The sequence below is a fragment of the Grampus griseus genome (assembly GCF_964374135.1).
Source record: "Grampus griseus genome assembly, chromosome: 8".
NCBI classification, from domain to species: Eukaryota; Metazoa; Chordata; class Mammalia; order Artiodactyla; family Delphinidae; genus Grampus; species Grampus griseus.
This window is the reverse complement of record NC_139002.1, coordinates 18902135-18963082: the sequence shown is the minus strand read 5'-3', so window position 1 is coordinate 18963082 and position 60948 is coordinate 18902135. Positions and strand designations below refer to the sequence as shown.

At 49.8% G+C, this 60948-nt stretch overlaps 2 protein-coding genes across 3 annotated transcripts; one reads left to right on the top strand and one right to left on the bottom strand.

Annotated features, from left to right (window-relative positions):
• Nucleotides 1-3874: 3874 nt before the first annotated feature.
• On the top strand, nt 3875-16792 carry HTR3A (5-hydroxytryptamine receptor 3A; the record flags this gene model as incomplete). Of its 2 annotated transcripts, none has more annotated exons than XM_082659199.1 (9): nt 3875-3941; nt 6258-6424; nt 7421-7465; nt 9618-9727; nt 11114-11283; nt 13598-13758; nt 14079-14289; nt 14400-14621; nt 16494-16792. In XM_082659199.1, 9 exons carry the CDS (start codon nt 3875-3877, stop codon nt 16790-16792), a joined length of 1452 nt encoding a protein of 483 aa, XP_082515325.1. The 2 variants fall into 2 exon arrangements, with proteins under 2 accessions (XP_082515325.1, XP_082515326.1); XM_082659200.1 differs by having other exon boundaries at nt 3875-3949; nt 6281-6424.
• Nucleotides 16793-41077: 24285 nt separating this feature from the next.
• LOC309826888 (thyroid hormone receptor-associated protein 3-like) lies at nt 41078-45418 on the bottom strand. Its single transcript, XM_082661297.1, has 2 exons — nt 45383-45418; nt 41078-45333 (listed from the first exon to the last, which is right to left on the bottom strand). Exon 2 carries the CDS (start codon nt 45300-45302, stop codon nt 42426-42428), a length of 2877 nt encoding a protein of 958 aa, XP_082517423.1. The 5' UTR covers nt 45303-45333; nt 45383-45418; the 3' UTR covers nt 41078-42425.
• Nucleotides 45419-60948: the final 15530 nt, after the last annotated feature.

Here is a 60948-nt window from a genome sequence, read left to right as displayed (position 1 = left end):
GCCTAATCAGTAGTAAATTCCCCTTCCTTCTCCTCCCCTTAGCGTGGAGGAAGAAGGTGGGGCATTCAGTATTGAGTACATATTAAGGGAAGAGATGAGGGAAGTAAGCAAAGGGATACATGAAGACTGAGACAGTCCACCTGTAGGGCACAGGGCACTCATTCTTCCTCGACCTAGTGTCCCAAAATAGCTTCATAGAGTCCCAAAAAGAACAGCATAACTTCACAGGCCCCTTGCCTGGGTGTCTTCATTCCTACTTCTTGCCTGCATGTGGAAGGTGGCAATATAAGCAGCCACCTCCTAGGAACAACCCTTGGTCATCTTGACCTTTGGGGGTCAATATTGAGAGAAAAAGCCCCAATGTATCACTTACTTCAGAATCTCCATCCTGTCTGGTTAGAGGGCTAGAAAAACAGCCTTTTCCTCAGGTGGCAAGACAAGAAATAACCCCATCCTTCTAATGAAGCCCCACCTCATGCCCCCAGACTCTACAGCGTAATATCAGACTCCAAAACTCTAGCATCACGTCCATACCATGAGGAGGGGCTACAGAGGTCACCAGTTCCACATTTACTGTGCAGCCCATACCTGACATTCACAGAGCTTTGCTGGGACCAGGATGGTGGAGTGCGGTGTTTCTGAATCCATTTTGTAGTGGGGAAAATAGTACACTTAACAGTCCATTAAGTTATCATATATTCTACTTGTGACACACCTCAATAAAAATATCTTTAATTAGCAGGCTTGTGAGCCTACCCTTTCAACAAAACCAATCAAGGCAAGAATGTGGACCCCCATGCATTCCCGGGATTGGAGCCAGGGTCCAATCAGCCTGGGTCTAAATCCAGAGATGCTCTGGGATTCAGTGCAATCAGGTGGTTAAAAGCCCAGGCTTCCGAGTCTATAAGACTTAATACCATGTTCTCCACTTATTGGCTATGTAAGGTTGCTTAACTTCTCTGTGCCTCAATTTCCTCACCGGCAATACGGGAATAGTATCTTCTTCATAGGAAGTAAGGATTAAATGTCATAAAGAGCTTAGCACAGTGCCTGGCACACAGTATGCTTGGTAAATAGCAGGCCATTCCAAGGACCGGTGCCTTATTAGAGAACAGGTCGTGATGAGACCTGATGGGACATCGAGGAAAGAAAAACCCAGAGAGAAGGGACCCTTCAATGTCTGAAGACACTGTTCCTCTTCTCTCCTTCCTATAAAGGCCACTGCTGCCTCTTTGGGCAGGGGAACTAGGAAAACTGATCCTCCTGGTTTCCACCCTCTCCATGAATAGACAACACCTAAGTTGTTCAGCCTCCAGGCCAGGATGTGTCAGGTCCCTGGAACTAGGTGGCAGAAAGGCTGCCCCCAAGCCACCCCCAGAGCAAAGAGAGGTGGGTCTCACAGGGGCTCCGTGAGCGAGAACCAAGCCTGGGTGTCCAACCAATGGGCTTCATGAATCCCTCTCCTCAAGGGGTTGGGGGAGGATAAAGCTCTATCTCCCATTTAGCACCATAATGAGAAACCATATGCTTTCCCCAGCCCTTCTCTAGCCAGTGGGCCTCTAGTGGGGCCACATGTTACTACAGGCTGCAGAATTTTTATAGGTTTATAGGTTTTAAAAGATCAGGTTCTTTGGTGGTAAACGTTTTACAGACCAGTAAAAATCTACTGGAGGAGATGGGAAGCACACAGCTGTAATGGGAAGGGCTGGAACCACGCGTCTGGAGGATCTCAGCTCCATCCATAAGTAGCTTTGGGAACTGAGGCAAGTCCTGGAGGCTCTCTGGGCTCTGTGTTTTAACCTGGAAAATGGGAGCAAGAAAAGTGGTTAAAGGACTGTGTCATGGGACAGCATCATGAATGTGTGGAAAGCTCCAGGCACACATGTGAACACAGTCCTCCTTCCCATGGTTCTGGGAGCATCTGGACACAGAGGAAGGCCTGCAGACCCTACAGCCTCCGAGCTTTTCATTACCCACACTGGATGGCTGCCATCTGTGCGTCTGCCTCCCTGGGAGGAGCCTGGCCGTCTGCAGGCAGAGCTCAGGAATCAAATTAGCCAGGCCTCTGCTTTTCCCTCATCCCCACTGGCCAAGGAGAGTTCATCAAGGCCTCACACTAATTCTTGTCTTATTTTAAAGGGGCAGAAGTGACTCCAGAGTTTCATCGGAGGCAATTTACACCCCGCCACTGGCCACGGCTCCAGCTCCCCTTGTCTGTTGTGCCATCACGTCCATTAATTTCTTCAAGAGAAACCTGATTGCTGCTCCATCAGAGAGACGCACGGGCAATACATCTCCATTGGAGGCCGTGGCCTGCCCGACTTGCTCTAATTCTGTTACCTAAGAAGCTAATTCTCTAATGCACACGCTGGGCAGAAGACATCCTCTTCCCTCCCTAACACAATCGGGCAGTCCCAGAGGGTCCCAGGAGCTCACTGCAGAAATGAAAGCTTGGGGTCCGTGGCACAGGGTCTCTAGGCTTCCTTACTGTCCCCGAGATGGTCCACCGCAGTATGGAGAGCCCATTGCCCAGAGTCCCATTCAGGGAGGGTCAGCCACATTCAGGCCACCTGGGGCTCACGGCTCAGCCCCTTCCTGCTGCCTCTGCTTCACCTTTCCCCTCCTCTTTCTTCTCTTCTTTTCCTCCTTCTTTTCCTCTATTTGTCCCCCTCCTTCCTTGCCTTTTACTTCTATTTTCCTCTTCCTTCTCAGTTTCCTACCGAGTTTTCTTTCTCTTCTTCCTTTTCTGCTTCTTTTTACTTTTTTTTTTTTTGCGGTACGCGGGCCTCTCACTGCTGTGGCCTCTCCCGTTGCGGAGCACAGGCTCCGGACGCACAGGCTCAGCGGCCACGGCTCACGGGCCCAGCCGCTTCGTGGCATGTGGGATCTTCCCGGACTGGGGCACGAACCCGTGTCCCCTGCATCGGCAGGCGGACTCTCAACCACTGCGCCACCAGGGAAGCTTTCTTTTTACTTTTTTACTTCTCCCCCTTCTTCTCCAGACCCCCCCTTTCTATAGTTTACCTTCTGTTTCTTTTCAGCTTCCTCTTGTCCCTTTTTCTCCTCCAGCTTCGGTGCTGCCCCTTTTAGATCAAGTTCAGTGTCTGAGGCTCCTTCCTGGCTTGCTGTCTCTGGAGGGTTTGGCTCGGTGGAAGGAATGGGCCCCAGGCCACGTTGGCCTGGGCTTGGAGCAAAATACAGCGGGGCGGGGGGTGCCTCATGTTTACCCACAGGGAGCCCAAGGATACAGAATGGGACATTCTGTATCCTTGTGTGTGTGTGTGCGTGTGGCAGGGGAGCAGTTAAATGTGTATTTGCTCTTTAATGATAATGGCCAGTCACCCGCTTAGCTAGGGGCACTGTGTCACCTGTGGAGTTAAAGCATGGTCCTCCTGCTTCTCGGACCCCACCCCACCCTGCCCCAGCCCGATGCTACCGACGGGCATAAATGAAGGCAGCAGCCTAAAGCACCTCCCAGTGGACAGGCTGCACCCTTGCTCCAGGAGCTCCTGAAGCCCCCTGACGCCAAGTTGCTCCTTGGGGAACTTGGCCAGGCCACCTGGCTGAATGGGTGGACTGAGCTCTGTCTGCATGACATCAACCTGGTGGGCTCCCCTCTCACTGGCTCCCTCTTCTTCCTTCCCCGCCCTGAAACCTGATCCAGCTGAAGGATTGATTGCAGGAAAACTTGGCGGCTTCCCAGCCCTGGTGGCCGGGGCAGTGCGAGGCTGCAGCCTCCGAAGGTGCAGTGAGCAGCCAGCTGGGAGAGGCAGGCTGGCTGAGACATGAGGCTGGCAGAGCGCAGGCAGGCTGGTCCTCAGCAGGGCTCACCCTGAAGGCCACTCGAGGCGTCCGACACCGCCAGAAGCTCGCCATGCTGCTGTGGGTGCCGCAGGCGCTGCTTGCCTTGCTTCTGCCCACGCTCCTGGCCCAGGGAGAAGGTAAGGAGGCCGTGGGGAAGCACGCAGGACCTGCTGGCAGCTACAGAGGTGGGAGAGGGGATGCTTGGCCCCTCCAGAAGTTGAGGGAAAGAGGGTTTTGGAGTGGGTGGGGCTACAAGCAAGTTAGGGATCTTACTGCATATGAGCAGGAGAGGATTTTAACACACTGGGATCCAGCTAGAAATTGGGGATGTTGAACGTTGGGTGAGAGCAGGGCTTGCAGAGAGGGGCCCTGAGCTGTGTGGGAAATGCTTAGACAGGCATGGGACAGGGGCTCCTCTCTTTTTGCCCTGCCCCCAAACTCATCGAAGGGCAGCTGCAAGGGAACTTTGAGCTCATTTGGTCCACCCTTTCTTGTTATAAATGGGAATGCTGTGGACCAGAGATGGGGAGTAATTCACTCAGGGTCACACAGCTCCTTAGCAGTAGAGTGGAGACCAGAATGAATGTCATCATGTTTCCCCAGCTTCACTGCTTTTGTTGCATGGGTTCTCTAAAGTTCCTTCCAGGGCTAACCTCTAATAGCACCAAACTTTTCTCTGCATTCCCCCACCCATCCCTTTCCGCCTCCTGGGGACACAGGGCGCTTTGGTCACAAAAGGATCCATTTCCTTTTGCTGCAGACAATATTTGTTCCCCATTTGGGAAGGTTTTCTCTCCATCCAGAGCAGGGTTGAAGCTGGGGCTGGGGCACAGTTAGGATGTGCTTAATTGGACAGATCTGAAGGGCTTCTGGGCACAATGATTTTCCTCCCATGAGCTGTCGTTTGGGGAAACTCAGCCCAGGATGAGTAGGCCTGGGCTGCAAGTTAGGACTGTGGTCTGGAGTTTCCTTAGCTGAAGAGAAGCTCTGTCCCTCCCAGCATTGGTCCTTTGCTCTGAGGCCTGCAGGACCCAGACTTGTTCTGTCCAAAGTGATCAGAGTCCCAGACAGTAGGATCTGAGCTGCCGTGTAGTGAAGACACACAGGGACCTGGGTTTGAATTTCATTTCCTTCCCTTGCAGGGCACGGCACTCGTCTTTCTGAGCCTTGGGGGGCCTCACCAAGGCTTCTGAGCCTTACCTTCTTTATCTATAAATGGGGTGTCATGATACTCACTCCAGTGGGCTCTCCTAAGACTGCAATGAACAATATGTTCATTGATATTTTTTCAAAGGGGACACTCAATAAATGTCCTCTTGTCTTCCTCTCTCTCTGCTCTTCTCTGCCTTTCTGAGGGAAGCTGAAAGTTTATCAGGGGCAGGTGGGTGAGGGGCGGGAAGGGGTTCTGCAGGACCAACTTGCTGTGGAGGTCCACACATGATAGATGAGATGGGAGAAGAAGCAGCCTTGTCGAGAGAAAGCCGGGCCTGCTGGCCCCTGGTCTGTGAAAGACCCTGGTCTCCCTCTGCCAGCCCCTCACGGCCTTGCAGCCTGTGCCCTGGTCCTCCAAGTTGTTCCCCTCCCCGACCCCGTCTTTCACCTTCATATTTCTGGCACCTTTCGGGAGGTGCTTCTACTGTTTCCCGGACGGACAACTGAGGTGCTCATGAAGTCCCCAGAGAGCGGGGCTAGGGCCCAGGGGTTGGGGTTTCACTGCTTTATCTTTGCAGGCCTCCTGCTCTGGGGACCGTTTGGTTTCTCCTCACTTCCTCCACACCTCAGCCCAGCCCTCTAGCTAACCCCATCACACCTGCCCATAAAGCTACCCTAGAAGGAGGCCTGGCAAACCCTCCCCAGGAGTTTCTGTGAGTGTGGAGAGGGGGCAGGGATCTCCTCTGGGTAGATTTTGCAGGAGGGAGAAGGAATGTCCATAGTCACTGGATGCCCCCCCTTTTCTCCTCGCCAGTTGCGGGCTGGGGTCAAGGGGACAGTGTGCTTTGCAGACGCTGAGATGTGACCTTGGCTGGGACTGACCCTCGGCAGACCATTGGGCTTAGAAATTGTGCACTTGGGGACACGCTTTCCAGTATCACACCCGAGGGCCAGCTCCCCTCTATCTCCCAGAGCCCCTCATGCAGGGCCCCGTGGGCCCACCTCCTCTGGGCAGGCAGCTTCTCTCAACCCTTCTGAGCCCTTGGCCTACTTGAGACCGCACCTGTCTTGTGGCACCTGCGTTCACAGCCCAGCTCCCTTCTCATGTAAATGGGTGCCTAGGCTGCCCTTAGGAGACGGTATCTTTGGATTTGGGCATATGCTCTGGTGATGGGAATTTCAGCTGTGGGAGTATCTGGGAAGGGTGGGGACACTTTCCTTTTAATAGCTTTCAAACCAGGGCCAGAGAACTGGGGGAGACTCAGGCTCTGTTGTCTGATTTGAACTGTTCTCCTTCCCAGCCAAGCACAGGCGGGGCCCCCAGGCCCGGAACGCCTCCAGGCCAGCTCTGCTGCGGCTGTCAGATCACCTCCTGGCCAACTACAAGAAGGGTGTGCGGCCTGTGCGGGACTGGAGGACGCCGACCACGGTGTCCATTGATGTCATCGTCTACGCCATCCTCAGCGTGGTGAGCGCCTGTCCCCACTGCCTGGCTCAGAGGTGGGCCTTCTGGGTGGGAGGCCATGTGAGACCAAGTCACCCCCAGGCAACTCGGTGGGCATTCAAGCACCCACAGCACCTGTGCTCTGGCACCACGGCTCAGGACAGCTGCCCAAACCAGAAAACTGGGGTCACCTTCATGGCTGCCCCTCCTGTACCCTACAGCCAGAGGGTCACTCAGCACATGCGGTTTTCACAGTCGTACCTACCCGTGTGAGCTGTGTGAGGGTTCAGACCGTCCTATTTGTCTCTACACCCTTGCTGTCTTACACACGTCCTTGGTACACGGCGGGTGTTACTAACTCGTCGTTGAGGAATTAATCCTAAATAAATCAATTAATCAATTACTGAAGTAGGATGGGGTGCACTGCCCAGCCGAGGAGGTCGGACATTGGGCAGAGATAAATGAGAGGATATTGCAAGACTCAGGGCACTGCACTGGGGTAGGATGGGTGGAATGGACTTCTCTGGCTGTCTCTACTAGAGTCAGTTGGCCGTTTCAGGAAGGGAAATTGGGAATTGGATCGAAGGGAGGGATAGTGATGGATTTTTCATCCTGTGTGGTTTTGTACAGCTTGACTCCATGCTAGAGTAGGAGATAGATACACATATAAATGTACGGATATACATCTATATGATGCTGTTATATGTCTTCTATCATTATCTTCTATTGTGTTATAAATGTATATGTAAAATACACACAACAGAATAGAAGATAATAGAAGACACACACACACACACACACACACACGATGTTAAAAAAGAAATCACTGGACTTCTCTCTAGGTGTGTCCTAGTAAAAAACCAACTCTTCCTGGCTCACCCCTTTTCCTCCACCTCATTTCCTCACTCTCACTTCCCAAGGGAACAGAGACACAGAGCAGCAGCTCCTGCTGGGGTTGGTGTGCGCAAGGGGCCTGCAGCCCACAGGGCCGCTTACGCTGAGTTCCCGTTCTTTCCACAGGATGAGAAGAATCAGGTGCTGACCACGTACATCTGGTACCGGCAGGTGAGCTGACCAGTCCCTGCCCCTCCCCCACCCCCATTTCCTCGGACTGGGGCTCCTACATCTCAAAGGAGTCAGGATCTCAGAGGCCTTGGGGAGGGGAGGGGAGGGGAGGGGAGGGGAGGGAAGAGGTGGGAGGCCTACTCACGAGATCCAGGATCTCCTGGGTCTGGACCCCTCTAACCTCAGGACTGGGAGAAGGCGGCTTAAAGATTGGTGGGGCTTCCCTGGTGGCGCAGTGGTTGAGAGTCCGCCTGCCGATGCAGGGGACACGGGTTCGTGCCCCGGTCTGGGAAGATCCCACATGCCGCGGAGCGGCTGGGCCCGTGAGCCATGGCCCCTGAGCCTGCGCATCCGGAGCTTGTGCTCCGCAAGGGGAGAGGCCACAACAGTGAGAGGCCCGCGTACCGCAAAAAAAAAAAAAAAAAAAGATTGGTGGAGGACGAATCCTCCACACCCTGGTTTCTGAAGTTTTTCACAGCCTCGCAAACATGTGCTTTTCCCACCTCTGTTGCTCAAACACCTCAGTGACTGGTAGCTCAGAAGGCAGTCACTTTGCTTTGAAACAGCTCTAATTGCTAGAAAGTTCTTCCTTCTTTAAAGCCAAATTGGATGACAACCAAATTGGGCGATTGAAACAGGATGATTCCATCCAGTTAGTCTCCCCATCCCCGGCCATTTGCCCGCTCTTCCGGCTTCTGAAGGGCAGCACTCAGGCACTGGTGTGTGGAAGGCTGAGAGGCCTTGGCGGCATTTCCGGCTTGGAGCTGCCGGGGGAGGGCAGGAGACAGTGCGGGCTGCCGTCCACAGGCTGGTCCTGCTCTGGCAGCCCCTGAGGCTGTGGGGAAGACATCAGAGCAGGAGGGGACACCAAAGTGACTGAAGAGAGGACAGCAGGAGGCGGGGGACAGTTCCTAGAAGGCAAACCCGAGAGAGGCTCTGAGGACACACCTGGTGCATGTGGGTCTCTGTTAAATCCCTCCCGCTCCTCGTGGGACAGGGAGTGGGGTGGAGGAAGAAGCCAGAATACTGATTCCTGACGTCCTGCTCCCTTTCTGCCTTAGCGAGATCTCTTAATACACAGCACACCTGCCTCAAGAGAGGGACCCAAGCCAGAACAGGCATTCTGGGGCTCCTTCCCCGGGACATCTGGCTTAAGTCCCACCTCTGGACCTCCAGGGTCACTTGTCTGCTCCAGCAGTAGGAGATGCCGATCTGCTATGTACCAGAAGCTGTGCTAAGTTACCAAATTAGACTCAGGTCCTGCCCACAATGAGCTCATAGACGAGTGGAGGCCACAGACACGTGACCAGACAATGCAACACAGCAAGATAGCCGCTCCTGTGCAGCAAAGAAAAGATGCCAATTGTGGGAGCAAAGCAGAGGCACTAAACTCAGCCTGGGGAGTAGGGGTCGTGGGAGGCTCCTGGAGAAGGAAACAGACAGATTCCTTGGTTACATCTGGAAGGATGGGTAAGACTCACCTCGATAAAGAAGACAGGACTGCAGTGTGGGGGGAGCAGGATACGCAGCGATGCAGAGGTTTTGACAATGTTTAATTCCATGTGGCTGGAGTGTAGACTCCACAGAGAGCCATGGCAAGAAAAATGAGGCTGGAGAGATAGGTGGAGGCCAGATCAGGTGGGCCTTTGTTGTCCATGATCCTAATGGCAGTGGAGCTCCACTGAAGACTTTTAAGCAAAGGAGTGACATGATGAAATTTACATTTTAGATCAGTCATTCCGGCAGGATAGTGGAGGAGGCATTGATCAAAATTTAGTAATAACCATCTCTACCCCGTGAGGTGCATGCTATTATCCCTGTTTACACATGTGGCGATCAAGACCCAAGAAGCAATTTGTCTAAGATCCCTCAGTTGGTGGCTAGGGGGTTTATAACATTATTAATGATTGAATACCTTCCCGGGGAGAGGCTGCATCCGTCTGTGTTGTATTCGCATGTAGGGATGTGTGAGTACAGAGGTTGGGGGACATCTGGGTACTGCTGAGTGGTCTGGGTGCCACTGACACCCAGATTCTCCCAAGAAGATGCCCACCTGTTGCCTGGGCTCCAAGTGGTGAAGTTGGCCTGAGTTGCGGACGACTCGGCCTGAGACGGACGGGGTAGCCTGTGACCGTTCCTGTCCCTCCCCTAGTACTGGACTGATGAGTTTCTCCAGTGGAACCCTGAGGACTTTGACAACATCACCAAGTTGTCCATCCCCACGGACAGCATCTGGGTCCCAGACATCCTCATCAATGAGTTGTGAGTACTGTCATCAGATACTGGGCAGCCAGGGGGCGGGAGACAGGATCACTGCTGTTGCATTTGAGATGCCCCACTAGACCTGCCGAACCATAGGTAAAGTTGAATCGGGACCCAATTCCCCTTTGTCTTTTTTCTCCCTTTCTTTTCCTTTTAGAAAACTCCTCTTTTTCTATGTCTGATGTTGAAACTCTGCACTTCTTGGTCCAAGGGCCCCCTTCCCCGGGAAGGGAGGCCAGTGAATGAATCCACACTGAATCATAATAGTCTAACGAGGAACGGCTGTGTTTTTAAAAGGGACAGTTACATTGCTGAAAGGAATGAAGTGCTAACGGTGGTTACCGCTCCTGGTCACGAAGGAGATTTGGGGCCGGGAGACACTCAAACTTTCAAGTCACACATGTGCCTCACTGGCCACAAATTGCACCCCCGATATGAAGGGGGTCCCACCAGCCTTTATTCCTAGCCGCCAACATTCCTTCTCCCCATTCTTCAGGCTCCACTGCCTGGGTTTCTGAATCCAAGGTCTGGGAAGATGGCTGGGGAGATACACAGAAGGAGAAGGTGGTGGGGGCCAGTTGCCCTCCACCCAGTACCCCCCGCATCACCCAGTTCCAGGGGTGCCATTCACCTTGTTATTTGGGGAGGCAGCTGACTCAGAGCCCCGGCCTTGCATAGCTCAGGCTGGAGGGATCGGGGAGCCCCAGTTTCTGGCTGGATCTCCAGCTTGAACAGTGACGTAGCCTTGGTCTTGACTTCTCATCTCTCAGCCTGATGTCGCAGAAGGCTCTGCAGGCTCAGGGTCCGAGGCTCAGCCGCAGTGCTTGCTTAGAAGGGCCCGGCCCGGGGTTGGCTGACAGAACAGGATGAAGTTAGCAGGACTTTGCTGTTTTGTTCCGATTCCTCTCACTGATTTTGCCAGTTCCTTCCCCCCTGCCCCACCCCGGAAATGATGGTTTTCATTTCACAGGACTTCTAGGGATGGAACCCAAGGTCCTGCTCTCCCACCAAGCCTGCTCGTCACCATCAGGCTGGCGATCCTGGGGGCTGAGGTCTGCCCAGCCTGGGTGGGGGGGCGCATGGGGACGGCTGGGCATTCTCCTTACAGCCCATGGCTTGGGGGTCCATGGCCTCCTGGCCTGCCTTTTGTGGTGAGGTTGCCAGGGGAATAAATGAGAAATGCCCTTTACTGCTTGGAAAGTGGCCTTGGCAACGGCAGGTGACGAAACCTAAGATAGATAAGAAGCTTGGAAAAACGGAGGCCAGACAAAACTGCCAGGTTGTCTTGCTGCCTAGACCCTCCCTGCCGAGTAGCTCAGAGACCTTCAGACTCCCACGGCCTCACCTGCTTCTTGAATCCCAAACCGACCCATCTTCCCTGGCCAGTGTGGATGTGGGGAAGTCTCCAAATATCCCGTACGTGTATGTCCGGCATCATGGAGAGGTCCAGAACTACAAGCCCCTCCAGGTGGTGACCGCCTGTAGCCTCGACATCTACAACTTCCCCTTCGATGTACAGAACTGCTCGCTGACCTTCACCAGCTGGCTGCACACCAGTGAGTCTGTGGGCTTCGGGAGGCGGGAGCACACGTTGGGGGTGCCCGGGGTGCCCGCTTGAGGAGCACACCCTAGGATGCAGTCTCCCTCTTCCAACTTGATCACCCCTTGTTTTTTAATGTTGCTGAGCCTCTGTTTCCTTATCTTCCAAATGGCACTACCATTGTTGCCCTTGTCGCCTCCCTCAGTTGTCATAAGGATTGAATGAGACAGTGTAAACTGACGGCAAGATGCTCAGGGACAATTCTTTCCCAATATCACAAGTAGGATCTGGCACGAAATGTCTTTCAAATCCAGCCACTTCTCCACTGATGGACCCTCCCCCCAGTGCAAGCAACCCTCATCTCCTGCCCAGGTTGTTGCAGTAGCCTCCTAGCTGTCCCCACCCATTCATTCTTCCTCCTTCCCCCCCATTCATGCTCCTCACAGCAGCCAGGGAGATCTCATTAAAATGCAGATCTGATCATGTCACTGTCTGCTTCCCTGAGACACAATCCAAATCTCTTACCTGGCCGAGAGGCCCCTGCAAAGTGTGGCCACCCCTCCGGCCTCACCTGGCGTGCGCTCCCCAGCCCAGCTGCCTGCCTTCCTGGGCCCCAGAGCCCCTTGCTCTTTCCTTTACTCACATGCTGCTTCCTCTCCTAGGCCAACGTGTCCCTCCCCCTCCCTCCCCCTTTCCCCTTTCTGCCCCACTGCCCCCCCCCACAGCTGGGCCAACTCCTCTACAGTCCTCCTAATCACAGTGTCCCCGTCCGTGCCCCAGGGAAACCCCCTCTCATCCCCCAGACGAGGCATCCCCAGCACTCAACTTCTTAGTCTCCTCTTCTCCCCACTTCTAGTCACTTGTAAGGACTTGTTCAATGTCTACCCCTCCAGATAGAAACTTAGAGAGGGCAGCGACATGATTTCTATCCACCATTGGTCTATCCACCAAAGGAAGACGCTCGGTAAACTTTTATTGAGTGGACAAACGTTAGGTGCCCAGTATGGTCTGGTGAAGTGAGAATTGCCCTACTGCAAAAGGGCATCCTCCAGTTCTATCCTGATTTTATTGCATTAACTGTAAATGGCAAAGGTAATACCTAACTCCCTTGAACAAAAGCCATAATTACAGGGACTTCCCTAGCAGTCCAGTGGTTAAGATTCTGCCCTTCCACTGCAGGGGTTCGATTCCTGGTCGGGGAACGAAGATCCTGCATGCCACACAGCGCGGCAAAATAAATTTTTTTTAAAGCCGTAATTACAAATAATCTTTGATCTTTGACCTTTACTCTCAGTCCCAAAATCTTACCAACAACTCCCCACACCAAGATTTAACAATTTTTCAGTACAAACTTCACATAATATGTTCTTCCAGATCCTACTCTCTCCTTTGAATATCTACACATACATACACATCTATGGAAAGTGCCTGGAAATTGTCTTATAGGTTTTTATTTTACATGAATGTAAAATATTTCATGTTCTATTATATACTGGTATCTGAGCCTTTTTACTCAACAACAGGTCTTGGACATTTTTCCAAGTTACTGCAGATTTAGCTCTTCCTCATCAATTTTGACCGCTGTAGAATAGCTTATGATTTGGACTGCATGATACCTTATCAAGCATTTTCCTGATTGGTAGCCATTTAGATCTTCCCCAATATTTTGCTGCAGTGGATACTTCTGTCCTTTTGTGCATATGTATATCTGTTTCTCTAGTACTGATACAGAGCAGTATAACTGCTGTTCTATAAGTGAGTATAATAATAAGTGCTTATTTTCCTAGTTCACCTTTAAAGACAGGCAGCTCTATCAAGGCAAAGGTGAGGAAAGCTGTCTCTTGCTCATTGTCTAAATGAGAAACTCTAACAGGAAACCTAGAAAGGTGCTTGAAGGGCTGTGTGTGTGTGTGTGTGTGTGTGTGTGTGAGAGAGAGAGAGAGAGAGAGAGAGAGAGAGAGGGAGAGAGAGAGAGAGAGAGAGAGAGAAACAAACAGACAGACAGAGACAGAGATAGACAGAGAGAGAAAGACAGAGAGAGACAGAGACAAAGACAGAAACAGAAACAGAGAGAGAGAAGAGAACTTCCTAATAAATGGTTCGCTGGTTCTTGGCATTTTGCTGTGTTCCCACCCAAGACTTCGTCTCCCTTGTTACAGCCCCACTGCACAGACAGGTACAGTGTGCACTATTACCTCATCGTATAGCTGAGAAAGCTGAGGCTGAAGATTAAGAGCTGAGGCTTGAGCCCCACCACGTGGGTGCTGCCCCCCCACCACAGGCACACCCCTGGCTCAGACTCCAAAGCTGCTTGATTTCTCCTGTCTCAGTCCAGGACATCAACCTCTCCCTGTGGCGTCTGCCGGAAAAGGTGAAACTGGACAGGAGCATCTTCATGAACCAGGGCGAGTGGGAGCTGCTGGGGGTGCTGACCCAGTTTCAGGAGTTCAGTATAGAAAGCAGCGACTGTTACGCAGAGATGAAGTTCTACGTGAGTCGGACAGGATGCGGATGTGGGTAAAACAATGAGTAAAGTCACACCCAGGTAGACTTAAGGAGGCATAGCCCTTTCCCAGCTCACACTCTTCCCTCAGTGAAGTAGGTGGGGAAACGCAACTGAATTGTCCTTTACTTCTCCTGAACAGCCTCAAGCCTGGATCTGGAGGCGGAATATGGGGTCTGCCCGTCTCCTTTTCCGAGCCATCCAGGCTGCAAGCCCCACGAAGCAGGGGGGTCTGGGATGGGGTGGTGGTTCCTGGGTGCAGGACCCGTCTGCTCCCAGCTCCCCCAGAGCTCCTCTCTTGGTCCCAGGTGGTCATCCGCCGGCGGCCCCTGTTCTACGCCGTCAACCTGCTGCTGCCCAGTATTTTCCTCATGGTCATGGACATTGTAGGCTTCTACCTGCCCCCGGACAGTGGCGAGAGGGTCTCCTTCAAGATCACGCTCCTCCTGGGTTACTCGGTCTTCCTGATCATCGTGTCCGACACGCTGCCGGCCACGGCCATCGGCACGCCCCTCATCGGTAAGGCCCGCTCCCGGGGAAGAGCTCAGTGCAACCGAGGACCAGAGGAACCGGCCCTCTCCCACCTCCCATGTGTGTCCCCCACCCCCGCCCCACCCCGGGGTGCACAGGTGTCTACTTCGTCGTGTGCATGGCTCTTCTGGTGATCAGCTTGGCCGAGACCATCCTCATCGTGCGGCTGGTACATAAGCAGAACCTGCAGCAGCCAGTGCCTGCCTGGCTGCGGCACCTGGTCCTGGAGAGAGTCACCCTGCTCCTCTGCCTAGGGGAACAGTCGACTTCCCGGAGGCCCCCAGCCACCTCCCAAGCTCCCAAGACCGATGCCTACTCAGGTGAGAGAGGGAACTTCTGGCCTGGATGCAGGGACATGGGAGGGGTTCTCTGGAGGGCTAGCCAGGCCAGAGAGCCTGCGCAGGCCCTGGGAAGCGGGTACCGTCCTGCACAGAGAACCCACGGTGGACTTCAGCCAAAGGCATCAATCAAACCCTTTCCTCACCTTCGTATTTGCGCATCATCCCAGGTGGGGACGGAGAGGGGTTAGGAGTCCCAGAGGCTGAGCAGATCAGGAGCTGAGACCTCTGGGCTGAGGGTGGCCTCTCCTGGGATGGATCCCCAGGCGGGGGGGTCAAATGGATGCCCCTCGGGCACTTAGGGGACAGCTAGCCTCACGTGGTTCAGCACTGCATCCGGGTTCCTAACACTCTCTCATTAGAAACAGCCAAAGACCAGGTCCGTTAGAATTTCAAACACCTATAAGGCAGAGGGACAGGGCACAGAGGGACACTAAATTCCTCATGCCCCTGAGGAATTTGTCATCCTTGCTGTTGGCAGCGGCGGTGATTGGTTTGCTGGTTTCTTTCTTGAGCACTTTACCAGGTGTTTGCAAAGCAGTATCCTGCACTATCACAGGTAATTCTCATGGCAACTCAATAGGATCTTCACTCTAATTTTTCAATCAGCAAACAGAAGCACAGAGAAGCCAAATAGCCTGCCCTAAGTCACAGAGCCAGGACCCGGTGAACCCAAGCCCACCTGACTCTAAGCTGGTGTTTTAAACTCTCCACCCCACTCCCCTCCTTGCGTCTTCTTCCTGGCTGGGGCCAGGCCTTTTACAGAAGATGTTTGGTTAATCAAAGACCATCTCATCATGAGCTCGCGCGACAGCCTAATACCTAATTCAGCTGCTCACCTGGGGAAGGTAGTGATGCGAAGGTGTATTTTCTGGTCTAGAAGGATTCGAAGTCATGGAGAGGAGGGCAGTGAGGCAATATGATGTAGTGGACAGAGCAGTGGCTTTGGAGTCCAGATACCTGGGCCTTGGTGGCTTCCCCTTTGAATGATGCTCCAGCTGTGTCACCACGGGCTAGTCACAACCTCTCCGAGCTTTAGCATCTTCATGTGAAGAGTGTGGTTGGGAATTGCTCTTATTCTGCCTCTCTGTGGGGCTGCTGGGAGGCTCAAATGAAATAATGGATATCAAATTTCTGGGGAAGGCCCATGGGTTAAAAAAAATGCATGGGAAGGATAAATATCAAATTCATGATCTTGGTGATATGGGGAGGGAACGGAGGATGTGACTAAGGAGAGGTATACGCGGATCTTCCACTGTACTGGCTTTCTTTTTTTTTTTTTTAATGAACCATACTTTATTTATTTATTTATTTATTTATTTTGGGCTGCATTGGGTCTTCGTTGCTGTGCGCGGGCTTTTCTCTAGTTGCGGCGAGCGGGGGCTACTCTTCGTTGTGGTGCGTGGGCTTCTCATTGCGGTGGCTTCTCTTGCTGTGGAGCATGGACTCTAGGCACGCTGGCTTCAGTAGTTGTGGCACGTGGGCTCAGTAGTTGTGGTGCACGGGTTCAGTAGTTATGGCTTGTGGGCTCTAGAGCACAGGCTCAGTAGTTGTGGTGCACGGGCTTAGTTACTCCGTGGCATGTGGGATCTTCCGGACCAGGGCTCGAACCTGTGTCCCCTGCATTGGCAGGCGGGTTCTTAACCACTGCGCCGCCAGGGAAGTCCCTGTCCTGGCTTTCTTTATTTGTTTAAGTTGGATGGTGGGTACACAAATACGTAAGTTATTCTCTATACTTCTTTGGTCTAAGATTATAAATAATAAAAATGTCTGAGGCCTTAGAAACCTAAAGGTCAGTGTTCAAGCAAGGCTGCTGGGCCTGCCTCCTTTGCCAATGCTCTGCCCTTCTTCTAGACATGGCAAACCACTGCAGCCATTTGGGGGGATCCCGGGACTTGGAGAAGACCCCGAGGGGCAGTGGTAGCCCTCCCCCACCGCCGCGGGAGGCCTCCCTGGCGGTGCGTGGGCTGCTGCAGGAGCTGACCTCCATCCGGCACTTCCTGGAAAAACGGGAGGAGAGCCGAGAGGTGGCCCGGGAGTGGCTGCGCGTGGGCTCCGTGCTGGACAGGCTGCTCTTCCGCATCTACCTGCTGGCGGTGCTGGCCTACGGCGTCACCCTGGTCACGCTCTGGTCCGTCTGGCAGTATTCCTGAGTGGGTCCAGCCCAGTAGGGGGTGGGTAATGAGGCTGGTTAGGCCGGGGATGGGGGAATTTCAGGGCCCAGGGGATGCCAGGGACCTTCTCAAAACACATAAACAGTTCCATGCCTGTTTCCAATGCCAAGTCTCTCAGCAATCCCGAGACAGGGCCTTAACCCTTCCCCTAAAAACTTGGTGTTTAAGGCTTTTACATCCTCCACTCTCCTACAGGCCCATTATGGCTTTAAAACACACTATCTTAGATCAGGAGAAATCCACACATGCCCTGACTTCACTCTATCTAAGCATCAAGCCTCAGTTTCCCCATTGGCGCTCCCCTGAATCGGCACCTTGGAATCTGCTCACTCCCTCAGCCTTGTTTTGAGATGGAAGGTAAACCAGCTCTCTACCACACGGGCCTGATAACTCTGCATTAGGTTTAACCAACCCTAATGTCTCTCTGTCACTTCACCTCTGGCCACTTCCCTGCACATCCATCAGATGGGGGAGGTGGGGTAATAAAATGCTATGAAGCCCCTAAACTCTCTTCTTGACCATTTGTCAGCAGCTGGGTGGGTGGAAGACGAGGTCTGAAGTTACTGGTGGAAATGAGGTTGGGGAATTATCTGTGGTTCCAGATGTACGATGCCCTCTGCCCCAAGGAATTAAGAAGTGACCAAACAGTGGCTGTTCTGAAAAAGAAACAATAGGAGGTGGGATTCAAGGTGTGAGGGTCAGGACCATGAACACAATGCAGAGGTGGGGAGGAGCGTGCTCAGTTCTGTGACCTCCTGGAAAGATGCTGGAAGGGTCTACACGGTCCTGCCATCATTCTGGGCTCACGGTCTCTTGGTGAAGCTGGAAGCCAGCTCTCTCCCTGCAAGAACATCGGCACCACAGCCAGCACCCACTGGTTCGGTGTTTGAAAGCAGAAACTGCTAAGTCTTGAGTTTATGTTTCTCCTCTGGGAATTCTCAGCGGCCGGCCCCTGGCACATCCACCAGAAAGCAGGACCATGATGGAGGCAGAGGCCGGGGCACGGTCTTTGATCTTGCATCTCAGATCCTGGCCCCTCTCCCACACATCAGGATTTAAGACATGCTAAGGAGCATCCCAACTCTATCACTCCATCCACCTAACAAGCATTCAGAGGAAAGGAATGCCGGAACCACCAAGAATGATGGCTTCATGTTTGCCATGTTTGCTTGAGGCTTTCTCTGGTTCTCCCTTTCTCATTCCAGCTTTCTCTCTTTCCCTGTCTTGGGGTGCCTGTCTCTTAGGGACTGAATTCTACAAGGCTGAAAGAAAAGGACCCCCCCAAATACCTGGGATGAGTTGTTTCAAGGCTGGTCGACTACAAGGGATTCAGTATGGATCACCTGAACCTATACTTTCCCTGATCCCAAACTCTGCAGCTCTAGTTTCTAGACCATCCAGTGAAGCTGGACGGAGGGCAGAACCTTAGGCCCTTGAGAGCTTCATGTCTGAAAAAGCCTAGAGGCTGAGGAAGCAGGCTCGTCTGGTTTAGCTTCTCTGAGCTTCTTCTTCTCACCCCAGTTTCCCCAGCATGCCGAAAGAACTCATTAAATATTGTCTGTCCAGCTGCTGGTTCGTAAATTGACCTGGAATGAGGTTTCATCTGCTACTTCCACCTCAGACGTATGTGCTCTTGATATTAGTTAAGGATTTTTGTTTGTTTTGCTGATGGATAGGTATCAGGGTTTCCCAGCAAAAAGCAGGAGACTGTGGGGCTGGAGATTGGCTCCCATTCACAATTGTTGCCTCCTGCTAAGCGCAGCTTGGGCTAAAGATGAGGGTTGCTCGTCCCGACTCTCTCAAGATGGTCCTGGCAGCCCATACCTGGGAGCCTGGCCTTGGGATCAAAGCTGTCCCGCTCCACTCTCCACTTGGCCCTGCTGGGCCAGTCATGCTGCTGGGTGATTCTCACGTCTCAGGCCAGAGAGAGGGAGAAAGCTGGACAGTCTGGAATGGTCGATGCACCACCGATCAGTAAGTGGGTGGCTGTTGACAAGGTGTCCAACCAGAGAGCTAGTAAGACACTAATCAACCTATTGATTCCCCATCTCCCCCTCCCCACTCTTCACCCACAATCAATGGGGTAACAAGCCCAGCACTGAGGCAGCCAATCAAGCAACCCGAGCGTGAGCCACCACATGTAACGTCTTCCGCTCCACTAGCCACAGCCAATCAGCTCATCAATGCAGCATCCAGGCCGCGCTGCCCAGGGATGGGAAACTGAGACCCAGGGCCAGAGGATCCCCCGGTGTACTAACCCCTGTCCGTCAGTATTGAGCTTGGGCTCCTCCCAAGGAGACCTTTACCCAGTTTGGGATATGAGAACACCCAGAAGCTCCCTCTCACCTGTTATCTCTCCCAGAACTTGCTTGCTTCCTTCCTCCTGCCACTTCAGCTCCGTCCCTCTCCTTGTGTCCTAGGCAGAGAGAGAAAACCAGAAACCGCCCATGTCTTTACAAGTGCTTCTGGGAAGCACCCTGGTTCTCTCTGTCTCATCTCCACTCCTCTCCTGCAGCCTTCTCCATTCACCTACGAATAGTCCCGCTTCTCACCTTCTTTCCCATCCACGCAGCTTTCCAAACCTGTCATTTCTCCTCAAAAGACTCCCTTAAAGATCTTGAAAGTGCCCAGCCTGAACCGCCCTGTATGGTGCTCCAAGCTGTGGAGTCCACCGCCACCATCCCAGGGAGGCTGCCTCACCTCCTAGGCAATGGCCATCTCTGCTCAGCGACCCCAGGGCCCCTCACAAGAGTGGACATTCCGCGGCTCTTGGGAGGGTCTAGGGAGAGTAGCTGAGCTCAGAGTCAGGATGTGGGCTTAGGGGAGATTTCACTGAGAGAATAGGAGGGAAACTTGCCTGGTGGGGTAGGGGGGAGGACGAGTCAGTGGGGAGGTATGGTTCAACATTCCCCAGCCAGATTCCCCTCCTTCCCTCCCTCACTTCCCTCCAGCCTCTGAATCAATACGTTTTGAATCTAATCTAATAACAGAGATTTAACGAGGGGATAATGCTTGTGGAGCGGTCCGGCGCTTTGTCTCTTCTTTCAAGCGGCAGCTGGGGCCCATTATCCAAGGACAATGCCCCATGCTAATCACTCCCTCTCTCCTCCGAGTGTTGGGGGACGGGTGGCGGGCAAGAGAGGGCAGCTCCTCCCCTGATTGGAGGGGAGTGGAGGGGGGGAAGAGGGGGGGAATAAGTCGCGAACGGTCTGGCCGGGGCCCCTCTCAATCGCCTTGACCTGACACCAACTCAGTGGGCTTCTCCCCAGACCGCAATGTCCATCCTGGGCAGTCAGAGCTGGAGCCCCAACAGTGCACACAAACAACAGATAATTACCTATCAGCTGCAGTACCAGGGGTTGGGAGTTGGGCGGGTTTTTTTTTTCTTCTTCTTCTTCTTTCCTCTAACTTGGTCCTCTATAATTTAAGCTCTCCCATTAAGGCCTGTGATTGGCCAGCCCTGACTGTCACGGTTAGAGAATGAAACCCTGCTTTTAGAGACCAAGAACACTCTTCTCGGAAACAGAAGCCTGCTTCACATCCTCTCTCTCTCCTATCTGGGACCTTATATCTGGGCTTGACCTGCAGGAGGAGGGGTGGGAGGTTAGACTGCAAGAAGGACTTCCTGAGAGCCATATTCCTGACATGAATGAGATTGGGAGTCTGAAAGGGAAGGAATGGAACTCATTTCCTAGAAGCCTTTAAGGAGAAACTTTTAGGGCTTCCCTGGTGGCGCAGTGGTTGAGAGTCCGCCTGCTGATTCAGGGGACACGGGTTCGTGCCCTAGTCCGGGAGGATCCCACATGCCGCGGAGCAGCTGGGCCCGTGAGCCATGGCCACTGAGCCTGCGCGTCCGGAGCCTGTGCTCCGCAACGGGAGAGGCCAGAACAATGAGAGGCCCGCGTACCGCAAAAAAAGAAAAAGAGAGACTTTTATCTAAGTTGGGAAGGGGCAGAGCAGGGAGAAGATCTGCCTCAATTTCCACTGTCAAAACTCAAGTTGGGAGGGAACCAGAGCTAGGACACCAGAAGCATGGCCACTCCCATTCCTTCTGCAATACATTTATTGGGCACAATATCAGAGTGCCATGTGGAGTGGGCCACCCCAAATTTGAATTTTGGCCCCATCACATGCTAGCTGTGAAACCTTGGACAAGCACTTAATTCCTCTGTGCCTCAACCTTCTCATCTGAAAAATGGGCGCACATTAGTACCTGCTCATAGGTGCTGTGGGGCACCATACTCTCAGTATGGGGCCAAAGCCCAGGGAAGTCATGAGGCTGGAGTAGAGGGATGTCTAGTGGCTTAGGGGCCCTTCCTTGGTCTGCTCACATCACATTCTGAATGGGTAGGAACGTCTCCCTTTTCCTTGTTGGCTCCATTTTAGAGGTGGGCAGGGTGAAGTGAGCTGGTCATTCACTATAAGGCCAGCAGGGAATAAAGTTCTATCCACACCAGGCTGAATTCATATCTCTGTGTCCCATACCTTCCTGTCCCTTTTTCTCCTATTACTACCCACTCAGCCTCGCTCGCCCCTGTGCATTCCCAGGCTCCTTTGTACAGAGTTCCTCCCTAAAACTACAGCTTTGGGTTCCTCCTCTGGGAAAGCATGTGAATACTGGGCACAGCTTGGGGGGATCATCCTGCTCCTGGCTGGGTCTCTCCTATTCAATTCCACCTCCTGTGTCCCCGTCTGCAAAGAGACCTAAATTCCTGGCAGGGGGACACATCATGAACATGACATCCAGGACCATGGGAGCCTAGGACTCACTTCCGTGTGTCTGGGCGAACCCCCCACTCAAGACTCAGAAAGAAGTACCATCCTGTAAGGCCCGGAATAGGACGTCAAACTTGGGCCAAGGACAGTCACAACCCGGTCCTTCTAAATTCTGTCCACAAGGTGGCAGCAAAGTCCAGCTATTCTATCGAAGGGATAAGGCAAACTTTTTTTGCCCCCTTCTCTCCCCCCTTCCCCCTCAAATGCCCCAGCCCTCCTCAGGAGCCTCTGAGTCCCCTTTTCTCAAGGCCAGCCCCTTCCTTTTGGCCAGCACTAAGGATCAGCTTCAGACTGCTTGGTGCCCTGTTCTGCTGCTCTGGGCGGAGGCTGTGCCAGTACTCATCCCCGAACAACGGCCCCTCTTGCTTCTGTGCTCAGGCCTGGACCCCACACTAAGCTGCACACTTAGTTTACTTTCCCCTTTCTGCTTATGTGATGAAGATATTGATGCCTGATGGTGAAGAAGTTGTTTTACGCAAAACCCATACATGTAAGTTCCACGGATGACTCTCTGCCTTTCTCTTCTGCCCATGTCTCTAGGACCCCAACTCCATCCCCCTTCACACTGGCTCTGAGATGCTCCTCAATTGTCCTAGGAAAAGAAGAGTGAGAGTAAGGGGCTGCCCAGAGCAGGAGCTGGGGAGGTGTGTGTAGGGGTGGGCGTGGGGGTCTGTAGTTAGATGAGGAAGGCGGGACCCTGGGAGACACCCGTCCAGTGACTCTGGGATAAGGACTGAAGAGATGATGTCGGTCCCAAATAGGGTTAATGACATGATTTCTTTACCCATCCTAGGGCAACACCCACAACTTTGCTGTTGCCCCATGCTAGCTGTGCGTATTAGTTTTCTGCTGCTGCTGTAACAAATTACCAATTTAAAAACACAAGTTTACTATCCTGCAGTTCTCGAGGTCAGAAGTCCAAAATGCACCGGCAGGGCTCCGTTCTTTCTGGAAGCTCTAGGAGAGAATCTGTTTCCTTGCCTTTCCTGGATTCTAGAGACTCAGAGGTTGGCTCCTGGCCCCTTCCCCCAGCTTTGAAGCCAGGAGTGTAATATCTTTCAGATCTCTCTGCTTCATCACATCTCCTTCTCTGTCCCTTTTGCCTCCCTCTTTCCCTTATAAAGACCTTTGTGAATACAATGGACCCACCCAGATGAGCCAGAATAAACCCCCACCTCAAGATCTTTAAATTAATCACAACTGCAAAGACCCTTTTACCTTGTAATGCAACATAATCACAGGTTCTGGGTATTAGGAAGTAGTTATCTCTGAGGGGGGGCCATCATTCTGCCCACTACCCTGTGAGATCTCGGGCAAAGTTGCTTAGCTTCTCTGTGCCTCAGTTTCCTCAACTGTAAAATAGACACACTTAACGATACCTACCTTACGGGATTTTGGGGAGGAGTAAAAGAAGCAATGCAAGTAAAGGGTCCAGTGCAAAGTAAGTGCTTGATAAATTTTAACTACAGTATTCTTATTGCTTTTATGCGTAAATCTAGAAGCTTCCTGCCCAGGCCCTTGCACAGGAAAAATGAGGTGTGGTCCACTTCAGACCTATTTAATTAACACTATATAAGAAATAATACTGTCCATTAGGCAGTGTTCATTTGTGCAATAACTTTATGGTGATGAGTTTGAGCTATTTTATGACCTTAGGGGAAGGGGACATGAAAGCAATGAAACCAGGACCCAGCCTGGTAGGAGATATAGGATCAGGCCAAGGCAGCACCTTCCCCAACGCCCGCAACTCCCAGAGTTTTCTCATCTTCCTGGGGCTTCTTGAGGCAAGAGGTGTTAAACCCAGAATGGGGTGCAGAATCATCTCCCTCCGAAGACTTCAACAGAGACACCCACCCCGCTTCTCCTGATCCACCCTCTTTGAGAAAGCAGTACAGGCAGGGGGTTGGATAGAGTAAACTCTGGAGGACCTTCCCAGGTCAGGGTCCAGGAAATCCTGCCTTTCCATCTGGGTGACACTTCATCTTGGCCTGAGGCTCCAGCTCTGTGCTCTATCCTCTTCTCTTTGCTGACATATCCACCCCCTGCCCTTTTCACCCAAGGACTCATTTTTCTGGCTCTCACTAATGAAACTCAAATCCATCTGCCAGATGGGTTTGTCATTGGGCTTAAAATTCCCATGAAAGGTTCACCCCTCAAAAGTCTTGTGAAGGTGAGCGACGTGCTTCTCCCATTGCTAACCCCCCATCCCCGCCATTTCGTCCCTCTCCCAGGGAATGTGAGGCATTTCTTTATTGTCGGGTGATTTGTTGAGCATTTATCTTGCCTCCCAGCCTGTAAGTTCCCAAAGGCCGGTGTTTCTCGTCCTGTTCACCACTCACACTGCGCTGGCAGGTAGCCCACGCTTGGCATTTAGTGGGCCAACGAGTGGATGAGCTGCGGTGGGGGAAACAGACATCTGCTGTGCAGATGGGAGCTCTGACCTGCAACCCCTTCCCTAATCTACTTTTTACCTCTCCCGTCACTGCCAGTTTGGGTGAGGCGCAGGGAGTAAGGCATAAGAGAGACCCAGGCAGCCTAAACGGCATGGGAGAATCTGGGCGGGAGAGTAACTCTGCGGGGCTGAGTGGAGAATGTGGGCGGAGTGGCCTTAAGGAGGCTGATTGGCCATTGAAACCCCTGATGTCACTTCTTCGGTGAACCTTCTCAGATCCTTTAAGAGAATGAATCACTTGCCCCCAGAACGTCCACATTGTGTCATAGCTGGTTTGGCGCTGTAGCTGTCAAAATCCGTGAGCTCCCACAGCCGGGACTGCCTGCCTCGTCATCTCCAGGGCCAGACCTGTGCCAGGCTCAGGGTGGAAGCTCAATATTCGGATGAATGAAGGGGGTGGTGGTGCGGATTCTATGTGAGTCCCTTTCTGCTAGGATGATCCTGTAATTATCAGCCAGACCAGAGCACTTCTGTCCTGGAAATGGAGGTGCTGTTATTAATTACACCTGGACTGTCCTGGGCAAGCAGGATGCATGCATGCACCTTACCTCTTTACGGATTCCCCGGCCCCCTTCCATGGCTGAGACCTGAGCCGGGCTGGTCGGCTGCGAATGCTTTCACTCCTGCATGTTTCAGAGTTGAGCCATCTTGGGCTGGGGGAGGGGAGGAGAGGCACAGCACTGCCCTTTGTTCCCTCTGGGGTCATGGTTTTCCTCCTGAGGTTTGCCTCAGAGGTTGGAAGGATTTCCTGTAGGGTCACGGGTCAAATGCCGCATGTCCTCAGCAAAGCTATGTAGGGTCCTAGCTCGGCCTCTGCCCTCCTGCCCCCAGGAAGAAGGATGGGCTGATTCTGGAGCAGGAAGCGGTGCCGGGCAGGCAGAGGCAGGCCGGGAGGGGCTCCAAGGGTCCCCATCTCCACCATCTGAAGGGCTGAAGGGCAGGTCCTGGGGACTCCCTCCAACCCCGAAGCAGGAGTTGCTGCCCAGTGCCTGTATGTGGGGTGGGGTGCAGTGTGGAAGGAGCACTGCTGGCAGGGGATGTGCCCCATGGGGTTGGAAGTTGGCTAAATGGGGCTGGATTGACAAGGAATCCTGGGGTAAACCATTGCCTTAAAAGTTTACTTTTCGTTAATCATCCCGTTTGTGGAGGAGGAAACCCATATGTCCTCCTGCAGAGTAAAAAGAAAGAGCAATTGTATTGCTGAAGGGGGAAATGGATTTGGGCTGCTCCCTAGCTTTCTGATAGTTCCCCGGGGGTTCTCCAGAGTTTGGGAGTACAACAGAGATCCCATGGGGTCAGGCCACATTTAAACAGTAGCACCCCTAAGGGGCCTGATATAAGGGAGGCGGTGGGAAATGCGGGTGGGTTGAGAGGTCCAAAGCTGAAGGTCTGCTGCAGTGCCTGCTGGGGTTTGGGACCAACCTCACCATCCTCTGCATGCACCTGGGCCCCAGCTTCATAGGATGCCTGCGTCAGGCTGCACAGGTTGTGCACTGTATAAACCCACGGGCACCACTTACACGGACCCCACTCAGGAAGCTCTGGTCATGGGCCTTTACACATGCTAGTCACTCTGCCTAGTATGTCATTCTGGCAAGTTCCTACTCAACCCCCAAAGGCAGCTCAGACGTCATCTCCTCTGAGAGCTCTTAGAGCATCCGTCACACCCACGCATACCTCTGTTCCACAACATATTACATGGAATTGCCATGATCTTCTCCACCATTCTCAGAATCTTAGCCGTCCTCCCCGCCACCTTCCTAACACGGTGCCTGGAATGTGGAGGCCCCGGGTGGACAGTGGTGACAGTACCAGAGCTAGAAGCACCTGCGAGGTCATCGTGCACTCTCTTCCTGGTTAAGAAGATGTTGTGGCCCAGGGCAGCGAGATGACTTGTCCACAGTCACTCAAGGTCTCTGCGGTAGTGAATGGGAACGTTGGACAGGCCCTCAGGCCCTCTGTACTGGGGACAGGACCGCCTTGCAGGGATGACAGTGGTCTCTCCTCTGAGACCCCTTGGGGACTGGGACCCAAACCCTTTCTGGCAGGTCACTCCCTCCTGTCCTTGTCCTCTCTCCCTCCCACTTTCCAACGACGGGTATTTTAAAGGCTATTTTGACTCTCTCCGCTGTAATAAGAAACTAGCAATTAGCTATTATAAGGCTGTTTTACAATCGTGTGGAAGCCCCTTTTATCCACTTTGCTTTAAATGGTTATATCTTTTATCCCTAGTTTTCAGGAATATAAAACTTTATAGCATTTGCTGCAAACCTTCATACTTTGCTTTGCAGTTTATTGCTCCCTCTGTAGATATATCTTTCGCATAAACAAGACTTTCATCTGTACAGTACTGGGCTTGGGCCACTGTGGCTCTCTGCAGTTTCATCAGTGGAACTCGGCCTTGGACACAAGATGATTCACACTGAGCCATTGGCCTGGTTGGCCGCCCTCCGTTCCTTGTGTTCTGATGAGGGCTGGACCGGCAGCTCTGCCACAAAGTCATGGACCCCAGGGAGAGGGAGACATGATGGGGAATCCCTGAGTGGGCATTCCCCACTCACTGTGTCCCTGATCTGAGGTTTGGGTCCCCGAAGACACCAGCCAAGAGTGTCCTGGCCTCTCCTGTGCTTGAGCAGGGAAATCTTCCCCGAAAGCAGCCAGGAAGCAGCAGCAGTAAGCTTAGCCAGGGCTCCCCAAGGCATGCCTGGAGTAGAGCACAAGCCAAGTTCTCGGACAGCCCTGGCCTTCCTGAGGCGCCAACCTGGAGGGCCTCTCTGAGCAGAGGCTCCATCTAGAAAAGCCTTGGTGACAGAGACGACCACACAGGCGATGCTGTCTCCTGGGGAATTCTCCAACTATGACCTGTTTTTCTGTTTTTTAATCTGGAGTGATTAGATTAAGTGCAAAAAAAAAAGGGCACCTCTTAGGGTAGCCATGAGAACGCCCTACCCCTGGACTGCCAGCTACGCTGAGGGTAATTGATCAAGGGCCCCAGGTGCTGCTCTGAAAGCAGTGTTGGTGCCAAGGCCACGCCTCCCAAGGGCTGCCCCTGGCTGCCCCGGGATGCTAAGAGAGGCCCGTTCCTGGGAGGTGGGATTCCTCTGATGAACAAGGGGCTGGAGGACTCCCCGACAGCCTTGCCAAACCTTTCCTCTGCTGCAGGGCCGTCCAGGAAGACTCCTTCCCTCATTCCTTCCCTCAGTCCAGGAAGACTCCTTCCCTCTCTCCTTCCCTCTCTCCTTCCCTCAGACCAGACTTACTTACCGAGCAGTCTGACAGCTCTCGCCGCCATCCCTGTCTCCCTCCCCAGTTCCCCTCACGGGCATTCCCCCTAGTAAAATGCTTGCACATTGAATCCCATTTTGGCATCTGATTCTCAGAGGACCTGGTCTGACACACCTCTCACTTACATAAGGAGAGAAAGTTGTATACATCAGCGTCGCCGATGGAGATTCTGTGCCTCCCGTTGTTTCTGCAGTAGCTGCTAGAAAGACGTGTAGACAGGGAGAAAAGTGTGTGTATGTTTATATGCAATGCTAGAAGCAAGTGTATCTCCAGGTATAGACGTGTAGGCGGGTATAAGTCATGGCTATAAATATACTTTTTTAAAAGAAGAGTTATTTTAGAGCAGTTTTAGATTCACAGCAAAATTAAGTGGAAGGTACAGAGATTTCCCCTGTACCCCTCTACCCGCCCCACACATAACCTTCCCCATCATCAACATCCCCCAACAGAGTGGTACATTTGTTACAATCGATGAACTTACATTGGCACATCCCATACCCAGAGCCCATAGTTTGCCTCAGGCTTCACTCTTGCTGTGTACATTCTAGGGCTTTGGACAGAAGTATCCAGCACTATAGCGTCCTACAGAGTAGTTTCACTACCCTAAAAATCCTCTGTATTCTGCCTATTCATCCCCCCACCATCCCTCCACAAGCCCTGGCAGCCACTGATCTTTTAATGTGGGAGGGACCGTGGTCCTGATGACAGCTGATGTTAGACGTCTAGCCTCCAGAGCTGTAAGACAAGTTTCTGTTGTTTGAAGCCATCCAATGTGTGCGACTTTGTTATGACAGCCCTAGGAAATGAATATAGGATCCTTTTCACCTGTCAACCAACCCTATAGTCCCCCTACCTTGAGACCACTTGTTATGCATAATAACAATTTTACTTTATCATTCGATCTAGTTGGATAGCAGTTTTGTTTTCTTTCGGCTTTGTTTTTTTTTAATTTTTAAAATTTTATTTATTTTTGCCTGCATTGGGTCTTTGTTGCTGTGCACGGGCTTTCTCTAGTTGCAGCGAGCAAGGGTTACTCTTCCTTGCGGTGCGCGGGCTTCAGGGTGCGCGGGCTTCAGTAGTTGTGGCGTCCCAGCTCAGTAATTGTGGCTCACAGGCTCAGTTGCTCCACAGCGTGTAGGATCTTCCCAGACTGGGGTTCGAACCCGTGTCTCCTGCATTGACAGGCGGATTCTTAACCACTGCACCACCAGAGAAGTCCCTTGGTTTTGTTTTTAATTGTAATAGCTTTCAGACTGACAACCGATAGGTCTTTATGTTCCTCAGGCTTCTGTCCTTGGCCTCTTCTCTTCTGACAATGCTCCTGCCTGGGGGGATCTCAGCCATTCTCATAGCTTCAAACATCACTCAGTGGGCCCCTAACCCTTAAGTCTGTATCCCAAAGCAACACTGCACTCCTGAACTACAGATCCAGTATCTAACATCTGCCCTTGGAGCGTCCCCTCAACTTCAAGAGGTCAAATTTCAATTCCTATCAATCCCCTCCTTCAGCTGTACTTTCCATGCTCTCTGTTTCAGTGAATGTCACAACTACTGACCTAGGTGTCCAAGCAAGACACCTGAGCAAGGATGTCACTCTATCATCTTTCCTTCAAGTCTAGAACATCCACAAATTCTATTGATTCTGCCTTCTCTTCCTAATCTCTCTTCTATCCATCCTCTCTTTATCATACCCATTTTCACTGAAAGAATGTAAGTCCACATCATTTTTGCCTGGGATCTTGTACTCTAACCTTGAACAATTCTCCACATTACTGACGATTTAAAATGCGTCTCTTAAAGTTTGGTAAATCGTCATCTGGGTCTATAGTTTTCTTTGTGGACAAACTTTTTTTAAATTACAGATTCAGCTTCTTTAATAGATACAGGATTTCAAAACGTTGATTTCTTTTTGTGTCAATTTTGTAAGTGTGTTGCCCTAGGAATGTGTCTATTTCATTTAAATTTTGGAATTTATTAGAAAAAAGTTGTTTGCTATAACATCTTTGTATTAGTTTCCTGGGGCTACTGTACCAAGATCTCACAAAATGGGTGGCTTAAAAGAAAAGAAATTTACTATCTCACAGTCTGGAGTCTAGAAGTTGGAAATCAAGATGTCACCGCATCCCTGCTTCCTCTGAAACCTGTAGGAGAGAATCCTCCCTTGCCCCTTCCTAACTTGTGGTGGTCATTACCCTTTGATGTCCCTGGGCTTGCTGCTGCATCCCTCCAATCTCTGCCTCCGTTGTCACATGGCCTTCCCATTCTGTGTATCTGCTTTCTCCTCTTCTTATAAGAACCCCACTCATATTGGAGTAGGACCCACCCTACGTATTGGCCCACCCTACTCCAATCTGACCTTAGCTTAACCTGATTACATCTGCAAATACCCTATTTCTAAATAAGGTCACATTCTGAGGCACTGAGAGTTAGGACTTACACATATCTTTTGGGGGGCACAATTCAATCCACAACAATCTCATTATCCTTTTATTATCTTATTATATTTTAATGAACTTGTAAAAATGCTAAAAGCCAAGAAAATCTTATACGAAGAAGAACAAAATTGTAAGATTTCCATTACTGGTTATCAAGACTTTTCACATAACTACAGTAATCAAGACAGACTGGAACAGGGGCAGCCACAGTACATATACTAATGAAACAAAATAGAAAATCCAGAAATAAACACAAACATATATGGATACTTGATTTATAACAAAGATGGCACTGTACAGCAATGGTACAAGGATTGGTCTTCTTAATACATTGGGTGTCCACATGGGAAAGAAATGAATCTTGACTCCTACTTTGCATCGATCACAAACATTCATTCCGGATGGATGGTAGATCTAAATGTGAAAGGGAAAACAGGGACTTCCCTGGCGGTCCAGTGGTTAAGACTCCATGCTTCCACTGCAGGGGGCACGGGTTCGATCCCTGGTCGGGGAACTAAGATCCTGCATGTCCGTGCTGTGCGGCAAAAAAAAAACCAAAAAAAAAGTAAAACAAAAAGCTTTAAAAATACAACATAAAATAACTTAATGATCTTGTAGCAGTCAATGAATTTTTAAGCTGGACATAAAAAGCATTAACAGTTGTAGTGGTCTGGTACATTGGTGGTCCTCAATGAGCCATACCTGACTGTATTCATGCCTTTGTGTAGACCCTTCCCCTTAAATGTGAGCTGGGTTTGTGACTTTATTAATAATCAGTAGAATGTGGTTGAAGTGATTTGATGCCCGTTCCCAGCCTCAGGAGGAGCTGCCATCTAGAACTCAGCTAAGGATTCAGGACCCTGGAATGAACTATCGCCCACTTTCTTCTAGGGCTCTTCACGGTAAATCCGATCACACCTCGCATCCCTGCTTATTTTAGGAACCTCTAGAAGTCCAGGCTTCCTGGGTCATCCATTATCAGTGGATCACTGGTCCCCCAACTGCTGGTCGTATCTCCTAAACTAACCCATCTCATCTCTCCTCTGGAGCTTCCAATCTAGAAACAGCTGACTCCCTTCCATCTTCACTTCCATCCTCTGAGGACACTATCCTCTCATGTAGCTCTGGGGTGGGGCTCCCAAATTGCATATCTAACAAGTTTCTGCGTGATGTAGATGCTGCTGATCTGGCAATCACACCTTAAGAACCACTGCCATGGCCCTTATTATAATCACTACTTTATATACATCCTCAACCCTCCACTCAGCTCCCTGTCTAACACATTGGGTGTCCACATGGGAAAGAAATGAATCTTCATTCACCTCGTGAAGCCACAACCCCAGCTGAGTCCAGCCAGCCACATTCTCTGCTCCCACATCTGAGTAGTTGAATATTCTTGGAGAAAATCAAACTGAGCTGACTGGATTTACTATAAATCCATGGCTTCAAACTATAACGGGCACTGAATGACCGCCCCCTCCACCCCCAGCAAGCCTATATTTCTCTTTTAAGTTTGAGTTCTTACTCTCCAAATAATTATTATATTATTCTGTTTTTTTCTCCCAACCTCCCACGCCTATTCCACTCTGCTTCTTGTCGATGACCTCATTCTTTCATTCACTGAGCCATCAGAAAGGAACCCCCTCATCTTCTGACCAGCAAATCCACAGATGGGCCATACCGGTACCCAAGTTCTCACAGGTTAAGATGCAGGAAAGGGGGATCATTTCAAAGCCAACCCCATCTCACATGCCCTGAGTCCTGCTCAAGAACTTTTGCTTTTGTGTTTATTTCCCCTTTCCTCTGCATCACCTAGCAACCAGGTCTGCTGGACCATCCTCATGAACAAACATATTTTAGTGTCTCCTATTATTAAGAAAGCACAAAGAAACTTCCCTTGAAACTGTTCCAAAGGGGAACTTCTCAAAGAGTTTTTATATTTGCTTTTCCCAATTCCTCACCTTCAATTCTTTGTTAACTTCGTCTGGTTTCAACAGATTCCCTTGAATCCGTCCTTGTGGAATTTACCAGTAGCTATATACAAATGGCCGATAAGCACATGCAATAGTCATGAGGGAAATGCAAATCGAAACCACAATGAGATACCATTTCACATCCACTAGGATGGCTAAAATAAAAGGCAGACAATAACAAGAGATGGTGAGGATGTGGCAAAATTAGAGCCTTCATACAGGGCTGGTGAGGATATAAAACGGAGCAGCCACTTTGGAAAACAGTTTGGTAATTTCTCAAGATGTTAAACATAGAATGACATTTTTTGTTGTTGTTGTTGTTTTTGCGGTACGCGGGCCTCTCACTGTTGTGGCCTCTCCTGTTGCGGAGCACAGGCTCTGGACGCTTAGGCTCAGCGGCCATGGCTCACGGGCCCAGCCGCTCCGCGGCATGTGGGATCTTCCCGGACCGGGGCACGAACCCATGTCCCCTGCGTCGGCAGGCGGACTCTCAACCACTGCGCCACCAGGGAAGCCCAAATGACATGTTTAACATGACCTAGCAATTCCACTCTAGGTATCTACCCAAGAGAAATGAAAACATATGTCCACAGAGAAGTTAGTACACAATGTTCACAGCAGCATTATTCATAATAGCAAAAAAGTGGAAACAATCCAAACTGTAATCAACTGATGCATGATCAGTAAAGGTGGCATATTCGTACAAGGGAATAATATTCAGTCACAAAAGGAATGAAGTACTGACACGTGCTACAATATGGAGGAAACCTGGAAACATTACGCTAAGTGAAAGAAGCCTGAGGCAAAGACCACATATTGTATGATTCCATTTATACGAAATGTCCAGACTAGGCAAATCTGTAGTGACATAAAGTAGATCAGTAGTTGGCTGGAGCTGGGATTGGGTAGGGAGTGGGAAGGGGAAGGGGAGTACTGTTAATAAGTATGATGGAAGTGTTCTAAAATTAGACCGTGGCAGCAGTGGCTCCATTCTGTGAATATACGAAAAATCTGTACCGTATACTTAAAATGGGCCAATTTTTGTGGCATGCGAATTGTATCTCGATAAACCTGTTGTTTTAAAAAGTCATTAAAAAAACACATCAGCAGCCTTCACATTGCCAATTCCAAAGGCCTCGTCTCCCTATCCCACCCTTCCGACACTTCCCAGCAGCCTAACAGTTGCCCACTCCCTCCTCTCTCTTGCCTTTCCTGACATCACTCCAGGTTCTCCCACCTCACTAGCCACACCTGCTCAATCTCCTTTGCTGACTCCTCCCCTTCCAACAGCCTCTAAATGCTGGAGGGCCCAAGGCTCTGTGCAGGGCCTTCTTATCACCTCTATCGATACGTTATTCCTTTGGGAGTTTATCCAATCCTATCTCATGACTTTACCCTCTCACGCGCTGATGACTCCAAATAAACTAGGACCTCTCCCGATTAGTCTCAGACTTCTCTATCTAACTGCTTATTCAATATCTCCCTTTAGTGATCTGAAGTTATCTCAAGCTTAATATGTTGAAATCTGAGCTTTCTAGTCTCAATCTCCCACACTACCACCAATCCTATTTCTTCCCAGGTTTTCTGGTCCCAGTAAATGGTACCACTACTCACACAATTGCCCAAGTCAACCTTAATTTACATATTTTCCTTCTGCCATACACCTGATCATTCAGCATGTCCTATCTTCCACTTCCAAAATGTACCCCAAGCCCACCTATCATCTATTCACGATACAAGCCATCATAATCTTTCAAAGGCAACAGCTTCCTAACTGTTTTCTCTGTGTTCATTTATTATGTTACTTTCCCTATTAAGATCCCTCATTGACTTCCCATGACATGCCAAGCCCTGACCTGCCTCAGGGCCTTTGAACATGCTGTCCTCCTGCCTGAAACACTCAACGCTCCATATGGACGGTCCATTCTCTACCTTTCTCTCTCAGTTCATGTCACCTCCTCAGAGAAGCCTTCCCTGCAGACCTACCTGTGTTCTTCCCTCAGCTCAATTATTCTCAATTACTTCATGATGTCTTTTCCTTCAGGGCACTTACCACAACCAGTAATTATCCTCTGTATTTTACTTACACTGGTTAATTAATGCAATAAATATCTGTTGTGTCTCCTCTGTGCCAGGCACTGTAGTAGCTGCTAAGGATAAAGTCGTCATCAAGTAGACAGGGTCCAGCCCCAAAGCAGCACACAATATAGTGGAAGATACAGATATGAATCAAATAATCCTACAAATGACAAAATAAACACAAACCCTGATAAGTGCTTGGATGAAAAACTGTTAGAGGATCAAATTCCTAACATTTATTGGATGCTTATATGCCAGATACAGAACTAAATTACAACCTATCAAAGCAGGGACTTGTTATACCCAGTTGACACGTGAGGAAACAAAGTCACATAGCTAGCTGGGGGCTGGGCTGAGGTCAAGCGCAGGGGTGTCTCCCTCAGAGCCACAGCTCTGTGCTGCCATGTCTCATCTTGCTGCAGCCTTTTTTGTTTTTTCCCTCCTGCCTTTATGACAGCTTTGGCCACAGTCTCCACCATCATATCCACCCCCTCTGATCATTCTCAAAACTCTGGTGCTTCCTTGGTTTCTGTTCTCAACCTTCTCTTCCCCGGGTGTCCCAGCTGGGCTGGAGCTGAAATGTATACATTAGTCACGAAGAGTCAGGCAAATTTTGGAAAGCAATCTGGTACTACTTACTTAAATAACAACCTGGCAATTCTGCTCCTGAGATCCCAAAGTAATTCTCCCAGCAGCTCTTGAGGCTCCCTGAACAAGGAGAATCACGACAGCGTGATCCATGATGGGGTGAGGCTGGGCACCTCGGTGTCCATCACCAAGTGGGCGCATCCGTGTCTGTGGTTGTTGCACGACACGGAATATTTATTATGCATTCACTAGAAGCAACAGATTCGATGTAAACATGAACAGTGCTTAATGAAAAAGGTAAGAAACAGAAATAGATCTATAGCAAAGTATCATTTATATAACAATGCATGTGCATAAAACAAAAATACACATTTTATAAAAATGTATAAAAATGAAATGCACTAATTAGACAAAATAGAATGGCTGTTAGAGGGACACAGAAACGGACACATGAATAAGCAGGGACCATATGTCCTGGTTTGCCCGTGGCTGTCCCGGATTACGGCTGTGATCCCAGCATAACGATTATTAAAATGCCTCTTTTTCTTCTCAGATGTGCTCCTTCTTGTATAATAAACATATAGTCACTCTAGGTATGGAAATAAGAAGAAGAAATAAATAGGAGGGAGAACTTGCACAGATCTGGTGGCCGTAACTTGGAATGAGGACTACGGTTACCTCAACCCTCCATACCTAAGATCCAAAGTAAAATCAAAGCGTGAACAACACAACAAAGCAAGAAAACAAACCAAAAATCTAGACCAAAACATACCACCTCAAGATTTGAACAATACTCATGTCCTTGAGCATCTATCTCCATGCACTGATCCATTGGGCTGAGGACCATTGGTGTGTGGGGACAGAGACTCCATCTGCATTTGGTTTCCAGGCTCATAAAGGCACGTCAGGTGCAGTGGGAGGGGTGGAGCGCGAGACTGGGGGTAGCTGGCAGAGGCCAAATCATAAGAACTTCCAGGCCTCCAGGAGAGAATTCCCCACAAATGGAGACATCTAGTATGATAAGGGACACCCGCCAAAATTGCCCAGTGGTCACAGGAGGGCAGTGATCTAGGTACCGATCTAGGTTTTGCAGGGCAGCTGGTATGGACAAACCCCCAGAACCTAGGGGATGGCAGGTATGCACCCCAGGAACAAGGGCTCCAAGGGTGAAACTAAGAATCTCATGGTAAAAGCTGTATGGTCTATGACAGCCTCCTTGCCAGAGGGAAGGAGCTCCCCGCTCTGACCTCCCAGCAGGTGGCCGCACACATGTGCACAGCCTACAGCTTCTGCACACCTGGGCAGAGCTCCACTAGGCTGCTGGTGCCAATGAGCGGGGGTGGGCAGTGGATCTCTTGTTCTGCAGAGGTGGCGTCCGTGACTGATGACTCAGACGGATTCATGAATGTGGGTAAGACTTTTTAAGATGCCAGGAGTTCTTTGGGAAAACTTTGCAAGGATCTGCAGGTAGGGCTTTGAGCCAGTAAAACTGATATTTAACTGTTAATGGGATAGTGTTTGTCCCCATAACCTGGTGAAGCTAAGGGACAACAAGATGACACTCTCCCAGTAAAAAGAACCACCTTCCACTTAGTCTCCCCCAACCAAAACCCAGGTGTTATCATGGACTCTCTCCCCCATCTTTCAAGACTGACTGGTCACCAAATCCTGTTCAACTTGTTAACAATTTTCTAATCTGTAATTTCCTCTGTATTGCCGTGGCCACTGTTCTCATCGAAGCCACTATCATTTCTCCTTTGTGTGATGGTTAATTTTATGTGGCCACAGGGTGCCCATCCATCTGGGCAAACATTATTCTGGGTGCGTCTGTGGGGGTGTTTCTGGATGAGATTAACTTCTGAATTGTTAGACTGAGTAAAGCAGATTGCCCTCCCTGATGGGGGTGGGCCTCAGCCAATCTGTTGAAGGTTTGAATAGAACAAAGGGCTGACATTTCTGTGAGTAAGGAGGAATGCCTCCTGCCTGATTGCATTAGCTGGGACATTTTTTTTTTCTGATCTTCAGACTCAAACTGAAGTATCAGCTATTCCTAGATCCCCAGCCTGCTGGCTTTCCAACTAGAACTACACATCGGCTCTTCCGGGTCTCCAGCTTGGCAAAAACTAAACAAATATATCCATCTCTTTATATATAGAAAAAAAGTGTAAGTCTCTGGAGAACTTGGATTACTGCAGTAGGCCCGTGAACAGTCTCCCTGCCACTTTGACCTTCCACACTACTTTCAGAGTGATTTTCCCAAAACATAATCTAAGTACGTCTTTTACATATTTAGCTCTCTTCAGTGACTTCTCATTGCCTCCAGGATAAAATTAAACTCTTTAGCATCTATTCAAAATCCTTCCTGATTAATCCCTTCCCTACTTCGCCATACCTTCTCTTACCTCTTTGCCCCAACACACACACTCCAGCCTCACTGAACTCCTAGTTGACCTTCAAAAGGGCCTTGCCACCTCCTCCCTAGGCCTTTGCTCAACCTGCCCCAAATGCCCTTCCTGCCCTGCAGGCTCACTCAATCTCTAGCTGTGTGGTCTTGGCCAAGCTACTCAACACCTTAGTGCCTCAGTTTTCCCATCTGTAAAATGGTGATAATAACAGTACCCAGGTCATTGTTTATTGAGTCAATTAAATGCATCAGTACGTGAACAGTGGCCAACATTTAGTATGCTGTGAATGGGGGATAGCAATAGTTATCATTACTATCATTTTCTGGTGATGAGGTTTCCTCAGTGTAATATTCTCCCTGCTCAGTTGGGTTAAATTGCTCTGAGGCAGGAGCGGTTCTGGATTCCTGTTGGAAGATAGTAGGAGGGAAAGAATAGGCAAAGATGGGTGGGTGTCTGGACTGATCTCAGGGGTAAAGATGCCTGCCCTCACCTTAGGGCCAGAAGGTTTCAGGAGACACAAGATCCTTGGGATTTCAGGCTGGCAGTGCCCTGGAGAGATCTCTGTGGCCATCCCTCTGCCTCCAGACAGCTTTCTTGTATTTCCGCTGCTAGGACGAGGCCTTGAAGAGCCAGGTGACAGCGTGTGGCTGCCAAGAAGCTTTATGGTGCCTCATACTAGCTGTGGCTTCTATTTCAGGACCCACAAAGGTCAGAGTCAGTCCCTGCCCGCAAGAATGGCGAGATGCGTGCCAGGAGCAGCTGGGTTCCCCACCCTCCTGGGTCCCACTAACCAGGAGGCACAAACCTTGAACCCATCAAGCACAGGGGTTGATAAACTCCAGCGCTGAGCCCCGAGGCGCTGCTTTGTACAGAATCCCCAGTGAGCCCCCAATGGAGAGAAATGCAGCTTCTCACAGCTCATTCTGGGCCCTGCCTACCGCTCCCTTCTCCCATCACTCCACCAATGAAGGAGCTGGGCTAACAATTAAATACGGTAGCAATTTAAAAGCGCCCTGCAGTGGGGGCCTCTCTGCGAACCCTGCCCACCTGCCCGGGCTGCTGTTTACTCTTGGTGGGCCTGGGCTCCCCCCACAGCCTGATGCTGGCACTGAAAACTGGCTCATAAAACACCCTGTAAAAGAAGCTCAGGGGCCAGTGAGCTGGGATCACGACTGGGGCCACGTCCTGTCCTCAGACCGTCTCCCTTTCGGGAGCCTGCTTTTGCTTTACCCCATTTCCCTGGGAGCCTTGTAGATTTACGGTGGCCCCGGCCAGTCTACTCGACTCCAGGCAGAGAGATTTCGGGGCATTGATGGAGTTCCTACCCAGACACTGTGCAGAGGCACCCGCTGAGGTGGACAGGGAAGGAGAGCCTTGGGGTCAGAAGCCTTGGGTTTCAATGCCTGGCCTGCCGCTTCCCAGCCACCACCCTGGAAATCAGGGGTCCTCAAACTCTGGTCTCTGAGCAGCAGCATCAGTGTCGCTTAGGAACTTGTTGAAACGCCAGTTATCAGGCCCCACTCCAGACCCCCTGAATCAGAGACTTAAGCTGGAGCCCAGGCATCTGAGTTTTAACAAGCCCTCCAGGTGACGCCGGTGCTCGCTGAAGCCCCAACCACTGTGAAGTCATTTCCCCTGTCTGAGACTCGCTTTCCTCATCTGGAAAATGGGGAGAAGACATCTGTTTTGCAGGGTTGTTGTATTCAATGAGACTGCAGTATGTGACAGCAAGCATCACCTTGTCACATAGAAGGTGCCCGGACTGCTGCTGCTAGAGGGCTGAGAGTGCAGGGTACTCCTCCATGCGGGAAGTAGCCTCTCACTCGGCCGTGGTGCTGAGGGATTCTAAAGCCAGACCTCATCTCACCAACCATCAGAGAGACCGAGTAAGCTATGTGCGTTGTCTTGCATACACATTATCTGTTGTTTTTACCATAGCACTGAAGAGTGGAGCTAGTCATCTTTGTTTTCTTAGTGAGAAAAACTAAAGCTGAGAGAGGTCACGTAACCTGCCTGAGGGCACGTGGAAAGGAGCAGGTCCAGAGTTTTAACCTGGTTCTCTCTACTTCCAATGCTCTTTCTACCATATTGGCCAGATATAAAGGTTTTCTCTGTATTACCACTCATTCATTCATTCAGTTAACATATATTTTTGAGTACGTGCTTTATGTCAAGCACTGGGCCAGCACTACAGCTAAACGGAATTCCTTCTATTTCTATATAAGCCAACTCTTGCTTATCCTTGCTATTAGGGAAAAAGATGCAAGCTGATCGAGTGATTATTTGGGGAGGGTTGAGTCAAATATGGGAACATGACAAATCTGAAAAAAATTGTTTCAGGCCCTTAATTCTTTCTTGTTTGTTGCTCCATGCATCTCTCCACCGGGTTGAGAGAAAGATCAGAGTTATCTATGAAGAGAAGGGGGGATCATGGGAAGGTCTTCAAGGGCAAGGACGAGGGATCATATACAGGGCACACTCCTAGTGTCTGGAGGTGTGTGAGACGTAATTTTATCTAAGTTTATCTAAGTATCCCTCAACTAATGGGTGTTCTCAGTCCCTTCCCTTCCCATATCCTGGGAAAGAAAGAAAGAAAGAAAGGAAAGGAAAGGAGGGAAGGAAGGAAGGAAGGAAGGAAGGAAAGAAAGAAAGAAAGAAAGAAAGAAAGAAAGAAAGAAAGAAAGAAAGAAAGAAAGAAAGAAAGAAAGAAAGAAAGAAAGGAAGGAAGGAAGGAAGGAAGGAAGGAAGGAAGGAAAGAAGGAAGGAAGGAAGGAAGGAAAGAAAGAAAGGAAGGAAGGAAGGAAGGAAGGAAGGAAGGAAAAGAAAGACTAAGAGTTCCACAAGGGCCATCTATACTGGCCTGGAATCACCGGTCCCTTGGTGGAGACAAGTGACAGCTTTCCCTACTGTCTGCTGCTAATCCAAGTTTTATGTTCTCTTTCCTCTGGCACAACCCCCTAGGACTGCTCTTGGCCTTCAAAGGGACTCTTTTTTTTTTTTCAACATCTTTATTGGAGTATAATTGCCTTACAGTGGTGTGTTAGTTTCTGCTTTATAACAAAGTGAATCAGCTATATGTATACATATATCCCCATATCTCCTCCCTCTTGCGTCACCCTCCCACCCTCCCTATCCCACTCCTCTAGGTGGTCACAAAGCACCGAGCTGATCTCCCTGTGCTATGCGGCTGTTTCCCATTAGCTATCTATTTTACATTTGGCAGTGTATATATGTCAATGCCACTCTCTCACTTTGCCCGAGCTTACACTTCCCCCTCCCCACGTACTCAAGTCCATTCTCTACATCTGTGTCTTTATTCCTATCCTGCCCCTAGTATTTTTTTTTTTTTTAGATTCCATATATATGTGTTAGCATATGGTATTTGTTTTTCTCTTTCTGACTTACTTCAATCTGTATGACAGACTCTAGGTCCATCCACCTCACTACAAATAACTCAATTTCATTTCTTTCTTTGGCTGAGTAATATTCCATTGTATATATGTGCCACATCTTCTTTATCCATTCATCCATTGATGGACACTTAGGTTGCTTCCATGTCCGGGTAATTGTAAATAGAGCTGCAATGAGCATTGTGGTTTTCTCAGGGTATATGCCCAGTAGTGGGATAGTTGGGTCATATGGTAGTTCTATTTTTAGCTTTTTAAGGAACCTCAATTTACATTCCCACCAACAGTGCAAGAGGGTTCCCTTTTCTCCACACCCTTTCCAGCATTTATTGTTTGTAGATTTTTTGATGATGGCCATTCTGACTGGTGTGAAATGATACCTCACAGTAGTTTTGATTTGCATTTCTCTAATGATTAGTGATGTTCAGCATCCTTTCAAGTGTTTGTTGGCAATCTGTATATCTTCTTTGGAGAAATGTCTATTTAGGTCTTCTGCCCATTTTGGGATTGGGTTTTTTTTTTTTTTTTTTTTTGATATTGAGCTGCATGAGCTGCTTGTAAATTTTGGAGATTAATCCTTTGTCAGTTGCTTCATTAGCAAATATTTTCTCCCATTCTGAGGGTTGTCTTTTAGTCTTGTTAACGTTTTCCTTTGCTGTGCAAAAGCTTTTAAGTTTCATTAGGTCCCATTTGTTTATTTTTATTTTCATTTCTCTAGGAGGTGGGTCAAAAAGGATCTTGCCGTGATTTATGTCATAGAGTGTTCTGCCTATGTTTTCCTCTAAGAGTTTGATAGTGTCTGGCCTTACATTTAGGTCTTTAATCCATCTTTTTTTTTTTTTTTTTTTTTTTTACATCTGCCACTTCATTTATTTTTTTATTTGCAGGAGGAGTTGAAACAAATTTTAAGGGTATTTTCATTTTTTTTTTCCCTAAACATGAATCATTCAAGTAAAACCAACTTAACTATAGAAATGTAGCAAAGTAAGGGGAAAGTAGCATAACAACCCAAGAGGCAAAGGTTGGAGGGGGGGAAGAGGTGGGTGCAGTCCGCATATAACATATGCATAAATGCCATATGATTCACCTGCTCAGGACCGCCTCCCCAGAAGGCAAGCACAAGGACCCATTTTAAGAGGATGTTTTCCCCCCAAACATCTGAGAATGTTTCAACTTAAAGCTTAAGGTTAAAAAAAGAAAAAGGAAAAGAAAAAAACAAAACAAAAAACCCCCACAAACCACCCAGCCATAACCACCTTCCTTAATCGATCATAGGAGTTTCTTTTCATTTTATAAAAAGATTAATAAAAAATATTGAAAAAATTATTTTCTCATCTTATATTTGTAAAGATAATAGAAGTCAGAAGTTTCTTAGAAAACAGACCAGAAACTGCCACATCCAGTTTCCACCCCTGTTGCTGAGAGGATCAGCACGACTAGAAAGTTTGGGATACTGGAGCTGCTGGTAGAGAAGGGGAAGCCCAGCCCAGAAGAAATCAGAAAATATTGGGGGGGAGGGGAGGTGCGCACATGGGGTGTGGTTAGGAACACCACCATGTGATACATGGCTGCGCAGAAAAGGGGAACACAAGGTGGTCAGAAAGGCCTTGAACTCCTCCTCGACATACAAAACCAACTTTTACAAAGATCCAAGCAGTTTGGTCCCAAACTGAGGTGAACACTTCAATGTTTATTCACATGCTTTGTTTTCTCTTTTAAGAATCAAAGTTGCCCAAATTAAATCTTTCCGCTAATGTTACTATATATGCCTAAAAAAAAGGGGGGGGCTTTTAAAATCAGGATAAGGGAGAAGAGATTGAAAATCATCAAATTAGTCCTCTTAGCTCCAAATGAAATGAAATGAAGAATAAAACTGTTGGTTTCTAATAGGGAACAAACCAAAATCCAAGTATCGCTCTGCCCTCCCTACCCCAGCCCCACCCCACACAGCAACAAATGAGAACCACACAGCTAAAGCCCAACATGGTGTGTTCTGCTCAAGAGCTGGGCCTGACCCCAGGCCCCACAGCCGGCTGCCTCTGGCGGGACACAGCGCCAGGGATGCTTTCGGCTGTAGTAGGAGTTCTGCATGGCTGGTGGGGGGTAGGGGTGGGATTTTCAGAATCTTCTCGAGGCTCCTCTGTTTAGCTCCTCACCAGCCATCTTCCCAGCGCCTCTCTCCCTTGGGCAGGGGCTCCCATCAAGGTGGCCTCTACTCAGCTGTAGGCTGTAAATTGTCCTTCTCTTCTCGGTTCTCTGTCCCACTCTCGTCGTCTTCGATCTCCCCTTCCTCCCCACTGAACTTGTCGTGGGCCCATTTGGGGCTGGTGCTGGATTTCCAGAACATGAACCGGCCCTGACCCCGAGGAAAGGCTCCTCGGCCCCGGCCCCAGCTCACCCACTTCTCACTGCCTTCACCTTCACGGTCATCATGCAAGTAATACTTCTTGCTTTTGGGTGTGTACTCGGGGTCCCATTCCTCCTCACGGTTTCTCTTTTGAAAATCGTTGTTGCTGCTGCTGCTGTTGTTACCAGAGTAGTTGCCTCTGCCCCAGCCTCTTCCTCTGGCTCGAAATTGAAAGGTCCCTCGAGCTCTGCCTCCTCTGTCACTTGGACCCACAAAGTCTTTGGTCCCCAGTCTTGATTTGTCAAAGCCCGTGGTACTCTCCTCTCTCTCCTCTGTCTCTTCAGTGTACTCTTCCGCTTTGTAGGAGTGGGATGACTGGGAGGAAGAGGATGATGACCTGGACCGGTCTCGTGCTCTCCGGTGCTTCTTCTGCTTCTTTGATCCTTTATGAGTTTTCTCTGTTTTCTCAGCTGATCTTTCCCTCGAGTGGCTTGAGTCTCGGGAATCCACTGACTCTCTTGATTTACCTCGTTTAAGATCTCTCTCTTTATGTTTTTTACGACGTTCGATATCAAGGCGGAGATCAACAGGATCATCTTTGTATTTTCCCTCAGCCTTGTAGCCAGGTTCCCGGGGACTTTTCATTTCGTCATGAGCCAAACCATGTTTTCTGAATGTACTGGGGGAAATGTCTATCCTCCTGTGAATCTCTGGGCTTTTCTTGTTTTTAGCTGCCTCCTGCTCGGTTCCTCTCTTTAGGTATTTAGTAAAGCGTTCATGCAATGTCATTCCCGAGGACCCAAAGTGATGCTCTTTAACATGGTGAACGATGGTCACTATATGCTGGGCAAACAGTTCTGAAGGGCTCCGCTGAGACTGAGCTGACTGTATGTGCTGGAAAATGGATCGAAATTCCTGTTCCTTTTTGTTGCTATGAACTAGATCCCGACAAAGCTTTCGTTCCTGAGCCAATAAGCCACTGGGTCTGGCAAGGTCCTCATCAAAAGAGTCCATCCGGACATTGACCTGGGCCTCTCGAGTAATGGAAAAGGAAGACTTCCCCGTGGAAAAGTCTCCTTTGGCTCCTAGCTTCTCTCGGCTCTCAGAGGTCTTTCTCGGGGGAGGTGATGAGCTTTTCTCCTGGACTGCTTTGTAAGCAGTCACTCGGAAATTTTTTTCAGGCACAAATCCCCTGTGCCCACTTTCGGTTCTCTTGGGTCCTCCCCGATCCTCCTTTTTGGATCTCTCTGAGAAAGACTCTTCCTCCAACTCCTCCGTTTTTCTTTGCTTTTCCTTCCCTGGCGGTGCGTACATCAGGCCCTCCCATTTGCCTGACTTTTCCTCCTCCTGGTTTTTGTTTGCACCTGCTACAACTTTCGACATGAATTTGGGTTCATCATCAAACTCAGATTCCTTCCTTCCTTTACCCTTGTCTTTATCTTGATCATCCATCTCCTCCTTGTGGAAGTCAGCCATCTTCTTCTCAAAGTCATCTCGGAGCTTATACCTTTTAGGAGACTGGCTACCCCGGAAAGGCTTCTCAGTATCAGTTTTGGGAGCAAATGGATCAGATTTCATTTTTGTATCACCCAAGCCCGCATCAGAGAAGCTCCCTTTCTCTTTCATTTTCTCTTTATCAGTATTTGTTTGTTTCTGTTCCTTATCCTTTCCATTCTCTGTCTTCTGCTCATCTAGATACCTCTTTGTATAGGCTGCTCTGCCTGGAGCAGCAGCCTCCTCTTTCTGAGATGAGCCATATGTGGAGCCAGTTGCTGGTGGACTCTTACCCATGGGGCTCTTTTTGGATGGACTCAAGGACCCCGAGCCATGGTCAAACTGACCTTGGTGTGCCCCAGCCTGGTACCCAGCACCACTCTGCAGAGCTGAGCCCATCTGGGATGTGCTGGAAAGCGGAGGGCTAGGTTTGGGCACAGGGCTAGGACGAGGTGACCGCCTCCTCACCACCACAGACTGGAGGGGGCTTTTGAGAGCCGGGCTTCGCTCCCGAGGACTCAGCTCAGACACGGCTGAGGCCCGTGACGCAGAACCAGCACTGTATGTGGTGGCATCTGGCCATGGCTTTGAGCTCTCAGATGCTTTTGTGTCTTGAGAGGTGCCTCCAGAGAACGGCTGCTCCTTGGCCTCATCTCCCTGGTTATCCCCGGCAGCCTGAGACGGCCGGCTATCCTTGGAAGAAGACTTTTTCTCCTTTGCAGACTTGCGCTTAGAAGATTCAACTCGGCTGTGGTTGGAGGAAGAACGAGAGGATGAGGAACGCCTTGACCTGTCAGAGGAAGACTTATCGGAGTTTCTAGAATGGCTCCTGGACCTTGGTGAAGGGGACCTTCTCTTTGGGGACCGGGATCGGGAACGGCCCCGACGAGGACTGTATGCCTGCCGGTAATTCTGCCAATTTGAGCGGTAGTTTCCATAGCCTCCTCGGTTATACTGGCCCCATGGATAAAAGCCTCTGTTGCGCCCACGGAAATAATAGGGCCTTCTATAGCCTCTGTTGTGACCTCGGAAATCCCGATTCTGATATACTCTTGGGTGATTTCTCTCTCTGTTATGAGCTGGAGAATATGATCTGGAACGAGACCTAGAACTCAGCCTGCGTTTCCTTGAACGAGAGACAGACCGACTTCTGGACCGAGACTTCGAAAACGAACGAGAACGAGATCTTGATGCAGATCTTGATCGAGAAGAGCGAGATCCAGACTTAGATTTGTTTGTTTTTGACATCTCTAAAGAGAGGGTCGCTTTTCAATTACACCTTATTTGAACAATGATTCGACTTGCACCAGACCCCAAACAGACACTACCTCAAAGAATACTGGCAGTGCCGCGCTGGCTTCTCCAATTTACAAAGTCAGGATACAACTCTTATTCAGGCAGAACACATGCCAATTACCACTGGAACACAAGTCGGCCTCACCTCCAGCGCAAGAGAAATGAAAGTGGGCGCACCAATGTTCCCGTGGGTGATAAATTTGGACTATGCCTCCTCTGGCCACAAGGCAGAAAAGAACGGAAGAGGCACCAACATTTACTGAGTGTCAGCCACATGCGCCCTAGAAGAAGACAGATCCAGGCCAATCCTTTAATCCATCTTGAGTTTATTTTTGTGTATGGTGTTAGGGAGTGTTCTAATTTCATTCTTTTACATGTAGCTATCCAGTTTTCCCAGCACCATTTACTGAAGAGGCTGTCTTTTCTCCATTTATATTCTTGCCTCCTTTATCAAAGATAAGGTGACCATATGTGAGTGGGTTTATCTCTGGGCTTTCTAACCTGTTCCATTGATCTATATTTCTGTTTTTGTTCCAGTACCATACTGCCTTGATTACTGTAGCTTTGTAGTATAGTCTGAAGTCAGGGAGCCTGATTCCTCCAGCTCCATTCTTTTTTCTCAAGATTGCTTTGGCTATTCGGGGTCTTTGGTATTTCCATACAAATTGTGAAATATTTTGTTCTAGCTCTGTGAAAAATGCCATTGGTAGTTTGATATGGATTGCATTGAATCTGTAGATTGCTTTGGGTAGTATAATCTTTTTCACAATGTTGATTCTTCTAGTCCAAGAACATGGTATATCTCTCCATCTGTTTGTATCATCTTTAATTTCTTTCATCAGTGTCTTATACTTTTCTGAGTACAGGTCTTTTGTATCCTTAGGTAGGTTTATTTCTAGATATTTTATTCTTTTTGTTTCAGTGGTACATGGGAATGTTTCTTTAATTTCTCTTTCAGATTTTTCATCATTAGTGTATAGGAATGCAAGAGATTTCTGTGCATTAATATTGTATCCTGCTACTTTACCAAATTCATTGTTAGCTCTAATAGTTTTCTGGTAGCATCTTTAGGATTCTTTATGTATAATATCATGTCATCTGCAAACAGTGACAGCTTTACTTCTTCTTTTCCTATTTGGATTCCTTTTATTTCTTTTTCTTCTCTGATTGCTGTGGCTAAAACTTACAAAACTATGTTAAATAATAGTGGTGAGAGTGGACAACCTCTTCAAGGGACTCTTGACACTTAATCAAGAGGAGACAACATGGCAGATTTCTCCCCCGTAATGCAACAAAGAACTACAGTAATGGGTCTTTTAGAGAAGACTTCAAATGTGCCATTGTTATGAAAGCAGGCTGGCTTGGCCATGGGCGGTTTCACAGGCTTTTGGAGTTGGCCAGAGAAGGGGCTGCTGAGAGCCCCGTTTGGGTTGCCATTTCACACAGCTGCTCTCTGCTGTGGCTGGCTTCCCTCCATGCCTGAGGAAACCAGAAGGGGAGAACTAATGAACCTCCTGATGATTGACAGCTACCCATCCCTAGGCTGCCTGGCTCCTAAATGAAGAGGGTGAGTTTACTGAGGACCCCAACTGATGGGTAAAAGGCTCCTTTCTTCACTCCATGACAGTAATAAACTTCCTTCAGTCCCTAAATTATACGTTCAAAGGGAGTGGGATTGAAATCCTGGCTGCCATGACTGTGCGCCCAGGGAGACACTTAAGGAGAGAGGTCAGCAGAGGGCATTAGTAGAGGAACCTCTCTCTGGAGGATGAAGCTGGGAACCTGAGATTAGAAGAAGCCCTCGGCATTTGGCCCCTTAAAAATGCCTACGGTGTAAGCCACAGATCCTGGACACTGCGGAAGCTTCAAGCAGACTGAAGACTGGTTGGTTGTGTGGTTACTTGTTACAATGACTGGTCTGTGACTGGAGCACTTGAATGTATTCATTTATTAAATAACCACTTATGAGGTACCAAACATATGTCCCTAAGATAGTCCATGCCTTTGAAATCTGATGGGGCCACCTTCTAAACTTTTTCCATGAAGAGGACCTTGAGTTCTTTTGTCTAAACCCATCTCCTTCTCTGGTTCTGTGTGTTTATGCTTCTCCCTCTCCAGATCTCACTAGGAAATTGGTGAAATTCCAATAAAGTCTACACCTTAGCGATCAGTATTGTACCAATGTTAATGTCCTGGTCTTGATAGCTGTGCCATGGTTGTATAAAAGGTTGACATTAGGGGAAGCTGGGTGAGTGGTATATGGGAAGTCTCTGTACTGTTTTCTCAACTTTTCTGTGAGTCTAAAATTAGTTGGAAATAAGAAATTAAAAAAAATTAGGAAGTCTCACTAGGAGTTTCATTGACTCTTTCTGACTGCTTCTTTTCCATCTCTCTTTTGACCTCTGTCATTCTCTACCCTTTCTATCATCCTGTTAATATCTCTTTACCTTTCCTCTCTGTCCACTTCCCTTTCTCAATCTCTGTCTCTGCCCTTCATTTCTCCTTCGCACAAAAATCTGCTCTCCTCCCCACATGTAAACACCTAATCAGTCACTGAATTCTCTTAATTAAACTTCCTGAATATCCATCAGCAATTACCTCCTCTCTGGTGCTGCTTTCAAGGCTCCTGCGTTGTACCACCATCACCCACACTACACAATCACCCCGATTATTCCAGGGACCCCCTTCCTTGGACTCACCACCTCGGGGATGGGCTCCAGCTAGTCCATTGTCCATACTGGGCAGCTCTGGTTCACTCTAGCCCCTGATTCACACCATCGCCATTATCTGCACGCCTACTGAAAAAAAGCCAAGCAAGCGTCGTCATACTCGGGTCCCTATTTCCCCAGCTTCAACTCCCCACCAGTGATTTCACTGAGTCCCAAAGCAAAGTCTGACAAGCGCTTCTGCACATGACAGAAAGAACAGTGCTTCTTTTTCCTGAGGACAGCGAAGGAAGGTTATTACATGTGAGGTTAAGGTTCTTGGGCTGTGTGCAGAGAGACGAGGGGAGGGAAGAGGGAGAAGAGAGGGGTTTCCATTTCAGTATCAGCAGAGGGCCCTGAAGGAGAGAAGGGAGGCATCTCAAGCCTTCTCAGGATCATGGTCTTGATGGGCTTCGCTGCTGCTGTGCTGAGATTCCCAGAGGTACCAGAGCAGTCTGTGTCTTCCAGGCAGATGAAAAAATGGACCGGGGTCCAAGCAAAGACCATGGCCACCTCCCTCCACACCGGTATATTGTCCCTTTCATTCACCATCTTTCGGCAGTGCCACCTCCAACCTGTCAATGGACCAGCTCAACGCAGATGCTTTAAATGCCCACAGATCCCGTGAATGCAGCACGTGCATATTCCTAGCTTTATAGCGACCTACTCCCTCCTCAAGAGTTTATGTTTTAACAGCACCAAACACATCACAATGTGGTAGCCATTGGGGGCAAAGGAGTGAGAGGGTTCAGAGGTTTGTGTCCATCAATCATTGGTTAAATGCGACTCCCAGTGGGCTGGGAGTCTGCTACAAGAAGGGGGGGGCTGCCATATGAGATGGGGGACCCAGGGAAGACCTCATGGAGAAGATGACATTTGAATCCAATCCTTCAGGAAGTGCAAGCAAACTACCCAGTTGGCCCCAATGTCCATCACAGCGCCTGGCAACTAGCAGACCCTCCGTATAGTTGGTTGAAGAGATGAATGAATGAATGAATAATGAACGATGTTCTGTGTTCCTCTTCACCTGCGTGGGCAGGGTGCCGGGCTCCTGGTCTCCACCCCAAGGTCCAGGTCTGATGTTGCAGCATTCATTTGCAGGCCTCTTCCAGCTTCTCTCCTGCTGACTGCCCAGAGCCGGAAGAGGAATTAGCACCCCAGGCCCCAGAGCATCCTCGCGAGGAAAGCACTTCAAGTGGTGGAGAGTTGCAAACTTGCTGGGTGCGTGTGGGCTGCCTCGGGAGCAACAAACGAGCCTGTGCAGATGGCGCTGAGACAAACGGCGCCACCTTTTCACTGTAGCAGTACAGTCATAATTTTCCAGAGACATTTATTAGGCGACGTCTCCCTTCTGCGGGATTGTGCTGTGGCTGGCGCACAGAGACCGCTGCCAGCAAGGTGGAGTGAGGGACCCAGTACTGACGGCGTGATGTGCACCCAGATCCTCCCATTCTTTTCCTCCCGTCCTCGCTTCTGACGATTTAAAGGTTCGTTTGATGCTTGAGTAGCTGTGTCTCTCTAGACATCTGCATTCTTTGCAGGTATTCCCTGCTGTGGCATATCCTGAGAGAACTCCATCAAATAATTACCTTTCCTTTTACTCATTCTCCTTCTTTTCACTGGATCTGCATCACTATAACATGTTCGATGGTCTTCTCAAAGTAGTAAGCCTTCCCTGTGATTGCAAAGTGTATTCATGTACAGAATTAAATCCATACCTGGCAGCTCTTCGTCTCAGGACTTGCTGGATCTGACAGGGCTCAGGGCCCACGGTGGGTTCCTACCACCTTCTGTTTGGGAGAGGGAGAGCTGGGGTCATTGAGGCCCTGGGCTCTGCCCTCCGGCCCCGCGGGAATGGAGAAGCCAGTCAAGAGCTTATTCCAGGTGCACCCCCTGACCCTGAGGAAGCAGTTCTTCCCCAGGGCCTGTGGACTCTTCGCCCAGGATCCCCAGGGAGCCCCCTTTGCCACTGGGAGTCTTGGCCCAACTTGGTCCAACTTTCCCCACTTCTCAGAATCTGGAGAAATTGAGTTTCACTGGGAGACTAGAGCACTTGAGAGTCTGGGTCCCGCCGCTAGGGCTCAGGGGCCTGCTTGCCTTGGCATTCTCCATGCCTCTCAGGTACACACTGCTTCTCTAACTTGACTGAAAGCTTCCTGTGGACAGACACAATATCCTTGTTTTTCCCAAAGCCTCTAGCACAGAGCTGGGTGATCAACTCACAATTAACAGTAAGCACTTATCACTTCCGAGTCCTTTTCTAGGAAGCATTCTCGGATAAGGTCCTTCCTCCCATAAACCCTACACTATCTGAACTTTAATAAACAGCTTTACGACTTTGTAAGAATCTCTCCAACTAGATGGTGAGCTCCTGCAGCATCTTACATTTTCCTCCTCTGGGAACCCTCTGTCTCCTTCATATCCAATACATGAACATGAATCCTAGATCTTCTTTTGCTCGTTTTATCTTCCCAGTGCCCAGAGTACACAACTTGAAGGAAGAAAAAGCAAACTGTTCTAGAAAGAGCACACACTTAGAGTCAAGACACCTGGGTACTAGTCAGTTTCCATACCATCCTTCTGAGTAAGAATCACACAACCTCTCTGGCCTTCATTTTCCTCCTCTATAAATACGGAAATACCATCAAATTACAAACACCAAAGACCTGAAGGCCATTGTCATCCCTCTGCCTCCAGATGTGTATCTATCTAACTGGAAAGGCCACTGGATGTGGAAATTCAACAACCTTAACTGTGCCCTTGACCCAGGGGTTGGTTAACTACCCTGGAGTTAAGAATGTCTTCCCTTTGCTTCTCCATGTTGCTCGCTGTTGAAGCAGAATCTCTGTGTTCTGTCCATGGCTTACCAGGGAGAGCGTACGTATTTCTCCTTCCACAGTCTGGAGCTGAGTGGGGAGGGTAGAGTGCGGGTGAAGTCAGGGTGAGGAACCATGCAGAGAAATAGCTTTCTATCCAGTACTGTGTCCAGATCACCTGTGTAACTTTAAACACCTACTCTTAGATCTGCTGGATTAGAGTCTTTGGGGGTGGGGCTCCCCAGTTGATTCTGAAGTTCCATCAGGGTTAGAGAGGGCCTGTGGGAGTCCTGAGACCCTTTCTCAACTCCCCACCCCCATAGGCAGGGTCTGGGAAAGACTTTAGGGTCTCAGCTTCCATCACCAAGCTCTGGAGGCAGGATTTCTAGACAAGGCAGCTGACAGCATCCACTTCAGGGCCACACCCACGGCTGAGCACCACAGACCCGAGACAAGCCAGGGCAGCAGGGAGTGCCCTGCACCAAGAGAAGGGCTGAGCGTGAGGCGGGTCCTACCCTCTCTAGCAGACCGTGAGGGTCTTAGACCCTGCCAGTGCTGTCTGGAGGACCTGTCACCCACACCGACTGCCCGGCTGGTTGGATCGATACAAGTGCTTCCTCTTCTGGTCCCCTGTGGAGTTTAGTCCTCTGAGATTCAACTCGTTCAATTTCCTAAGTGTGCGCAGGCTGGCTGCCAAGGTCAGTTTTCTTGCCTTCAAGAAGCTTACCACCTACAGTAATGCCTCATCCTCTGTCTCACACCTGATGCCACAGCTCGTAAGGCCTGTCCCATAAACCCTACTTCTGGGACTCCAGAGTGCACCCAACATCCCAGATGACGCTGAATCTACCTTAGTCCACAGCAGGAAATGGGCTTTGTCCAAAGCTCCCTGGGAAGGAGCCATATGGCCATATGTGGTCACCCCTCATGGGTCTCATACCTGAGGCCAGGCCTGCCTCTGCCTCCTGCCTGGTTCTAATGACCTTCCAGATTCTCTTCCAGATTCTCTCTCTGGTAGACTCTCTTTCTACAGCTGACCCTTCTCCATCCGGGCCAGGGCTGGTGGGTGGGCGAGGCTATTGCAAGCTCCAGAAGGGTGTGGCATCCTCTCCTCCAGCTCCTCTCCTTGTTGCCGTGTGCCTCTCTTGCCCAGGGACCAGACACCACTGAAAGTTCAGCGGCAGCTGTTCGGCATTTACATCTTCCACAGTGCAAGGTTATTTGACTGCCACGATTTGATCTTCTCTAGTTAATAACCTTGACTTATGGAATAATAGCAGCAATGGCAAAGTTCCTTTTCCTGCCAGGTTTCCTGCTGCTGGGAGTGATGGGTGAGCACAGACCCCTGTCTCCAAGACCCTCTGTCATCTTGTCCCACAGGGAAAGGGACCCTGCAGGACTAGAGAAATCCAACACACCGTGCCTGTGCCTAGGTCTCCTATCAGCATCTCTCCCACTTCCTCTCTTTGCAGACCAGGACCCCTGGCTCCGGCCCCTTTCTTCGGGCACCACCCCTTTCCTGCCTCTCCCTGTCCTCCTCCATCCAGAGCCACAGGTAGAATGGGTTGCAATCTTTTTTTTTTTTTTTTTTTGTTACGCGGGCCTCTCACTGTCGTGGCCTCTCCCGTTGCGGAGCACAGGCTCCGGACGCGCAGGCTCAGCGGCCATGGCTCACGGGCCCAGCCGCTCTGCGGCATGTGGGATCTTCCCGGACCGGGACACGAACCCGCGTCCCCCGCATCGGCAGGCGGACTCTCAACCACTGTGCCACCAGGGAAGCCCTGGGTTGCAATCTTGATCCCTCTCCTCCTTGTGAGTCCTTCCTGGCAAGGGTTAACTGTGTGTATAAAATTGATTGTGATTTTAGTAATTTGGTATAATCACAGTCTACCAGCAGGTTGCTGTTCCAGCAGGAGGGTTTGGAATTATTTTCTGGAGTTTGCAATATAGAACTTAAATTAAGCCTCAGAAGTCAGGGGAGCTCCGCAGCATCCCTAATGTGGTGCTAAATTCTCAGCAGCACAGTCTCTGTATTAAAGCCTTTGCTGGCAATTAGGTTCATTAACTATCACAATACCTTATTTATTACTCGTCGTGCCATATGGTTTCCCAGCTAAAGAATTGCGCCCGTTCTCCTACAGACCATTTGGCATCATAAAAATGTTAACAAATAATATTATGGCTCTCGGGGGCACAAGGCCTCGCTGGGTTCTGGGTCTGAGCGGTGGGAGAGAATATGAAAACATTTTTCTTCTATGGTGAAATAAAACATTCCTCCAGCAGAAGTATTCAAGGAATATAGCACTTGCATGACATAAATGGGAGTTTTATTTACTCCTGTAATGGTTAAGTCAATATTTGCATCAGCTAGGACTTTCACTCATCTTCCTCTCCACTCTCTTTTGGTGTTGTTTTCACTTCTGGGATTCCCCCTCTTCCTTCTCTACTTCCATGGCATGAGTCCAGCTGCAGCCAGCACCGCCCAAGGAGAGGGGGTGGGCTGCCCGTGCGGTGAGGGCTGTACTCGGGATTCTCCCATGATCCACCGGCTCTCACGCTCTATCGCAGCTCAGCCACCGGGGTGCAGCTGCCTTCTCTGCTCGAACCCATCTTGGGGCTTCGCCTCCCAGTTCTATCTTCGGCGCGTGTTTTCAGCAGAAATAGGGAAGTGACGCAGGCGCCAGCGTTGGCCCATGTTGCAAAGACATTCTGCTGCCCGGGCCTTGCCAGTCCTCCCACAGGGAAGGTGGGCATGGGGGTGGCCAGAGCAGGAAGTGAACCTCAGGAGGATGGGAGAGATGGGCCTCAGAGGGCCAGTCTGAGAATGTCACCTCGAGAGGGCAAAGCATCCCGCTGTTCCTTATCCTCTGGATGCGGGAGCGCCAGGCATACGCCTGGGGGCTACAAGCAAAAATTAAATAGAGGAGGAACTGCCTGCCGATTCTTTAGTGTGCAAAAAGCAAGTGCTCTGGCTGTGAGGGGCTCCCCTCTTCCCGATCACGGTCTTCCTCTGAAACGGGCAGTATCCAATCCGGGTTCCAGAGACAACTTGGAAATTTACCTTCTCCCAAGTGGCTCCTTCCACCTGGACAGAGAATTTCCTTGGGAAGCAGTATAATTTAATGGTTAAAACGATAAACACTGGTTTATAATTTTGAATCCTAGCATTGCCACCTGCCAGCTGTGTAACCTTTTATGTCTCAGTGTCTTCATCTGTAAAATGGGGGTTATATCAGTACCCACCCCAGCAGCGCTGTTCCAAAAACTAAATGAGTTGGTCTCTTGAAGTGTCTAGGACAGTAGCTGACACTACGCAGTGCTATGCAGGGGCAGCAGTGATTCAGAACCACTTTCTTGGGTCATCCCTTTTCTTTGCTCTGAAATTTCCTTTTATCCCTTTGACGTACTTGGGGGAAGGTAACTCCATGACGACGTTGCATTATCCGCAAACCTGATTCTGACTCTGAGATCAAGCCGTGTGGGCAGGGGCAGTGTCAGTCAGGATGACGTATGCCCCCGTTCACACACCATTTCCTCTGCTGTGATGACACACTGTCATCTGAGGCTCACAGGTGCAATGACCCCCCTTCACACACTACCCAAGTCACCTACTAGCCACAGTGGGCCGTGGCTGATGAGACCTGATTAGAATCTTAGACTGAGAATGTCAGGCCGGATGGGACCTTAGAGCTGACCAGAGAAGGTGATGATGTGGCCACGGCTGTCAGCTAGAAAAGGGCGGAAGCAAGTCCCTAGTCTAAATCCCCACCCTCAGCTCCATTTGGCAGATCAGCGAGGAAGGGAACAGAGTGCAGCAGAGGAGAACTCGAAATTGAACAAATTCCATTAAGTTCAATTACACGAAAAGCACAGAAAGGATCTGGCCCCTTGTTGGAATCCCTGGATGAAGCTTTGGGATGAGCTGCCTGCAGCATGGCAGCATCAGGAGCGCTGCCCCTCATGCTAAACAGCTGGGTCCCGGGGTCCCTAGAAAGAAACAGGGTAATCAGGCAAGGACAGTGTCACACAGGAAGCCTGTTCCTGTTCTCACGAGTCTGCTTCACAATTTGAGGTGTGGGTGGCACCCTGTCGGCCCAGCTGGCTCCTCGGGAATTTCTCCCTCTGTTCAAAGGCACTTGGTTTCCCTTCCTGCTAGTTTTCTCCTACTCGTTGCAGTGACTAATTTGTTTCCCCTTTACTTCTCCAAGAGGTGGCCCCCTTAGGGAAGCTCTTCTAGGAGGAAGGGTGCAGGGTCTTCGGTTACACAGTGACAATGTGCAAGGACATGTCGGTATGTGTGCGTGTGTGTATATGTGTGCATGGGTGTATGTACATGTGTATGTGCGTGCATGTGTGAATGTATATGCTTGCATGTGACTATGTGTGTATATACACGCATGTGTGTATATGTATGTACATATGTTATGTGTGCATGTGCGTATGTGTGTGTTGTGTATGTGTGTGCGTATATGTGTTGGGTGTGCGCATGCGTGTGTATGTGTGTGCATGTGTGTATATGTGTTTGTGTGTGTGTGCATATGTGTGTGTGTGCGCACACACACTCCCACATGCACAGAGACAAGCAAGCACTTTGCCTCAGTATGGGCACCGCCCAGTGATACATTCTCCCAGGACATGTGATCAGGTTTCTAGGGCTCATTTTTCACATTCCAAGTCCCCCACTTACTAACTGTGTGCCTTTGGGCATGTCTTCCAATACCTCTTTACCTTGTTTTCCTCATTTGTAAATGGGGATAATAAAAGGATTCACCTCAGCACATCGCTGTGATGATTAAACAATACACGTAGAAAGCTTAAAACACAGTCCTGTAATGTGCCCTCAGCCACTGCTATTTATTATGTATTTATATAGCTATTACTGTAATCTACATTATGTATGATCATCTACTGGGTCGGGTTCTATCCACTATATATCTATATGTTATATACATACATTTTGTCTACGTATTATCTAATTCAGTCTTCACAGCAACCTGTAAAGAGAACAGTCTCTTCTCTACGGAGGACGTGACTAAGGCTCAGAGGGGAGATGAGCTGGCGAAGGCGAGCACAGCACGTGAGCCCACATCCTCCGCCCATCTGGCGCTTGTTCTAACGCAGGCTATTGCCTTCCCTCTGCTGCCTGGAAGGACAGGCACGGGGCGTGCAAGGCTCCACTTCCCTGGGACTCCGTGAGGGCTGAGCCACCCGCAGAGCCTGTCCCACTCCTGAGGGTCATGCTGCCCCCGATGTTGCCCCTGCCCAGCTCCCTGGGCAAGTCCGGGAAGGGTGGGTCTCACCAGGGCTGTACCCTCCAGCCACGTCTACAGGGAGGAAGGGCAGGGCAACAGGAGTAAATTTACCAAAAGCTGAGACTATGAGGAAGAGAAAACAGCAGAAGTGGACGATCAGGAGATGGTTTTCAGGAACATTAAACAGAGTCCGGCGAGAAGTGGGTAATTTTAATCCCATGCAGCTGCTGGAAATTAATTTAATTGTGCTGGTGCTGATTCTTCTCCCTTCCAGCCCATTTCATCGAGGGCCTGATGGAGCGCAGAGCCCGGAGATGTCGGCCCGGCGCATCCAGGCAGCTGTGGATACTGCAGCCCCAGGCCGACGTACCTCCCCTGCAGTGCTGCCAGAGCTGATAGGTAAACTGGCATTTTTTCATTCGAGATTTATCTCTTCTTGAGAGGGAACTGAGGTGAGACAACAGGAAGAACTTCCTAAGATCAGAGAGTGTGAACTCTGTGAGCACAGAAAAGGCTGTAAACGATCGTCTCCGACTCTCAAGGACAAATTGACAGGACCCTTTGCTTCTTTTTTTTTTAATAAACTTATTTGTTTATTTATTTATTTTTGGCTGCGCTGGGTCTTCGTTGCTGCTTGCAGGCTTTCTCTAGTTGCGGCGAGTGGGGGCTACTCTTCGTTGGGGTGCGCGGACTTTTCATTGCGGTGGCTTCTCTTGTTGCGGAGCACAGGTTCTAGGCACGTGGGCTCAGTAGTTGAGGCATGCAGGCTCTAGAGCGCAGGCTCAGTAATTGTGGCGCATGGGCTTAGTTGCTCCGTGGCACGTGCGATCCAACCCGTGTCCCCTGCATTGGCAGGCGGATTCTTAACCACTGCGCCACCAAGGAGGCCCCCCTTTGCTTCTTGAGTCTTTTCCTAGGGTCTGAGTTCCAGCCAGGTCTCTCACCCCATGCAGCCACACACTCACGCACAGGACCCCCAGGGGTATTTTCAAAGGTCCCAAGTGATTCTACTGTGCAAAAGCAAGGGCGAGAACGCGGAGGTTCCAGACAAACCCTGGCTTTCCACTCTGGCCCAGCGTCCTGTCAGTTCCATCGCGTGACCACTAGAGGTCAGCAGGGCTTGGAGGAAGTGGCCGCGGTTGGGCGGCCAAGCCCCGCCCGGCTCCGGGATCTGGGCTGTCTGCGGCGCGGAGGTCCAGCCTTCTCACTCCCCCGCGGCGTGGAGCGGATGGAGGTCCGGCCCCCGGCTAAGACCTGACACCGCGAGGGGGCGGAGGCGGACTGCTGGCTGGATCAGGGCCTGTGAGCCACAGAAAGTCAACTTAACTTATAAGATTTTTTAAAAAGTATCCCTGATTAAAAGCTCTCAATCCAGGCCTCCCGCAGCGAGCGCGTCTCGGCACCAGGATTTCTCCACCTGGTCACCAGCGCGCTCCGATGCAGGTGGGTGCGCGCTGAAGGTGGGCACAGCCGTGCCCTACACAGAGGGCCTCCGTCAATAAAAGGAGAAATATTTTGCCTTTTTGGTAGGAGGAGCCAGCGTTTGGATTCCAGAGGTTGTTTATTTTGACTCACTGTTGTTTTTGCTGGAGAAGAGTAAAGCAGAAAGTCCCTTTACTTTGGCTAAGATGTAGTACGCAGAACCGCACAGGGCCCAAATTTCAGATAAGCAAATAGACGTAAACCCGTGGTTCGCTCTCCTTTCATCATGTCCAAGAAGGATAACGTCAAGGGTGGGCAGAAAGGAGGCTTCCCCACATTTCAGTTTAAGAGGAAAGAAAGCCAGGGTAATCCACCTTCTGTCAGCAATACTGGATCTCAAAAAATGAAAAGTGCAGAGGCCCCCCTGCTCCACTTCCAGTTCCTCCTTCCTGTTCCCAGTTCCAGCTCCCAGATGCCCCTTGGCACACTGCACATGTGTGCTCCTAGGCTGCCCACAAGTCGGTGGGGTGATGGCTCTTTACAAAGGCCACCCAGCCCTGAAAACTGAGAGGAAGCCTGACGGCAGAATACGTGCCTAGCACATGGTAGGTGTACGATAAACATTTGTCAAGCCAAAATGTTTGTGGCCAAACTTATCTTCAGTCTAACTTGCATGGTATTTAAAATCAACCCACAGGGAAAATGTTCTAGATCCTTTTCTGTTCAGCCCTAAAGACCCTCAAATGTTTTGGGGAAATCTGTTAAGAGTACAGGTTCCTGAGCCTCATGTCCCTAAGAAACAATGACTGAGCAGGTTTTTGGGTGGAATTCAGGGACACTTTTTTTTTTTTTTTTTTTTTTTGCGGTACGCGGGCCTCTCACTGCTGTGGCCTCTCCCGTTGCGGAGCACAGGCTCCGGACGCACAGCCTTAGCGGCCATGGCTCACGGGCCCAGCCATTCTGCGGCATGCGGGATTTTCCCGGACCGGGGCACGAACCAGTGTCCCCTGCATCGGCAGGCAGACTCTCAACCACTGCGCCACCAGGGAAGCCCTGGGACACGTATTTTTGACAAAAGCCTCAGGTTTTGAAATTGTCAGGCGGATGAGCCCTTCCCTCCTCCCATCCCCCCAGCTCCTGGCTGGGCTCTTTACCCAACCTTGACTTCAGGCTGGTCCAGGGTGGATTTTATGCTCCCACAGGGACTTCAGTCTTCCATCCAGCCAGCAGGGGGAGCTGTGGAGTGCCCTCCTCATCAGCAGAGAGAACCTCAGATACTCTTTTCTCTTCCACCTGGTCTGTTCACTCTCAACAGTGCAGTTTCTTTCTTTTCTCCTCCTATTTTATACGATCCCTTTCCTTGGATTCCCTTACTAACCCCAGCAGCAGGGGAAGGACAAACATACCAGGCCCCCGTCCCATTATGCGGTAATGTGGGAGGGGGTCCTGGAAAACTATACTTGGGGCCTGAACTTGGGGCCCTTGTGGATGTGGTTCTGGGTCTCAACCTGGACCTTAATGGAATGAAAGGATTTAGGGCAGTCAGAGGCGAGAGGAGTCTGAGGGCCTAGAGTTTAACCTGGGCCCACCTGGCCACTGCCTAGACCTCTACCAAAACCCTCTTCATGATCACTCAAGAGACATGATCAGGATGAGTTCTACAGCCCATTCTCCCTTCTCACAAAAACACTGTCAGAAGGACCGCCCTGCAGGGAGCCATCACCATGAGTCCAACTAGGTTAAGGAAAAAAAAAGAAACTATAATCAAAACAGCTATAAAAACAGCTACAATATTAGACACTTACTACATTGGACTAGGCACCTTACTATACATTATAGTAAAACTCATAACAGGGCTTCCCTCATGGCGCAGTGGTTTACAGTCCACCTGCCGATGCAGGGGACGTGGGTTTGTGCCCCGGTCCGGGAAGATCCCACATGCCGCGGAGCGGATGGGCCCGTGAGCCGTGGCCGCTGAGCCTGCGCGTCCGGAGCCTGTGCTCCGCAACGGGAGAGGCCACAACAGTGAGAGGCCCACGTACCAAAAAACAAAACAAAACAAAACAAAAAATACTCATAACAACATTGGAGAGTAGCCACACATATGCAGCACTCTTTCCATTTTACAGATGACACTGAGAGTTTTAATAATTTCCAGGACGCGGCTAGTAAGTGGCAGAGATAGGATCTAAACCCAGATGTGTCTGGGCAAGAGCTCCAAAGCTCCACCTCAAAAATAAAATAAAAGAAAAGAAAAGAATCAAGGTAGAGCCTCTGGTTACTCTGCCCAGGCTGTTTGTGCAGAGGCTTCCAGACCAAGTGTCCAGGGCCACCAAAGTTCAGCACCTGCGTGACACCCAAAACCCTGCACTGACACCTAAACACAAAAGGAAAGTGACAAACTTTAAATGTTTAAAAACACTTATTTAAATGACGACAAAATAACAGTAGGTAACCACAGCTCACATTCCAGGTAGAGTTTTACACAAATGATGTTTGTGAGGGCCTATGCACATTCTGATGGCCTAAAGGAGGAGAGCCCAGGGGCTGTCTCCCACACCCCCCAAAAACCTTGTCCCCGACATGCCAGGCCCTACCCATCTCTCAACACTGTCACCTGCCCAGGCTCCTGGGATAGAAATGGAAGGAACGCAGAGAGGACCAGAGTAGACGGCAGGAGGTCCTGCTCTGAGCCATCTCCTGACAGCCACCCTGGTTTCCGTTTTCCTGCCTGCAGAACGGGGATATATATCTGTCCTGTGTAGCTCCCCAATAGTCATCAGGCTCAAATAAAACCATCTTTTGAAAAGCAAAAGCATGAAGTCCCCTAGTCTATCCAAAGAGCCTGGCTTGTGAAGGATGATTTATCTCTCAAAATAGGAGATACAGGTTCACATCAGAGCAAGGAACATATATATAATTTTCATATGTGAAAAAGAATTCCCAGTGTCTTACGTAATTCTGTTCTATCCCAGATCTAGAGAGTCTCGGATTTCATAAAAATAAGTACTAACACTTACCTAGCACCTCATATTCCTTAACCCGTTCAGCCATCCTAACCAGCTTATAAAGTAAGGAGGACTAGCTCTCCTTATTTCTCTGTCACAGATGCAATTTAACTGAGATGCAGAGCGGTGAAGTGACCTGTTCAGGGTCTAAAAGCAAATAGAGCTAAAAGCTGTAGGGCCAACCTAGACACCAGCCCTCCTTACTAGCCCTTTGACCTCAGGCTACTTATGCAACTCTCTGAGCCTCAACCTTCTCATTTGGAAATGGACATAATAGTAACCATCTTTAAAATGGGTATATAGCAATCATACCTAGGAGGTTAAATGAGAAAAAGCATCAAAAAATCACTCAGCACAGTTATTATGTAGTTAGTGCTCAGCAAATGTAGGTATCA

Excerpts from the sequence above, each read along its gene's own strand:
- LOC309826888 (XM_082661297.1), bottom strand. The coding sequence starts at position 45,302 with ATGTCAAAAACAAACAAATCTAAGTCTGGATCTCGCTCTTCTCGATCA.